This window comes from Urocitellus parryii, chromosome 1, assembly GCF_045843805.1.
Source record: "Urocitellus parryii isolate mUroPar1 chromosome 1, mUroPar1.hap1, whole genome shotgun sequence".
NCBI classification, from domain to species: Eukaryota; Metazoa; Chordata; class Mammalia; order Rodentia; family Sciuridae; genus Urocitellus; species Urocitellus parryii.
This window is the reverse complement of record NC_135531.1, coordinates 23,017,141-23,089,229: the sequence shown is the minus strand read 5'-3', so window position 1 is coordinate 23,089,229 and position 72,089 is coordinate 23,017,141. Positions and strand designations below refer to the sequence as shown.

The 72,089-nt window shown below is 36.7% G+C and overlaps 1 pseudogene; it reads left to right on the top strand.

Moving 5' to 3' along the window:
• The first annotated feature begins 15,593 nt into the window (after nt 1–15,593).
• Nucleotides 15,594–20,586, top strand: LOC113183762 (large ribosomal subunit protein eL39-like; annotated as a pseudogene).
• The last annotated feature ends 51,503 nt before the right edge of the window (nt 20,587–72,089 follow it).

The following is a 72,089-nucleotide window of genomic DNA, read 5'->3' as shown; positions in this document are numbered from 1 at the left end:
ACGAAAATATAACCAAAACATTAGTGAGATACATTGTATATTACTACTGACATGAGTTGACAATCAAAACTTCACTGGGCTAAATAATAGTTATACTGCTAATACCTCACATGGATGAATGACTGGGAAAGTAGTCTTTATTTTGCATTTTGTGACCTCTGATATTCAAAGAAGATACTTTTCAGGAATTAACTGTTGCCTTCTCTCTATCTATCAGGCTTTGCAAAGCATCAGATAGGAAGGGAAGGAGCTCAGAATTTGGGTTCAAGTTCTAACTCTGAATTTATCCTCTATCTGAGCTCAGCATGAACTTATTCTATGATTCTGAACTTTAGTTTTTCTCATCTGCTAAGTGGGGAAAAAACTGTCTTACAGAGCTCTGAGGGTAAAATGAAAAATTTTCTATGATAAATACTTCTGGTACATGGGATATATAGGTACACAGAATGAATGACCAATGAAAACTCCTGTGATATTTAATTATTTCCTTAAGAAGGAAAGGGTGGTTTTGAGATATTTATCTTGTTATGGTTATTTACTATTTCACCTATTCATTCTCTCATCAAGTCCAATTTTAGAAGCAAAATGCAAAATGCAAAATACCTACATTGTATATAAAGTGTGTGCCAAACAAATATTGCTTTTTACATGATTAAGGAAGAGTTGACATTCATGTTTTTGACCATGGAACCCAGGAAAGATCAGGCCTTTTGTATTTGCCCCATTTTACTGCTATCAGAAACAGAAACGATTAATGAAGTTTGCTCTGATGAAGGTAGAGGAAGAGATACTTCAGTATAAGCACATTGCTAAATCAGTACATTAATAAAAAAACCCAGTCATTGCACTTGATACTTGTGAGTGATTCTTGTGTGATTCTTGGTTGTCTTTACTTCAAAATTTTAATAGCTGATATATTTCTTGCAATTCACCATCCCTTCAATACCCCAAAGCCCTAGGACCTGAAACCAAAACTAGAAGGAGAGTGTACTCTTGTTTTATGTCTGTTTTATAGATGCAGAACCTTTTGAAGAGTTCTGCTACAATATGAGACTCCTTAAGTTTTCAAAATATGAAAAGATTATGTGTGATTGAGGTAAGTTGCTCCAATAAGATATCTAGGACATGGTTCAGAGGGTGAAAATGTATACCATATGACGTGTGAGCCTCACTGAATAGAAGGAATCCAGGAGCTTTAACAGATGGTTTGGTAAAGCAAATCTCTTGGATGGAGCCAAAACCCCCAGGTAATATTAGTCCAGCCTGTTTGATCAGAGGAATTGGAAATGGCTTAAAGAATGCTGTGCCTGGATGAAGTGGTGTGAGCCAAGAAGGACATTTGAAAGAAATTAAGTGTTTCTAGGCTTATTTGTGTTGCTTGGAATTCCCATTTACAATATACCCCTGGCAGAAGCATCAAGCTGCCATGTAACAGAGATGGAGAAGATTTTCTTTACTGATGGGGGTTTTCAAACAAATACAATGAACCTTGTGGGAGTTAGGGAAAGTTAAATGTGTGTCCTTCCATATGACTTTGAGAAGGAAAATATACAAGGTAAGCAATTCCATTTACCCCCTTGGGTGCTATGTATTGTTTTGAGTGTAGAAATGGAGTTGGTGTTTCTATGCCCTACTCCCCTTTTTGAAATTCTTCCCAACATCTGGATGGCAGCAGCTTGGGAGCAAGATATCTACCCTCCTCCCCAAACTTAAATAACGAACTCCACTCCCTTTTCTGAGCAAGAACACATGAACTTCATACATTGTTAGTTTCTTGATTTATTAACAAGTGGTGACAACACTTTGTGTCTCCTATTCACTAAAGGTGGGAGCAGAAATGGAGAGTAAAGAGAACTGTTCAGAGAATCTGAAGATCATAAAGAATAATGGTTTAATTTATAGTGTGGGAACAATCAGTAAGGGGTTAAAAGTGATTTGGGTTGACAGGCAACAACTCAGTTTAGAACTTACTTTTCAATGGAGAACGTTTCGGAGGCGTGTTAATCAGAAGAAGATGAGTGTGTTCTGTTAACTAACAACCTCAAAATCTCAGTGGTTTAAGGACATACAGATTTTTTTTCAATTATATTCATTTTATAGTCACCAAAGGACCCGTCGGATGAAGGCTTCATCATTTTTCATTTGAGTATAATTTGGGTGTGAAGAAGTGAGAGTTACAGGTCTTGTGCTGGCAATTAATGGCTTTCAGCCTGAAGTAACACAATCCACTGGCCAGTACTAGTCACCTAACCCTACTTGCAAGGGTAGAGAGAAATAATTCTCCTGTGTGTCTGGAAGGAGAAAAAAATCCAAAACATAGACACTGCACTGTAGAAAAGAAGAGAATATGAAAGAAATGAAGGAAAGGAAATCAATACTTATTATAAGGTAAAGGACTTTGGAATATCTTGCAGTCACCCTTGGGATAAGATCCAAGCTAATTTACTTGGTCTATAGATCTGGCTCCTTCCCACAGAGATGGCCTTTATCATCCTTTTGTTACCCTTTCCCATTCAGATATTTTTCTGTTTCTAACATATACCATGCTTGTTCTTCCTTCAAAGACCTTGCATTGAATGTCCCCCACCCCGGTCCTAGAATGATTGCCCTTCACATGTTTGTATTCTGGTCATGCAGAATAGCCATTCCCTATTTATTCAGTTATTTTATTTAATTTTAATTCTAGTATTTATCATTATTGGATATTTCCACATTTATTTGTCTCTTTTTATTGCTTGTTTTCCTTCACTAGAATATGCTCCATGAGACTAGGAATTTTGCGTGTCCTGTTCAGCACTGTATTCATAAACACAGTAAATACTTAACAAATGTTTGTTCAATGAACAAATTCAAAAGGGGTTGAGTAGAATCATATGGAGGCTAGAATCACCCAATAATGCTCTAGTGTCTATAAAAATATATATTTTAAACATGAACTTGATATATCATATCTGAAACCAAGGAAGAAAAGACATGGTGTCTCCAAAACCAAGAAAAAGAAAGAGCTACCCAGCCTGGATGTGAAATAGATACAAACCATAAAAGATAATATATCCCAGATAGCTAAGGCAACCTTTGGATTCAATGAGTAGCTTATGCATCTATAAATATATTATCAGTATACTGCCTACATTTGAATGCAGTGACCAGCTACTGAGATGGGCCCTAGTGATCTTAGTCTCTTATTGTTCATGCAGTTTTAAGTTGTCTTCTCACACTGAATCAGGGTTGGCCCAGTATGACCTTTGGAATATGGCATAAGTGAAGGGGTGTGACTCTGAGAGCCAGATCATAAAAGGTATTGTAGTTTCAGCCTTGCTGTCTTGGGTCAATTGCTCTGGAGGAAGCTAGCTGTCATGCCATGAGGACACTAAAGTAGTCCTATAGAGAGATCCTCAGGGAGAGCAACTGTGACCCCAGTTAAAGGTCACCACCAATTTGCCAGAAAAGTGAGTAAGCTCTGTTAGAAGTGCAGCTTCAAGCCCAACTCAAGCCTTTAGATAGTGACAGCCACTTGAGAGACCCTGAGTCTATACAGCTTAACTGAGCAGAAATCCTGTTCTACTACTATAAGAAATAATAAATATTATTATTTTAAGCCGCTAAATTTTGGGATGATTTGTTACACAGCCATACTAACTTGAACATTGAGATTTCTTCAAATTTTCAAAAGTTTTTTGCTCTTAGGGATGTTCATCCTCTTTGAGAATGGGAAAAAAATATATATAAAGGTGAGTTATAGAAGTGTCATGGGTCTAGCCAGTCAGATTAACTGAATCAACTCTGCCCACTGGTGGGGTGACTTATATCTCAGAAGATGGCCCATAATGTAGCACCACTTTTTGTGTTCTTGTAAAAAAATGGTAACCATAAAAATAAAAGATTAATTCAGTAAAAGATGTCAAATTAAATATTAAGGGTATGTTAACACAAGTGGTTAATTGGATTTTAGAACTCTAACACATAGGATGCTCTTAGGTTCAAATTTTTAAGCTGAAAAATATAAGCTAGATTTTTCTTTTAGCCTGTGGAGGGGATCCCAGTTTTACATAGTTTATGTGGGGGAAGATTTTCAGGAGTGTAATTTGGAATAAGTTCTGCTGGCTTTAGTGGAATGTGTGATTGTGTGTCTGGTGACAAGAACATAGTGTGCCACATTTAGAATTATAAACAGGAACATCTGATGTCTGTCTTGAAGATTTCCTTATCTCTTGAAAAGCTGCCCTATTGCATACATACATAAATGTCTGGCCTTGGCCATTCCATGAAGTGATTTTCCCCATCAGAAGTTATTGTTCTGCTCCCAAGATTCAGGGAATTAAAAATGCATATGCTAATCTGTTTGAAGTTCTCTGAAGTTCTGGGTTTTCATGCTCACCTTTGACTCTTTCCACTTTGACCTGATATGCTTATCTTAGTGTATTTCTGAAAGGCTTTTTAGATGTCAATATGAAGGAGGAGATTGTTTGATCTCTACAGTTTTCATCAATAGCGTGTCCTTCTTCCAGGAATTGCTCTTCTCCCTCACGGCCTTGAACATGGCTTCTTATTGAGTGGTCCAGCCTTCTGACCTGTTAGGTCAGAGAATCAGAAAAAGGCGTTGCCTCTACTTGCATTTCCCAAGCCATTCCTTAGACTCCCATAGCATCTTAATGCAACCATTCTTTTTTATGCACAGAAGCTCCTTTGACCTCTTCTGGGCATCCACTCTAATACTCTGTGGCTCTTGTTCATGAGAACATTCTTTTTCCTAATATCTAGTCTAAACTTTTCCTTCCTTAGCTGAAGGCTTTTTGTCCCCCATTTTTGAAACTACAAGTGATTCTCTTTCCTCACTGAAGACTAAACTTTATACCTAATGGCTAGAATGTCAAACAAACATTAATCTTGTCTCCTACCTCTTTACAGATGGAGGAATGCCCAAAAGCAATTTAGCTTTAGACAGCAGAAGTATTTGTGTAGTGTTCTTTAACCTCTGATTCATCTTCTCAAATCATCTTGGATTAAGCTTTTATTTCTCAAAGATGCCAACAGTGTAAGAATCTTACCTTGAAACTTTATAATCATTCCATACTCTTACATTTCATTTTAAATTATGTCTCTCCATTACATAAGCTATCTACAGTAAAAAGGATACTTATATATTTGCAAAGGGCCATTTATGTGCCTCAGCAATACATGTATCAGGTTTGAAAATTTCTCTTCATAGATAGGGTGTACACTAAGACCACTTAATATGCAAAAAATTCATACTTTCCAAAGAGCTATGTAAGGGGCAATTGTTCACATCTAGGCAAACCTCCCCACTTTCCTTCACATACACATGGGCCAGTCACACTGAAATTCCACCTTTGGGAATGTAGCCCTTAGGGAGAACTAGCTCAAGACTGTAATGTAGACCCTTTAGGAGAACACTAGAAGTTCTTGATACTCTCTCTTCATACTTTTATTACCAAGCTAAGGGGAAGGCATGCCAATGTAAGGAGCTGAAAATTGAATGAGCTAGTACGTTGAAGCAGCAATAGGTTATTTTTTCTAATGTGAGCGAATCTGACCTGCTCTTTTTTCTTATGATAGTTACTGAAATTTTAGTTTTGAGCTAATGGGATTTTAATAAGGAAGATGATAATGATGGAGAATCTGGATGGGGGCGATAATGATGAGCCCAGGACTATTTTCTAGTGAGTTTAAGGACTGACCACTAATAGATGCTTTGAAAAGGAGTTTGGAGAGTTAGAAGGCAGAAGAATTACCTGGAAGGGCATCTGACCTCCATCCCACCTTGAATCTGTTATACCCTCCTTTATTCTTATATTCATGAACTTGAAAAATTTTCCAAATTATGTTGAGGTTACTGCCTTGCTTGTTTTCACTTCTGAACTTCTTGAAAACAGGAAGGAAAATGCAGTGTTGGGGAGGGGAGATGTAATGTGGAACGTGATTGCTGGAGCACAGAGGCCTGCAAGAACAGAAATATAAATAAACTTTATAATATGAGCTACCAAAAGTAAAGCTAAACGAAAATTCAAATGAAGTGCTTCATTAGCTATGAAGATTTTCAATATGTTGATAGTAGAACATCAGGATGTAGGGTGCACTGTAGGATATTTTTTGCTCATAGAAATGGAGCTAAAGGGGTAGAGAAATATTGCTCAAGATATTGGGATGCAAACATTAAGACAGGAAAAAAGGAGCTAGATGTTTCAGAGAAGATAAGCAAATTTAAGAGATCTACTGGAAGAAAAGGCAAGGCTGCCCCTGCTGCTACTGCAGAAGCAGCAATTGACATTTACTTGTATCAATTTTTTTTCATAAATTATTATTTAATCCTCATAGAATGTGAAGTTGGTATTATTATTATTACTACTACTCTTCAGGTTAAAAAAAATCCACGAGGCTTAGAAAGGTGAAGCAAATTGTACAAGATGGCAGAGCTGGGAAACAGAGGAGGCAGAAATTAGACTCTGGCGTCTTCCCTTGAGAAAGGGACTTTCCCCTTCATTCCAGTTGATGTAGGCCCATGCAGGTTGGAAATTCACCATCAGAAGGACTTGCCTTTTGACTATTTCTTTAATAGTTCTACCATCAACACTTCCCTATAGAACCTCTTGATGGACAACAGAATACTTTGTGAGATGTCTGCCTATTGTTAAAAATATATAGATTGCCACTCTAAGTGGTTTTGGTGTTTGCTTGTAGCAGCAGGCCACCACACTGAGATTTTACGAAACTATCTTCAGCTTATTACCGTGATCCAAGTTAGATGATGTTTTGCCAGATATAACCTATTACTACTTAATTAAAGTTTCTGCAGGCAAACAGAGGTGATTTTGAGAAAATTTTTGAAAATAGTGGATGTAGCAAAAAAAAAAAAAAAATATATATATATATATATAACACCACTGATTCTCAAGCCTATCCTGTCACATGAAAACTTTAAAAATTAGAAAAGACTAGAAAAAGCCCAAGAGCTGGAAACCTAACATTCCTGAATTATGTTTTCAACTGCCTTTAAAATAGTTTGGCATTTTCTCATGGATGTCTGTCAGAATTTCCTCACATAAAATGTTCTTCTGATATATTGAATAAAAATTAAGGCAGCAGTCAGAAAAATAAATTTTTTTTTACAGTTTGATCATCTAACTTTATATTAAATAAAGTGTTATGTTTTGTTTCCTGTTTTCGTCAGTTCTACAATGTTTATTTAAAACACTTTCTATAGGAATATGGGCATCTGGACTTTGAAATCAAGGGAGCTAGTATTAGATTGTTTGGTAGGAAAACTAGGTTTCATGTATATAATTTTTATTTATGTTATATTTTCCATAAATAGCCCATTATTGGATTAAGGGCTATGGATCAAACACTATTTGACCTGTAATAAGAATGCAGTCATGGTTTTGAAGGTGGTGCGTTTGTCTGGGTTCCTCTGAAAGCAGAGTCAGAGACTAAGGCTTACGTGTGGGTAGTTTATTTGTGATTCCAGGGAAGGACAAGGGAGTGAAACAGAGGAGGGAAAAATTGTCCTGCAGCCTGAAGAATTCCTTTAGTGCTTCTTGTAGTGAGTATGCTGCTTTTGAATTTGTTCAGTTTCTGTTTGTGTTGGAACATCGACTTCAAATTTGAAGAATATTGTCATTGGGTATAGGATTCTAGATTGACAGAATTTTCAACTTTTAAAAGATGTCATTATATTATCTCCTGGCTTGCAATGTTTCAGATGAGAATCAGTCATAATGTAGATATTTGGTCCTCTGAGGATAATAATATGGTTTTTTCTATGCTTTTTTTGGATTCTTTTAAAAAATTTTGTTCTAATTATTTATACATGGCAGTAGAATGCATTTTGACACATTATATATATATATATATATATATATATATATATATATATATATATGAAGTATTATTTCTCATTCTTCTGGTTGTACATGGTGTAGAATCATTCCTGTCATGTAGTCATTATATGTACATAGGGTAATACTGTTGGTTAATTCTACTGTCCTTCCTACCCCCATATCCCTGCCCTCCCTTCACTCCCCTCTATCTAATCTGTAGTACCTCTATTCTTCCCTAGCACTCCTGCCCTATTGTGAATTAGCACCTGCATATCAGAAAACATTTGGCCAGGGGCTGGGGTTGTGGCTCAGTGGTAAAGTGCTCACCTAGCACATGTGAGGCTCTGGGTTAAATCTTCAGCACCACAAAGAAATAAATAAAGTAAAGGTATTGTATCCAACTACAACTAAAAAAAAAATATTAAAGAAATAGAAAACATTTGGCCTTTGGTTTTTGGGGACTTGCTTATTTTACTTAGAATGATATTCTCCAGCTCCATCCATTTATGGGAAAAAGCCATAATTTCACTCTTCTTTATGACTGAGTAGTGTTCTATTGTATATATATCCCACATTTTCTTTTTCTTCTCATCTGTTGAAGGACATCTCTGTTGGTTCCATAGTTTAGCTACTGTGAGTTGAGCTGCTATAAACATTAATGTGGCTGCATTACTGTATTATGCTGATTTTAAGACCTTTGGGTATATACCAAGGAGTGGGATAACTTGATCAAATGGTGGTTCTATTGCAAGTTTTCTGAGGAATTTCCATACGGCTTTCCAGAATGGTTGCACCAATTTGCATTCCCACCAACGATGTATGAGTGTACCTTTCTCCCCACATCCTTACAACACTTATTGTTGCTTGTATTTTTTTGAAATTATGTTTTAATTATTTGTAAAAGAATAGCAACAAAAATTGGAATTACACAACAGATTCTACATGGAAAACATACATGGTGAAAAAACTGGAAAAATCTCACTTCACAGGAAACCTGTAAGTGGTCAGAGTTCTTCTTCTTCTTCTTTTTAAAAAAAATTTCCAGAATTATATTTTCAGTATTTTGATCTTCCATATTTTTTTAAAATTTTGTTTTAATTAGTTATACAAGACAGTAGAATGCACTTATATACTTTGGTATATCATACATAGATGGGATATAATTTCTCATTTTTCTGAGTATACATATTATAGAATCATATAGGTTATACAGTCACATACATACATAAAGTAATAATGTCTGCTTCATTCTACTATCTTTCTTATCTCCACATCCCCTGCCTTCCCCTCCTTTCACTTCCAACTACCTAATCTAAGGTAATACTATTTTTTTGTATTACAATTCTTAATATACATACATACCACAATTTTTGTATCTCTGTATATAAAGTATGTTGACACCCAATTCAAGTCTTCATATATGTACTTTGTCCATCACATTCCACCATCCTTGCTAGTCCTCTGCCCCCTCCTTTTCCCTCCCACCCCTCTTCCCTATCTAGAATTCATCTAATCCCTCTATTGCTTGTATTCTTGATAATTGCCATTCAGACTGGAGTGAGATGAAATCTTGGAGTAGTTTTTATTTGCATTTCTCTAATTGCTAGAGATGTTGAAAATTCTTTCTTATGTTTGTTGATGGATTGTATTTCTTCTTCTGTGAAATGTCTGTTCAGTTCTTTAACCCATTTATTGATTGGATTGTTTTTCTGGTGTTAAGTTTTTTGAGTTCTTTATATATCCTAGAGATTAATGCTCTATCTGAGGTGCATATGGTAAAGATTTTTCTCTCATTCTATAGGCCCTTCCTTCATGTTGTTGATTGTTTCCTTTGCTGAGAAGAAGCTTTTTCCCCCCCATTTATTGATTCTTAATTTTACTTCTTGTGCTTCAGGAGTCTTATTATGGAAGACAGATCCTAGGCCAACATGGTGAAGATTTATGTCTACCTTTTCCTTCTATTAGGCACCAGGTCTCTATTCTAGTGCCTAAGTCTTTGATCTACTTTGAGTTGAGTTTTATGCAGGTGAGAGATAGGGGTTTAATTTCATTTTGTTACATGTGGATTTCTAGTTTTCCCAGCACCATTTGTTGAAGATGTTATCTTTTATTCAGTGAATATTTTCGTGCCTTTGTCTAATATGAGATAACTCTATTTATGTGGGTTTGTCTCTATGTTTTCTATTCTGTACCATTGGTTTATGTGTCTGTTTTGGTGCCAAAACCATGCTGTTTTTTTTTTTTTTTAACTATGGCTCTTAGTATAGTTTAAAGTTTGGTATTGGGATGCCTCCTGCTTCACTCTTCTTACTAAGGATTGCTTTCTCTATTCTAGGTCTCTTATTTTTTCCAAATAAATTTCATGATTGCTTTTTTCTAGTTCTATGAAGTAGATAATTGGGATTTTTGCCAAAGTCTTGGCTTGGCACAGAATCACGAGCCACCACACACTTGTAGATTCAAACAGCAATTCTTCATTCCCGAACTCACACCGGCCTCCACACAGGTTCAGGGGCAATCTAAAATCTCCCGCACAATTCACCTACTCCACGAGGCTTTTTCCAAAATTCCATTTTAATCTCACGACAACTCAACGGGAACAAGCAGCAGGACCACCCTAATCCCAGCAGCAATAATCTTCAACCTCCAACTTCCCTAAAACCTGTATTGTCTCAGACCGGGAACGCCCTAAACTTGTCTTAAACCGGGAATGCCTTAAACTCAAGGAGCGGGAAACTTCCTCAAACCTGATCATCTCTAAACCCGGATCCGCCCTGGTCTTTGAGCAGGGTCACCTTTCTCAAACACACATGCAAGGTCACAGCAAATTTCCAAGGCAAGTCCATTTAACATGGGGTACGCTGGCAAGGAAATATCGATGCGTCATTCCTACTTGGCAATGGCCCTCAGCAGATTTTAACAGGAATTGCATTATATCTGTATAACTCTTTTGGTAGTATGCCATTTTGACAATATTAATTCTGCCTATCCAGGAGTGTGGAAAGACTTTCCATCTTCTATGTCTTCTTCAATTTCTTTCTTTAGCATTCTGTAGTTTTCATTGTATAGATCTTTCATGTGTTTGTTTAGATTGGTTCCCAAGTATTTTATTTTATTTTTTGAGGTTTTGTGAATGGGGTAGTTTTCCTAATTTCTCTTTCATAGATTCATCACTGATGTATAGAAATGCATTTGATTTATGGGTGTTGATTTTATATCCTGCTACTTTGCTGAATTCATTTATTAGTTCTAGAAGTTTTCTGGTGAAAGTTTTTGGATCTTGTAAATAAAAAATCATGTCTTCAGCAAATAGTGATAGTTTAAGTTCTTTTCCTATTCATATCCTTTAATTTCTTTCTCCTGTCTAAATGCTCTGGCAAGAGTTTCAAGAACTATGTTGAATAGAAGTGGTGAATGAGGGCATCCTTGTCTTATTCCAGTTTTTAGAGAGAATGCTTTCAATTTTTCTCCATTTAGAATGATGTTGGCCTTGGGCTTAGCATAAATAGCTTTTGCAATATTGAGGTATGGTTCTGCTATTCCTAGTTTTTCTAGTATTTTGAACATGAAGTGGAGCTGTATTTTGTCAAATGCTTTTTCTGCATCTATTGAGATGATCATTGTTTTTAGGTCTACTGATGTGACAAATTAAATTTATTGATTTATGTATGATGAACCAAACTTGCATCCCTGGGATGAACTCCACTTGATCATAATGCACTTTTTAATATTTTTTATTCAATTTGTTAGAATTTTATTGAGAATTTTTGCATGTCTGTTCATCAGGGATATTGGTCTGAAGTTTTCTTTCCTTGATGTGTCTTTGTCTTGTTTTGTTATCAGGATGATATCAGCCTCAGAATGAGTTTTCTGTTTTATGAAATACTTTGAGGATTATGGATGTTAATTCTCCTTTAAAGATCTTTTAGTACTTGGCTCAGAATTCGTCTGGTCCTGGACTTTTCTTGATTGGCAGACTTTTTAAAAATATTTTTAAATTGTCAATGGATCTTTATTTTATTTATTAATTTATTTATATGTGGTGCTGAGAATTGAACCCAGTGCCTCACACATGCTAGGAAAGTGCTCTACCATGGAGCTAAAACCTTAGTCCAATTGGTAGGCTATTGATGGTGTCTTCTATTTCATTGCTTGAAATTGATCTGTTTAAATTGTATATGTCCTCTTGATTCAGTTTAGATAGTTCATATGTTTCTAGAAATTTGTTGATGTCTTCCAGATTTCCTATTTTTGGGGAATACATTTTCAAAATAGTTTCTAATTATCTTCTGTATTTCAGCAGTGTCTGTTGTGAACAAGCAGGGATTCCCATCTTCATATCAGATAAAATGGACTTCAAGAAAAAGTTAATCAGAAGGGACAAAAAGGAATTATGTATAATCAAGACATAATAATTATACTGCTCAAGGGAATTATGTATAATCAAGACATAATAATTATAAATATTTGTAGCAAATGGAGCATCTATGTACAACAAACAAAACCTTCTCAATTTCAAGAATCAATAGTCCACAACACAATAATACTGGGTGATTTTTAACATATCTCCCTCACTACTGGACAGATCTTCCAAACAAAAACTAAATAAACTAGAGAATTATATAATATAATCAATAATTTAGATTTAATAGACATATATAGGATACTTCATCCATCAATAAGTGAATACACTTTTGTCTTGGCAGCACATGGATCCTTCTCTAAATTGGACCATATCTTATGCCACAAAGCAACTCTTAGCAAATACAAAAAAATGGAGATAATACCCTGCATTCTATTATATTATATTGGAATAAAATTAGAAATCAACAACGAAATAAGAAATAGAAGCTACTGTAACACCCAGAGACTAAATAATATACTATTGAATGACAAATGGACAGCAGAAGAAATCAAGGATGAAATTAAAAAAATGATTAGAAGTAAATGAGAATTCCAACACAACATATCAAAATCTCTGGGACACTATGAAGGCAGTACTAAAAGGAAAGTTCATTGCATTGAGCTCATTTATTAAAACAATAAAAAGAACATTAGATCTCAAAGCCCTAGAAAAAGAAAACAAATCAACACCAAAACAGTAGAAGACAGCAAATGATTAAAATCAGAACTGAAATTAATGAAATTGAAACAAAAGAATTTTTAAAAATTGACAAAACAGAAAGTTGGTTCTTTGAAAAAAACAAATAAAATTAATAAACCTGTAGCATACAATGAAATGCCCTTTCATGCTTCTTTACCTATCTAGGAATTTTTGTTAGTATGCTAGACATAATAGATATTTTGGACATTGTTCTCTTCCTCATTCAAAATTACTAGTGTATCACCTTGACACTGCCCAAGACTAGATTCAAGCTTTGTTCTGGCAAGTCATTTTCAGTGTTTAGTCTAGTGTTTGACTATTTTTCTACTCCTATAGCATGATTTCTATTTCTAGCTCATGATATTTTTTGGGTCTCAACACAGTATTCACCAAAGCCTCTCCTTTTTGGCTGAGCCAGATGACTACCTTCCATTCCTGAAGTATTTATTCAACTCTCAGCATCCCAGAAGCCGTTCTTTAATAGGCTTCCTGGAATCTTTTCCTGTACCCATATAGCTTAACACTCAGCTATGAAGAATTTTCATGCAACCCTTTGGGGATCCTCTGTGGGTCCCTTGTCTCTGACACTTAGGTCCCTATTCCCCTCCCCCAATCCTAGCCCTTATCCTTTAGGATTTATGAGCTCTAATCTTGGTTTCTTCTGCTCAGAAAATGGAAGCTCTTTGAAAAATTCCTTCATGGAAAAGTTGTGTGTGTGTGTGTGTGTGTGTGTGTGTGTGTTGGGGGTGGGTGGGGATTTATCTATGTAATTCCCTTCCCTCAAATTTGTAGCCTGATGTTGATTTCTATTTTGAACTGCAAACTATTATTCTATATATTTGATCTAGTTTATGGTTGTGTACAGTGGGAGGATAGTCAAATAGACAATAGTATACATGGCTTAGGAGTTCATGAGAGAGAATGGACACAAATTTAGGAGTCATCCCCATATAGATTGTATTTAAAGTTGTGAGATTAAATCAATTACTAGAAAAAGCAAAAGGAGATATACACAAAGAAGTTCAAGGATTAAGCCTTGGTGAAACATTAAAAACTAAAGGCTAATTTAATTTAATAAAAGTCATTTTATAAGTGGCCTAATGGGGAATGGTGATAGAATTCCTATTTATTCAAAATCCACTATTTCTGTGTAGATTTAGAGACTACACACTGACTGGGTACTTGAACATCATTCCCTGTTTCTAGGTCTTTACCCATGCATGAAACTATCATTAGCAATCAGTGTTAACATGTTAAAATAATTAAAACCAACTTGGGACCAATTTAATAAATTTATTTGAAACTGTTTTGTGAATCCCAGGGATACACATGTGAAAAAATAATAAAAATCATTTATGGTCCTGAAGACATGGAATCTTATAAACAAGCACAAACTCAACAGGACTGAAAAGATTTCATGAAATTCCATTCTGTCCAAATTTTAAAGAGATTCCCTACTAAGCACAGAGTTGTCTGCACAATTCGATCCTTCTGAATAGTAGACGTTATCTCTTTTGGAAGTGTATGTTATGGCTCAAGTCAACTATATTTTTCAAAAGGACATATAAAGTGAGAAATGCTATTTTCATAAATTGAAAGGCTGAGACTTAATACTTTAATTTATGAAATCAATCCAGTTGCTTGCATATTTCAGCGTGTGACTTTTTCCATTTCTGGTTCTGTTCTTCATCTCTTGCAGTTGTTAAGGGACAGTAATCTGAAACTGCAGCCAAAAGCCTGACACAGCCCATAATAAAAGTGATTTCATTTTTTTCCCTCAAATATATTATTTGATTTTTCTCTGAGGATAATGAGATGAACTTCAGACCAAATGCTTCAGCTGACCCCAGGAAGTAGGAACTTTTAGTGACCACTCCCCATGCACTGCATTACCACAGCCCAGTTATTAGGAATAGTCCGGTAGAGGGGATAATGAAACAGCGGAGCAGAGCCAAGAGCTTATAGGAAAAACTTGGTGTGATATTGAAGGTTTTATTCACAACAGTAAATCACACTGAAAAAATGCTTATGGGGGAGAGCAGGAGAATAGCTCTGAAGATATTAATCAACTAGGAAGTGGCCATCTTAATGGTGAAATGGTGCCAAGATGGATGTTGTCACCATGGGAAAGCTGTGGAAATTAGGAGGAATATCCCTATTCCCAGAAATACACACTGACATATAGAGGGGTGAAAGGATATGATGTGTGCAACTTACTTTCAAATGGTTAAAAATAATTAAATACAACACACATACAGAATATAGAAGGACAAAAGACAGAGGGATGAAGGGAAAAAGGAAAGAAGAGAAAGCAACAGGTAAGGTAGATGGGGAGAACACATTAACAATAGGTGACATTCTTACAGCTTTCCTGTTGGAAATTATTTCCACATTCGATACTGAAAATTGAAATAAGTGTACACACACACACACACACACACACACACACACACACACAGAGGGACCCGGGGCAGGTAACCTTGAGTATTGCTGCCTAGGTCATTCTGCTCCACTATCATCCCTCCCCTCTGCTCAGCTCCCTCAAGAGTGTCTTTGGCCTTTGTCAAATGATCAAGCTTTTCACACTTCCTCTGAGACCTTAAGGAATATCAGTCTTACTTTGTGAATCTCTGTTCCTTTTTCTCAAGGTCATGACTCCTATAACTTCAGATAATCCAAATCTGGAGGATGGAGGACAACCCTTCGAGGTGCAGAACTCTGCTGTTGAATGTGCTGTTGGTCAATGTTTTGCTGGGGAATTGAGCCCCTAGGTGCTCATACCCCCAAATTTTCAGGGTCCTGCTGTGGGCCTTCCTTGCCTAGCCCATCTGACTCTGCCAATGGCCCAGAGAGGGGAAATGGCCTTTCTGCCTTTTCTTTCTGGAAGGGCAGTTTAAATGCATATGAAGTGTCCTCTTAGATGTTTTCCAGAAAGAGAAATTTTGTGTCAGATTTTAACTTCTTGAACACAGATGTTCAAGTTACATTTGTTAATCGACTCAAAAACTTGCTTTCACAAATGAACAGTTCAATGCAATGAAGTAAGAGATGTCACTAAGGCTGCATAGAAGAAGGGAAAGATGCTCAGATTAGAATAATAGTGGGGTCTCCCAAACTTTAATGTGCGTACAATTCCCTTATGCTCTTGCTGCCAAAGCAGTTGCTACTGGTAGTTTGAAGTGGAACCTGAGATTCTGCATTTCTAACCAGCTTCCAGATGATGCCATTGTTGCTTGTCTGTGGATGGCACTGTGTGGGAAGCACTATGGTGTCCTTGGGGAAGGAGAGCTCACTATTGGTGGGAAATCTTCATGGAAGAGGAAGATCTAGCTGGGCTATGGAAGGAGAGCAAACAGAGCTTGGGTAGATGAGCAGGGAAGAAAACATCAGGTATAGAAACTGATTGAAGAAAGCCCTGGGTTAAGAATGAGCTTAACTTGCTAGATGAGCTTTTGGCGCCCTCTGGAACAGAGTTGTTTTTTTGTTTTGTTTTGTTTTGTTTTTAAAACAGGCTTTGTATGGTAGAGAGAAGGAGGCAGATTTATGATGAAAGTTTGGAATACAGGGCTAGGGAGCTACAAATTCTAAGCAATGGAAAGACAGAGAAGGTGTTAGAAAAAAAGATATTATCTAAAATTCTGTTTAGACAAGGCCATTTTGAATATTTAAAATTCCATGGGATGTCATTATGATAATCTCTCTTCCATTAGTAGAATATTTGAAAACTACTAGAAGGTACAGAGACATCATTAAAGGAAATCTTTCTCCTAGTAGTTTCTGGCTCCAAATTCTTTTTCCAGATCCTGCCAGCTAGGTAATTGTTGGGGACAGTGTTTAAATTCACTATGCTCAAGGTAAATTAGACAAGTGATCAGAATTTGGTTGTGTGTAATTGAACTTGAATCATAAAGAGAACAAATACCTACAGGGTGGAATGGAAAAAGGAAGATCCAGAATCCTTTGTAAATATAGGCTTAATAGGAATTAGTCACACAGAGCTATGATTGTTAATTAAAAAATAATCTGGTCTAAATAAATCAATTTGTCAAGTGTCCTCATAGCTTTTTAACTGCTATTGGCAATGGACCCTTCAAGTAACTAAACAGATATATAATGGTAGTAACTCCTTAGTTACAGCTGCTGCAAAAATGGAGAATGATCTTAATATTTTTTTGTTTCCCAATTTTTTCAGTTGTCTTCCCATTTCTCTCCATGTGTCACAAAGGTGGGCTGCAGGCCCTTTTAGGTACCTCCAGTGCAGATAGCATCTGTTATGGGGTAATCCATGTTCTCTAAAAATTTATATTTTGAGGTAGTCCTGATACTTCAGGGTGTATTTGGAGATGGGGCCTTTAAAGAGGTAATAAAGGCCGGGTGTGGTGGTACACCACTGTAATCCCAGTGTCTCAGGAGGCTGAAGCAGGAGGATGGCCAGTCTCAGCAACTTACAGAGGACCTAAGCAACATAGTGAGACCCTGTGTCAAATAATAATAATAATAATAATAATAATAATAATAATAATAATAATTTAAAATAAAAAAAATAAAGTAAGTAGGAGACTATAAAACATGACTGGTATCCTCACACGAAGAGGAAGTTTGGACAGACAGCTACAGAGGGAAGATCTTGTGAAGATATAGGGAGGGGATGGCCATCTGCAAGTCAAGGAGAGGGACCTCAGCAGAAACTAATCCTGCAGCCTCGAGAACCCCAAGAAAATTAACTTCTGTTGTTTATATTACCCAGGCTGCGGTACTTTGTTACAGCTGCTCTAGCAAACTGAAACGGCATCATTTGCTCTTCTTTCCCCTTGAGCAGCCGGTTAAATAAATGTTTAGAACATCTGTCATGAACAAAATACTGTGCTGGGCACAGAGGGTGATAAGCAAAAAGAATAAAGAGAAACATAAGAGCATTTGCTTTTAAGAAGGTGTCATTCCAGTAAGGGACATAACCCACACATTCATTCTCATATGAATCTTTTTTTGGTACCGGGATTGAACTCAGGTGCACTCGACCCCTGAGCCACATGCCCAGCCCTGTTTTGTATTTTATTTAGAGACAGGGTCTCACTGAGATGTTTAGTGCCTTGCCTTTGCTGAGGCTGGCTTTGAACTTGTGATCCTCCTGCCTCAGCCTCCCGAGTCATTGGGATTCCAGGTGTGCGCCACCATGCCCAGCTTGAATCTCTGTTTTAATAGCTAACAATACATAGCCATAGTTATCATTTTATTTATTAATCTATCTATTCAATACATATTTAATGAGTGCCAATTTATGTGCCCATCACTGTTCTAGATGCTGGGACATAGTAGTGGATGAACAATGGCCTATACTCTATAATATGCTGGCTGGTAATAAGTGTTTTAGAAAAATACAAATCAGATGAAGGAGAAAAGGAGAAAGGGTGAGAAAACATGATTTGAGGGAGAATAGTAATGAGGATCTAATAAGTGGCATTTGAACAGAAACAAGTGAATATATGGGAAAACTGAACATAATATGTTTTAAGTTCTAAGTTCTGGGGCTGGGTCTAGCACTTGCCTACCACATGCAAGGCCCTGAGTTTAATCCCTAGCATTACAAAATAAATGAATAGATAAAATAAAATAGAAAGCTCTGCATAGGATTGGGAGATCTAAGGAAGAAGCCATGGTCTATGGGAAGGTGGACATTTAACCTGAGAATTTTGACATAATTAGATAGGTGTCACAACCAGGTTATATATAATTAAGCAAAAGGTACACAAAGTTGGTACTCAATAAATATTTGCTGAATGAGTGAATAAATGAATGTTAGAACAGTGAATAAATATGAGAACAGACGAAGGAAAGAATTACTTTTCAGGAGAGTAACTTCAAAACTTAGCTCTATTTGAGGCCCTGTCATGGGCAGCTATGAGGTGACGGGGAAGAGTGGAGGGGATAGATCAAGTGGGGCTCGGGGTACTCTGTTTTTCAGACAGTTTATCTGCTTTACTTATTTGGTGGCCACAGAAGAGGTCTTGGGAGCAAAGGGGATTGCTACATAAAAACATTTGGAAAGCACTGGATTGAGGAGTCTGTATCATGATTTGCAATTAAGATAAATAGCATTTTGAATCCTCCTGTGCTTAGAATTTGAATGAGAAATCATGTGCCAAGAGAGAGAATGGAATTCTGGTGCTGCAATATAAAATGAGGGCCGTCCACACCACTTATTTTACCATGTGAACCAAAGCCAAGCCTGAGAAGAGCAAGGTTTTCAGGAACGGTGGGGGCAGTAAAGGTGTAAATGCACCTTGCTTACTTGTCTAAATTCCCACAAAACTAACAACTTCTGGCTTCAATTTAGGATTTTAAAAGCGTATGCAGGAAAATGGATGGAACTAGAGTCTATGATGTTAAGTGAAATGAGTCAAACTCAGAAGATGGAGGGTTGTAGCATGTTTCTCTTATTCGTGGAAGCTAGAGAGGATGAAGGAACACAAAAATGAGGATGGGTTTCCTAAAAATCCAAGGGAGAGCAGTACTGGAAAGGGATCAAGGGGCAGAAGGCACACAGGGAGTAAGGAAATGCTGGGGAGTGATATTGGCCAAACTATATTGTTATACTGCTTGCATGTACGAATGTGTAACAAGTCCCATCAGTATGTACAACTATAATGCACCAATAAAAATGAGGAAATAAAAAATTATTTTCATCCTTTAAAAGAAGCCTATGTGTGCTTGAAGTGATGATCTTGAGTCCCTGTTGTAGCCATTAACACTTCAGGGTTGCAGAGAATGAAAATGATCAGCCTGTAAGATTTCATTATAGTCAGCTTTTTCACTGCTCCGACCAAAAGACAGCAACAATGTAGAGGAGAAAAAGGTTATTTTGGCTCATGGTTTCAAAGACTCAGTCCATGGTCAGCTGACTCCAGAGGTTTGGGTCCAAGGTGGGACAGAACCTCATGGCAGAAGGGCATGGCAGAGGCAAACAGCTCAGGACATGGCAGTGGGGTGGGGGACAGAGCAATGCTCACCAAAGACAAAACATACACTCCAAAGGCCCGTCCCCAGTGACCCACCTCATCCAACTAACCCTACCTGCCTACTTTTACCACAGAGTTAATCCATGCCAGTGGATCAATCCACTGATGAGGTTACAACTCTTATAATCTAATCATTTCTGAATATTCCTGCATTGTCTCACACATAAGCTTTTGGGGATACCACATATCCAAACCATAACACATTTCTTCCATAACTTTTTATCTTAAAGGAAAATATTTTGTTTTACAAAATAGGGAAAAGGGGTCAAAAGGCAATTTCAGTTTGGAGAATTTAGTGTATGCATTAGGAGAAACCTGGAATGAACTCATCTTTTAAGTAATATAATGACTTTACATACCTCTTCAGCTTTACTTCGTCAGCAAATTTTTAAGAATCTTTTAAAATTGTCTTTTTAGCTCTTCACCTTTTTTTCAGCCATTATGATGGGTGTGCTTGATTCGGTACCTTACCACGGCTTCTCAGAAGACTTTCAGTATCAAGTGATTCCTGACCAAGAAACAATAGCAAAATCATCCCATTCCCCAGTGAATTCAAAAGAAAACTGGTAATAAAATCCAGAACAATTTCAAGAGGAGACATTGGAGGAGAACCACGCTGGGTTTATAAGGAATTACATGAAATGGCACACATATTTGTGCTGTATCAAGGCTGTGATCATCTTGTTACATCAAGCTGAAAGTGTCATCACTATCTGGACAGTTGAGAATATTTAACTGGGAATGTGAGCTTTCTTTAGTTATAAATATGCTACAGTACTAGTTTTGGTTGGTTGGTAATAAATATGTGAAACATTTGAAAGAAAAATCTTTTTATTGCAATGTCTAGAAGATAGAAGATGCAACAAAACTCTTAACAGATAGGCCATAATATGTGCTCACGTAATAGGTCCGACTTTTAGATAAACAGACAACCATATTTGGATCTTTTGACTAAGGGTTGACTTTCAGAGGTCAGAATAGAACCATAACTTTTGCATACCTAATTTCACATTAAGTCAAGAATTAAAATGAATATTAATCACCCTAATGAGTAACCTCATGGTTTCTGAGAGCACAGAGCCATGCAGCAGAAGTGCAATCTATGTGTCATTATGAACAAGATATGTTCCGTTGCCCAGGACAACTAACTTTGGGTATGCATGTCCCCATTGTCAGAATGAGGCTGTGATCACTTCAGTGGTCAATTGGGTGGTAAGGTCTCATATGATTTTGATTCCTGGAATGAACATTTGTTCCTAGATAATCTTAGTCCATGTTTTCTCTTATCTGTAAAAACTTGTAAGTTGACAATAGAGTTTTAGAAACCATGAGAAGTGATATTTAAATAAGATACACAGTTAAATACATCAGGCCCATGGACACTGCTGGTTAAAGTTTAGTTTATATACTGCAATAGTGTATTTCAGTGGCCTTGACACACTGTATAAAAATGCCAGAGAAAGAAGTCAAAGGCAGCAGGTAATTCTAACCCACCTGGATATTTTTTTCATATAGATTTCAGTCTTTAGGTAAATAGCTCAAGGAAGCAAATCTAGCCAGAAGAAATTTCAGGTACAAAAATGTTTGCTCACAAAGAGACTTTTAGCAGAATCATGATGCTTGAATGAAGATGAATGGAATTTAAAGACTAACCCAACAGAATTCATTGGTTTTACAGAGGCAGAAGTTGCGGTGCAAGAAGGTACAGTGGCTTACTCCAGATCACCTCTGATAGAGACCAGGGGAGAACTAGGAAATGAAGTGGCCCAACAACAATGTTTTTGTATGTTTCCCTACAATGTTAATTTGTAATCCTTAGGAATCTAAGCACAGGAGGATTCAAAATGCTATTTATCTTAATTGTAAATCATGTTACAGACATATTTGTTTAATGTACAAAGATCATTAAAAATTGTTTAATGTAAAAAGGTCATTCTTCCAGGACCTGTTGAAAGCCTAAGATAGTCTTTGTGCAACTTAGATCCATTTCTATGTCTGAGTCTTGAGTTTGGAAACACACAGAAAAATGCTTATTCACTAAACATGTGTCTAAAAGTTCCTCTAATATTGCCAGAGAATTCCTTAGCTTAACCAGAAAATCTTGTGAGAGTCCAGCACAGTCATGCAGCTGTGTTATTGTCATCAGGTGTCACTTAGTAAAAGACTCTGGAGAACTTTATTACCTTCTTGCTAGGTGACCTTGTCTAAGTTAGCAGACCTCCCTGGGCTTGTTTCTTTTCATCTATAATATCATAATGTAGAGTAGGGTAATACAAATTGTTGAGGAGATAGAAACTGACCTATGTCTTATGGCTACTATTTTCATAATTTAGGATATAAATCATGGAATCCAAACACCTTTAAGATTGCCTTAAAAAACTGGAGTAGCTGTCCCTGCCCAATCCTGGAATGTCCCACCCATAGCATCTGTTGTTCCATCATTGCCCAATTCCTTTTCTTTTTGCTCCCCTGGCTACATCCTTGTTAGGGCAATGTGTTGCAAAGGAATGGTCCTTCAGGGAGCTTTGCTTCAACGGATTCAATACTGGGCAGCCAAGTGTTCTCATCTCTTCCTTTACTCCTAGAGTTCCTCCTGTTTTAGGGAGACAAACTGAACACCACCCACAAGGTAAGGCAGAAAGAGCACCAGTGCCACCACCTGGATGCAGGGAGAATGAGGCACCACACATAAAAGAAGTCGCTACATGTCCAAGAGTGAACAGGTTATCTTGCTTGATTCTTTGCCCTTCCCTTTTTAATCTCTGGCCATGATTTCTTTATCTTTCTATTTCTCTTCACTCCTTGTCACCTTTCCTACACATACATGTTAATACTGCCTCAGTTTCACTTACTAGCCTCTTGTTTAGGAAGAGGTCCTGAGCAGGGTGAGGGGCCCACTGTAAACTGGGAGATGAGGGAGACCAGAATCAGGTCACGCTTTGGAGAACCAGTTAGCTTTATGCCTGGAGGCATGGCTGTATGTTTTCTTGGACATACAGGAAAGGCTTTCTGATGAAGTTTGTCTTCATGCTGCCTGTGGTTTGGCTAAGGTCTCAGAACCATACTCCTGAAATCAAGGGATGATACTAGCGAATTTATTCTTCTATGAAAAAGGAAAGAAGATATGCATCACAGTCCTCACCTGCCTTGTGACATGTGATCTATGTTGTGCTCTGTGATGCAAAGTTCTATTCTATGTGACTAGATTCTGTAGACTACTCTAGCCAGGGATTCAGATCAATCAATAGGCAGAGGCAAAAACCCTTTTCCTGCAGACTACCTTGGCTTCCAGAGAGATTTCTCCCTAGTTACTTAGTTCTGAAAGTCTCTTGTTTCTACAAACTGGATATGTCATTTCCAGATCATCCACTGGGATCAGGGTACTGTGGTCCTGAAAAAAAAGAAAGAAGGAAAAAAATTAGTTTTAATTTTAAACTTAGTTTTAATTTTAGTAGCTTGGATGACTATTTATGATGAAGTATACTCATTTTTATTAATCTATTTCAGCCCTCCATGGATCCCAAGGGTGTCTGGAGATAACTCAGAGACCATGGTTGTGATGGAAGGGTGTTGGAGCAATTTGCGAGGCTTCTTACCTATCAATTGGAGGAGCACTTCTTCTGTTTTCTACACTCATATTCTGAGATTTACTGAATTTGAAGATAATTTTTCTAAGGACTTTATAAGATTAAGTATGGACAATTAAGTCTGGTAGAATCAAAGCTAAGAATTACCAAGGTATCAAAAAAGGTTTTGGGTAATGAGTCATTGGCCCAATGACTCAGCCTTTGACAAACTGGTGAACCATTGTTAGCGTCAGTGAGCATCATGGGCCCTGTGCTTGCTGGACAGGTGATTTATGGGGTATATTTTTGTTCAGTTTTTAAAAATCTTCAGATCAGTTAAAGATTAACTTCTATTTGGCTGAAAATTTTTAGAATAATTTGACTTTTTTTTTTCCTGGAGGAATTATAATAAGAACTGAAATTCAGTGTTCTCTATGTTTCTTTTTCTCTTGTAGCAAAGATTGAACCCAGGGGTGTTTTACCACTGAGCTACATCCCCAGCCCTTTATTTTTAATCTTGAAACAGGTCTAGCTAAGTTACTTAGGACCTCACTAAATTGCTTAGGCTCATCTTGAACTTGCAATCCTCCTGCCCAAGCCTCTCAAGTTGCTGGGATTACAGGTATGCTGGCTTCAATGCTTTCTTCATAATTACATGTCAAAACTTGAAATATAAAAGTTGAATAAATGTGTTCCAAATATTTTTATTTGTTTCTTGAACTCCCTCTTCTGAGTCCTTCATAAACCTGTTACAAAGTTGGGTACATACTAGGCATTCAAGAAATACTATTGGGTTGAGCTGAAATTTTTAGGTTAAAGTATTGAAGAGTGCTGTACTGAAGATTCCAGAAATAATAAATACTACATAAAACAACCACATTTGTAACCCTGTTTAGAGCATTACTGATTATGGGAGGAAGATGGCAGTGTTCTAGGTGATTCCTCTCTTTCTTTAACCCTACTTCCTTCTCCTCCCCACCCCTTCCTCCTTTTCTCTCTCTCACATAAAACAAACAAACAATACTGGTGTGATCTTTTCTGAAATTTTTACTTGGGCTGAGAATTTTAAATATCATTATTATTATTTTTGGTGGTGCTGGGAATTGAACCCAGGGCTTTGTGCATGCTAGGCAAGTACTCCACCAACTGAGCCACGTACCAGCCCCTAAATATTATTCTTTATAGAAGCATTGTATTAGTTTTTATTAAAAAATAACAAAAGTAACATATTTGCTGAAATAAATTTCAAATAGTTTTGAAAAGATAAAGCTACTCTTCTTGTTCCCTTTACTCCTATGCTAAATAGGTAAACACCATACATACTTTGGAAAGTAGCCTTTCTTACCACTCTCTTCATGTTTATTAAGGTATAATTTACAAGTGATAAAATTTACCCATTTTAAGTAAACAGTTTGAGATGAAGGTCAGCAATGATGTGCAGTCAGCATAAACCACCACCACAATCAAGAAACAGAACATTTTCATCACCACAAAAAGTTCTCCCTGCCTCTTAGAGTTAATCCCCTTAAAACCCATCCTCAGGAATCAATGATTTGTTTTATGCCACAGTGGGTTCATCTACTCTAGATGTTCATATAAATGGAATTATACAATCATGACTTTATATTTGGCTTCTTCCCTATTTGTTTTTTTTTAAGTTCATCTACATTGCCACATGCATTGATAGTTTACTTCTTTTTATTGCCAGTAAACAACAATATCAAATTTGTTTATTTATGCAGTGGTTGAATGGATATTTGGGTATTTTTCATCTTGGGGCTGTTATGAATAATGCTTCTTCACATGCAGGTCATGTGTAGACATGTATTTTTATTTCTCTTGGTAAAATATTTTGACACGGGATTGCTAAGCTATTTTCCAAAGTGGATATACCATTTTGCATTCCCACCAGAAATTTATGAGAGTTGGAGTGGCTTTATGTTCTCTTCAACATTGCTACTGTCAGTATTTCTAATTGTAGCCATTCTAGTAGAATCTTATGGTATTTCATTGTGGTTTTAATTTGGATTCCTAGTGACAACATGGTAAACATATTTAACTGGCTAATTTTCTATCTTCTTTTGATGTGACTGTTCAAATCTTTTTCAAATTTCTTATTGAATTGACTTATTATTGGACATATTAAAAAGATAGCATACCATTATCAAGTGGGGTTCATCCCAGGGATGCAAGGATGTTTCAATATATGGAAATCAATAAACGTAATTCATCACATCAATAGACTTAAATGCAAGAATCACATGGATATCTTAATAGATGCCGAACAAGCACTTGACAAAATACAGCATCCATTCAGGTTCAAAACACTAGAAAAACTAGGGATTGGGGAGCATACCTCAGCATTATAAAAACTATATATGCTAAATCCAAGCTCAACATCATTTTAAATGGAGAAAAATTGAAAGCATTCACTCCAAAAACTGAAACAAGATAGAGGTGCCCTCTTTTACTACTTATATGCAACATAGTACTGGAAACTCTAGCCAGAGCAATTAGGAGAAAGAAATTAAGATGATGCAGAGGGCTGGGGGTGTGGCTCAGTGGTAGAGCACTTGCCTAGCACGTGTGAGGCACTGGGTTCAATTCTCAGCACTGCATATAAATAAGTAGACAAAATAAAGGTCTGTCAACAACTAAAAATGTATTTTGGGGCTGGGGTTGTGGCTTAGCGGTGGAGCGTTTGCTTCACACATGCAGGGCCCTGGGTTAGATCCTCAGCACCACATAAAAATAAATAAAGGTATTGTGTCCAACTACAACTAAAAATAAAATAAAATAAAATAAAATGATGCAGATAGGAAAAGAAAACTCAAAATATCCCTATTTGTTGATAATATGATTCTATATTTAGAAGACCAAAAAAACTTCACTAGAAAACATCTAGAACTCATAAATGAATTCAGCAAAGTAACAGGATATAAAATTAGCACCCATAAATCAATTGCATTCCTATACATCAGTGATGAATCAACTGAAAGAGAAATTAAGAAAACTATCCCATTCACAATAGCCTCAAAAAATACTTGATAATTAATCCAACAAAAGAGGTAAAAGATCTCTGTAATGAAAACTAAGAAAAAAAAATTAAAGAAGACCTTAGAAGATGGAAAGATCTCTTATGTTCTTGGATACACAGAATTAACACTGTCAAAATGGCCAAACTACCAAAAGCATTGTACAGATTTAATGGAATGTCTATTAAGGTTTCTATGACAGTCTTCATAGAAATAGAAAAAGCAGTCACAAAATTCATTGGAACAATAAAAGACCCAGAATAGCTAAGGCAATTCTCAGCAAGAAAAGTGAAGCAGGAGCCATCTTAAAATCACACCTTAAACTGTACTACAAAACTAGTAACAAAAACAGCATGGTATTAGCACCAAAACAAACAAAAAGACCAACAGTTCAGAATAGAAGACACAGAGACAAACCACATAAATACAGTTACCTCATACTAGACAAAAGTACCGTAAGCATACATCAGAGAAAAGATAGCCTTTTCAACAAATGGTACTGGGAAAACTGGAAATCCATATGTGCCAGAATGAAATTGAACCCCTATCTCTCACCCTGCACAGAACTCAACTCAAAGTGGATCAAGGACCTAGGAATTAGACCAGAGACCCTGTGCCTACTAGAAGAAAATGTAGGCTCAACACTCCAACATGTCAGCTTAGGAACCAATTTCCTCAACAAGACCCCTAAAACACAAGAAGTAAAATCAAGAATCAATAAATGGGATGGTATCAAATTAAAAAGCTTCTTCACAGCAAAGGAAACAATCAAGAACATGAAGAGAGAGGGTCTACAGAATGAGAGAAAATCTTTGCCACCTGTACCTCAGATAGGGCACTAATCTTCAGGATACACAAAGAAGTACAAAAGCTCAATACCACAACAAGTTAGAATGAATGAATGAATGAATAAAACAACACCAAAAAAACCAAATCAATAAATGTGCAAAGAAACTGAATAGATACTTCACAGAAGAAGAAATATGATCAACAAATATATGAAAAAATATCTAACATCTCTAGCAGTTAGAGAAATGCAAATTAAAATGACACTGAGATTCTATCTCACTCCAGTCAGAATGGCAATTATCAAGAATACAGGTAGCAATAAATTTTGGCAAGGATGTGGAGGAAAAGATACACTCATATAGTGCTGGTAGGAATGCACATTGGTGCAACCATTCTGAAAGCAGTTTGGAGATTCCTTAGAAAACTTGGGATGGAACAACCATTTGATCCAGTTATTCCACCCCTTGGTATATACCCAAAGGACTTAAAATCAGAATACTACAGTGACATAGCCACATCAATGTTTATAGCAGCTCAATTCCCAATAGCTAAGCTATGGAACCAATGTAGGTGCCCTTCAACAGATGAATGGATAAAGAAAATGTGGTATATATACACAATAGAATAGTACTCCACCATAAAGAAGAATAAAATCATGGCATTTGTTGGTAAATGAATGAAATTAGAGACTATCATGTTAAATAAAATAAACAAATCCCCCCAAACCAAAGACATTTAATGTTCTCTTTGATATGTAGATGCTGACTGGCAATAGGCAGGGGGTGAGGGTGAGAGAATGTGAAGTTCCCCAGATTGGACAGGGCGTAATGGGGGAAATGGGGGGGGATGGGAATGGGAAAGACAGTAGAATGAATAGGACATAACTTTCCTCTGTTCATGTATGACTACATTACCAGTGTAACTGCCCATCATGTACAACCCCAAGAATGGGAAGATATACTCCACGTATGTATGTATGTATGATATGTCAAAATATGTTTTACTGTCATGTATAAAAAGAATAAAAAAATGAATTGGACTTATTATTGGGTTGTGGGAATTCTTTATACAGTTGAAATGTAAAATCCTTTGCAAGATTTGTTTTGCAAGTCTTTTTGTCCAGTTTGTGATTTACCTTTTCATTTTCTTAATTATTTCAAAGAGTAAAAGTTTTAAATTTTAATAGGGTTCATTTCATGTTTTTTTTATTTTGTAGATTTTATATATATATATAAATGTTTGGTTAAATGATTTAAGAATTCTTTGCCTGACCAAATATTTTCTCTCAAAAGTTTTAGAATTTAAGGTTTTACTTTATATTTGTGACTCCTTTTGAGTTGATTTTTTTGTGTGTGTGTGTGGTGAAAAGAATGTTATCAAACTTGTTTTTATTTTTTCCATGTGGATATATACTTTTTACAGAACTTTTTGTTGATCATTTTGACCCCAAATTATATTTTCACCTTTTAAACAAATTAATTGACAAAATATGTATGGGTCTCTACCTAAGCCCTCCAATCTATTTCTGAATCTATTTTTCTATCTTGATGCCAATGCTACACTGTCTTAATCATTGTAGCTTTATTATAAGTTTTCAAATTAGGCAGTGTAAGCCTCCCAACTTTGTTTTTCTTTTTCAGAATAATTTAGCTTTTTTAGATCCTTTATTTTTAATATGAATTTTAGAATCTTTTTTTTGTCAATTTCTCTGTAAGAGACTGCTGGGATTTTTATTGAGGTTATATTAAAATATAGATCAACATTGGGGACAATTGACACTTTAACTTGATTTATTCTTTCTCTGGGGATGATATTTATTTATGCCAGGTCTATTTCTTTTATAATCAGAACAAATATGTACATTTAAATAAAAAATATCAATAAGGCAATGAGTGTAAAACTTTAAAAAAAATGAAAGCCTGTACTTCCTTTTCTTGGTATTAGTCCTGTTGAGCCAGAGTACTGAAGAACTGAGACACACACAACTCTGGAATTGTAGGGTCATAGAGATTGTTAAAAAAAAAAAAATCTACAGCAATGAGTGGGGAGTATCAGAGGTTTGAGGGAAAGGCAATATGACCTATGACTGGGAGAGGATTTTGCTGGAAACATTGCCCAGTTTTTCTAGTAATAATATTGTTTTGCCTGATAATCATCCTGTGTCTGCCTCTGGCATTGTTCCTCAGTGACAGTGAGAGATACAAGGATGACAGATACAGGACACATAGTAATGTGGGAAACATTTTCCCTTGCGGGAAGAATCAAGTCTTGCCTCCCGGAGTCCTCAGAGTCTTTATTCAAGCCTCTGCACAGTAATTTGTATTTAATTTTTATTGTTGTGGGTGTTTTGGCTAGTCTTATTTGCTTTATTTTTTATTGAGGTTTATCTAATGTACAATGAAATGTGCAGTTCCTAATTATTTGATTTGATTTCAATAAGATACAAAACAAGAAAAGTTCCCTTGGGCCTCCTTTTCCATTAATTTTCCTGCACCTTTCCTTGATCACATTCTGATTTCTATCAGCATGGAGTGGCTTTGCCCTCTTTTGGATTTCTTAGGAATGGAATCAGATAGTGGTACAGAGTAATAGAGCCTTAACTAAGAAGTCTAGTTTGAAAACTCAAGAATTTGGGGGATGTTATCAAGCACTTCATGTAAACAAGTAATATTTCACTATGACCCCAACTAAATTGAGCTTAATGTTGCTTTTTCCCTTTTGCTCAGTTTTCCCATGGGGACCTCTAGCCCTTAAGGTACTGCTTTCAGAATGATGGGAACTGACAGTGAAATCCTGGAGACTTGGGCTTTATTCCTGTAAATTCTGTTAATTAGTTTCATAGTCTGGCTCAAGTTATCTGCCTCATCTCTTGGTCTTTAGCCCCTCTAATCTCTAAAATGAAAACAACTCCAATAGATTCTCACACATACAGTGTTTTAAAGGATCTTTGTTCAAGGATCTTTTGCCTCTAACTGCCTCTAACTTGTGTAGAAATGATGCCAAGCATATTTTGCTGGGGCTCTTTCCTGTGTTGGCCCATGCCTTCCTTTTTAAGACCAGTCACCTGCTCCCAACGGTCAGCCCAGACCATTGTTCCACTTTCTGCTGGTCAACCTCATTACTAGCTTCTCCAGGACACTGTGCCATGACCACACACTTGTCATGCCCAATTTAGGCTCAGTCTCCTTTAATTCTTCCAAAATAGAAGCCAAGACAAGGCTGCAAAATTTAACAGAACTATATTGAATGCTCAGAGATCACAAAAGTATTATGCAGATTATTTGAGAACCAGGTCAGATCCAGATTCTATAGAAGAATGAGGTTTATAAAATTTGGGGGCCTTCTGTAAGAAAAAGAACACAAAAATATATGGCTTTTGCAAATTATAAAAAAAATGACCATGCATATGCATTGCTAGGCCTCCAAGTGAGACCTTTAAAGACTGAGCTTCATTAGCTTTGTGGTTAATCACATTTGCTTACAATTAGACTCAAACTGATGTGCATAGCTCCTGTCAAGCTTTCATGAGATGCAGAACCAGCCCAGCTCCTAACAATGGGCATATTTTAGAATTATCACCACAAGTTTTGTTTTCTTCGCCAGGATGAATAATTATTATAAGAGATCCAGTTTCTTCAAGGAAATGCCAACCCTCACCTCATACATACGGCCTGGCCCAAATGGCAGGGACATGGCCATAATAATAGTTTACCATATATGTACCAAAGCCTGATGCCTGGGATGTAAAGCTCTTATTGACACTATATTTGAGAAATAAGTGGTTTAGCCAGTGAGATCTGCACCAAGGCCTAGTGCATTTCACAGTCTTTTCAGGGTGATGTGAAAAACAGGTCAACCTTGTTTGTTTTTCTTGACCATTGGTCATTTGCTTCTTTCCTATGAGCTAGTATTTAGGAAATAACAGTGATACTATATCAAGTAAAAACAATATTTTTCAATATAAGGAAACTTAGAACAAACATAAAAAGTTGTTTAATGTTTTGGAGTCCCAGTCTTGCTAATAGATTCATTTTACATTATGAAACCAAATTCATAACATTTCAATCTAACAGGATTTCCAAACACCACTTGAATGTGCTGAGTTTTATCTCTTGACAGTGTTCCCTCCTAGAACAAAGGGGAGGCCCTCCCTAAAGATAAAATCCATTTTCTCCTGAAATATACCAGCTGCTTTCAAAGGTCCTAAAAGATAACTCTGTAACTTCAAAAATCTAAATTATAATCCCTCCAGGGTACCATCACACATTGCCTAAAATCATCTGATCTATTCATAAGGTAGTATGAAATTGAAATTCAACAGTGTCTGTGAAAGTGCTTTGCTCCCTCTGGAGACTTTACAGATATCAGCTTTGCTACTATTAGGGAATTGAAGCCAAACCCTTTTCATTTAAACTTATCTAACTACTGGAAACTCCCCATTACTTGTGTTAGTGATGTTAAGACGGGTAAATTAACATCCACAAATGATCCCATATCAAAATTTATTTTAACCACCTAAAACTGGTGAAATAACCCCAAAGCCATAAACAGAGAAGGACGCAGGTTCAACCTGAAATCAACAGTTTAAATTTGGTAGTTTCAGAGGAACAACACATTAAATACATAAAGCAAGACTTAAAAAAAACCATATAAATATATAAAGATAATAATTAAGTATACCCAGATAACACTTAATACACTTTCTGCAAACTTGATATAGTTTCTGCAAAAATGTAGGGTATAAATAACTAAATACCTTTAAAACCATTATTATCCTATAATGTTGGCATTAGTCCCAAACCCCACTATGGCTTTATAAAGAGGCATTGCTGTATTTACTGTCTGCATAGCAGACTCCAATAATTTAAAGACATGCTTCTTGTTGTGTAATAGGTTTTTCTTTAATTTATTAACTAGCTTAAGTTCTTTTAAAACTCAGTCTTTTGTTGGCTGCCTTCAAGATATTTGCCCTATTCTAGTGTAATTCATAACCCAGTTCACTAAGTACTTAAAAAAAGAACGTAAGCAACTAATTTTAGTTCCATTTCAAGCAATTAATCATGAAATCTTGGATTAGATGAGCTGGTTTGCTATTTTTAAAGTACATATTAAACTAAAAGTTAAATAAGAATTTAAATATGCAATGAATTAAATGATCTGTATAATTTATCAGATTAAAAAAAAATTTCTACCATGCAGCATCCAAAAACCCATTAGTGCTATCATTAGTTTATGTACCACAATGTAGGCAAAAACCAAACCACTAAATAAATAATGAAATGGTAGTGGACCTTTTTTTTTTGGAGGGGTGGGGGTTCCAGGACTGCACTCAGGGGCACTTAACCACGGAGCCACACCCCCAGCCCTTTTTTGTATTTTATTTAGGGACTGGGTCTCACTGGGTTGCTTAGAGCTTCACTGTTGCTGAGGCTGGCTTTGAACTCATGATCCTCCTGCCTCAGCCTCCTGAGCTGCTGGGATTATAGGTGTGTGCCACCCTGGTAGAGGATCTTGACTAGATAGAACTATAATTGGAAATCACTGAGTCTGGCCTCCACCAAAACCGACAAAATAAACAAGAAAAAAAATCAGCAACCATAATGGGAAATTTCTAATATACTGTTCTCTGTAATAGATAGAAAAAGAACACAACTCAGTGAAGCCTTGGAAATTTGAACAACATAGTTAAAAAAAATTATGGCCATATTAAAGGATGCATCCAGAAACTGCACAGTACTCATCCCTTCAAAGTACTCTGGAAACATTTTCAAAAAATTCATTCATGTGCTGGACCAAAGTAATGCTTAACCAATGCCAAAGGATAGAGCATGTTCCTGGACATAAAGCAATTAACCAAGAAATCATTGACAAGAGTACATAAGCACAATTTTTGAAAGCACTATTTAAAATGATGAAACATTCTAATGAAACTGAATAATAAGGTTGCTCCCCAGGCATTGCTAATATTCAGGTGGTACTCACTCAGCATTTTTGCCTGACATCTCATTATTCAAAACATTCTTTCTGAATCTCAGGTTGGTTGCTGATATTCTGAATATCCCCCCATCTTTACAAACTAACCTGGAGAGAAACTCTTTTGGCTATAGCAGAAGGTTGGATGAAAGTAGGTACTTGGTAAACTTATCCTTGGGATGATTCTATTTTGTAAAGTAATTTTACAAATGATTTTATTTTGTAAAATAAAGGAGTGTATATATTTCTAAAACTCATGACTCATCTTTAACTGAACAAAGTGGGTACCTTATTTAATCTTCAAAATATCTCTGTGAGCTAGGTATTTTAAGTATTTCCATTTTACAGATGGTAAACTGAAAGGTTAAAAAATGTGGGAAATAATGAAGTTGGGAGTCAGACTGTATCTTCTGGCTGCCCAGATGTTAATCTTTATTTTTGTGATTGCCAGGAAGGACAAGAAGAAACTGGACAGTGTTTGGCACTGGTAAATTTGACTGGGGGCAGTTGGGGTGAGATAGAATGAATGTTAAGGAAGAATTTTTCTCTTTTTGCTCTGTCAACTCTTCATTGTGTACTTTTTAAGTATTTGAAATTTATTTTTCAAGGAGCATGTTGTAATCTTTTTTCCCAGAGAAAAATTAACAAGTAAAATGAAAAAACTTAATTCATCCTAGTTCCAACAGCCTGTACTTATGACAGTCTCCAGTAGAGAGAAGATGGCCAGGAAGTAGCTCTACCCAGTGTGCTGAGGGTTCAGGAATACTAGTGTGGCTTTGAGAAAATAAAGCCCCCATCTGTATTAAAAATGCTTTGTATTTCTTTAACACCTAATCTGAGTTGTTCCAGAGGCTGAATAAACACTCATTTATCCTCAGAGCACCCTGTGAGTTCCTTGGTGTGGTCTGGGAGGGTGTGGGGTTGAGTGGTGATAGCCCAAGATTAGCTCCTACCCACATGGAGGGATTCTAACCCCTGGAGGGAGAACATTAAACTCTGTGTTCCTCTTTGCACCATCAACTACAAGCAAGGAGACCTTCATAATAGTAATTTCCTGACTCAAAAGGATGTTATTAATTAGCCTGAATTTTTAAGGGGCTTGAGACCTGCCAGATGCTAAGTTCTGAATGAATGGGAATTTTTACCCAAATCATATAGCTGGGAGTTCTAGGAGGGAGGAGGTGAGGTGACTGGCAGCCAGTCACACGAGGAGGCTAAGGGCAGAAAGAACAGAATGGCCACTGTCCTGGTGCCCAGCTCCCTCCTTTAACCACACCAGACCACGTTCCCTGCCTCCAGTAATTAGAAATTACTTCAGCACATAAACAGGCACTTTACAATGTTTTCTTTTTATGACAGGCAGCACGCTTCTCCTTTGCACTGGGAGAGGGGAACCAGCTTTGGCTTCCCACGGTCCCCACCTCCTTTTCAGCCCAGTCCCTTTTGCACCCACAGAGAAAGCAGCAGTCACACAGGAACATCTGCTCTGAACATGGCCCCCTTCCAATGGCCCTGGCTCAAAAGAAGTTGGTAAAATGGCCTCCTTCAATGTAAGTCACTGCGGCCTTGGGATGGCCTTGAGTTCTCAGCCACCAGCCACAGTGCTCTCCCTTCCCTCTCCGGTTCTCCCATCAACATGTTGCAGAAAGTTCTCTTCACAGAGAGCCTTATTATTGACATGGATATTCTGGCTCAGAACACCCTTACCATACACCACTCCAGCCAGCGGTGAGTGATAACAACTCTGTTTGTGTTTAATTAGCTCTTGGTTTAGGGGCAGTTTGTGTTGAGGGTGTGTCTGTTTTAGTTGGTTATGCAGTTGACAGAAATATATGTGTATTGATGTGGGTCCTCTGTGCATGCCCTCTCAATGCTCTGGTCTGAAAGTTCAACAGGCCCTCACTACGCTACTGATGGAGGCAAATTGTTGGAATGTCTATGCTTTGATTTCATTCTGTTCAACCGGAATGATAATGCATGTTCTGCGTCTCTAAATATCTGTCTGGGCAAGGGTCTGTACTGCTTATGGTGAGGCAGAACTTCTGGGTGAACCACTGTTGCTGCCCTGTTTCAAAGTCCTAGAGGAGAGCACAGCTTTGGAGACTACTCCCCGGGCAGCTGGCTACTTGCCCTGACCCTAAGTGTCATCTGTTTATTTCTTGTATTTTTAAAATCATGTCCCTCATAGAATCCATGTCATGACTTATATTCACAAAAATATCTAAAATAGAAGCATGATTATAAAGTAGTGGATTATTTTTTTAAACAAACATTACAGAATGTGTTCACCTAAATGTGTGTTGTTCCTTTCAAGGTAATCACTTTTGAAAGTTGTACACATTTCCCAAGACGGTGATTTTAGGTAACATTTTAAAGAAATTCTTCTTTGGAATTTCTTAATTTAAAAGTAATACAAATTCATATTGAAAGATTTGGTTTTTGTCTTAGTCTGTTTTCTGAATTTATATTTATTGTTCTAAAACCCAGGGATAAGCATTGTTAATGTTGTATATATATCTTCCTAGTCTTTTTTTTCTGAGTTTTATTCTACTGAATACACTCAGTGGGGATGAATCTTCATTCTCTCAGGGCAATTTAGATCTTTGAAATTTAATTCCATTACATTGAATTCAGCAAATATCTAAACAGTGTCTCTACATGCAAAGGAGTTAAGTGAAATAAAAAGATTAACAAGATAGTTCAGATTGATTTTTTTTAAGACCATTGGCTGGTTCAGAAGGTAATGCTAAATAGAATTACAAAACATATTTTGAACAATTGCAACATTGTTGGAATAGGTGTAGTCTCCCAAGAGGATACATTGAAGGGGGCAGTACAAACAGTTGTGGAATTCCTGGAATGTGAAAAAAATGAACATAATTTACATCATACGCTGAATAAAACTATTTGGGGTAACCAATAGCAGTCACCACAGCTCAAAACTAAAACTGGCCTGATGCTGAGGTAAAAAATAGGTAAGGTGACTCTCATACCAGCTTGTCTAGGACAATCTTGGTTTATGACTGTTGTCTTAATAGAATTAAGACAGAGCCCTCTTTCTTCTCTGAAGAGGACTGGCCTGCAGGATCAATTACTGATCACTCTAATGACAGAGACAGTGGATGTTGGCATCTCCGCTACTGCTCTCCATGGACCACTTTAGTTAATTTAGCTAGGTAGGTCTGTTGGTTCATCCTGAAATCTTTCTATGGGTCTATCTCTTGGTCCTTTTTTTCCTTTTCATCCATTGATTAAAACATACATGTTCTAATATCCCAGAGAAATACAGGGAAAACTAAGCAGTGAGTTAATATTTAATCTCAGCTTCTTATCAAAGACAGGCAGGTTAAAATAATAAGTCATGAATAATAAAAGTCAGTGAGAGTATAGTGAGATGCATATTCTGTGACGGGGAGAAATTATTAAGACACTTAAGGGTAATTTGGTTATAGGTCTTACACTTTCTGGAGGCAGGGATTTTAGACTTTGAAGCCAGGACACCTGACAGTGAATTCTGACTTTATCACTTACCAAAAGCACAAATCTGAGAATTTACCTACCTTCTTGGTATTTTTTAATCAGTACATGGAGATAATCATCATATTTCTCTCATGGGGTGGTTTTAAAGATTAAATTATGTCATACTTACTATATTCTGCCGCAGTCTGGCTGCAGCAAAATAACCGGGGGGTGACGAACAACTTGTGTACGTCGATACAGCAGGAGAGGGAGCCGTTTATTGTAGGACAACAGAGGTATTTATACATTCCACACAGCTTATCTTAATTAGCATAAACTAGATACATCAGTCAACCAATAAGGAATCTCCACACTTAATGGCTCGCTTTTGTTACTTCTCAAACCACTCCCTCTGGCATTTTGCCAGGCACCATCCAGACTTGTTTACGAACTCTAACATTCCCCTGGCAAAATGCCTGGCGCCATCCTGACTTGTTTACAGACTCTAACAATATTCCACATACATACTCCACAAGCTTACTCCTAATTAATGGAATGAGCATTTTCCAAGTGGTTATGAGGCAGCATTGAAAAATAGCATTATCTGTGGTATTCAATCATTTAACAAATGGGTTTGAGGATGAATATTAAATCAGGCTCTATTCCCAATATAGTGGATATATAATTAGGTGAAAAAAAAGATATATACTCCCTGACCTCTTTTTGCCTGGAAGGGAAGAAAAGCATTCAATGCCTAATTACAACTAAAGACTAGTGAGTTGCAAGCTAGGACAAGCACTAGGGGAGGCTTACCTTAGTACCTGGGGTCAGGAGAGCCCCCTGCTGAAGTGCACTTGGGTCTTGGAGGAAAGGATGTATGGAAAGCTCAGACTGATTAAAAACAACAACAACAACAACAACAACAACAGAAAAACTTATACCTTAGCATATTCTAGTTTAACTAAATAAAGCCAGGTAATTGTGATGCTCCCATAAGCCATACAGCTATACAGTCAAATCCTGTACAGAGGTAGGGTGGGCTTCAGGCTGGAGCATGATGTAAGCCCCTAATGCATTGGTGCTGGTTCATCTGATTTACAAAGCTCTAAGGTTCATTCCTGAGGCAGATGCCCAGAAATGCCTAGGCCTTAGACTGAAAGTACCAACTCTTCTGTCATCTTTCAGCAGCTGTGCTGTAAGAAGTGCAGTTTGGGGTAGTGTTTCTAAGGTGCATATTTGTGCCCTTCTCTAAGCACTCTATATTCTTCCTTTGGCTCAGCTGCATTTCAGAATTGGTCTCAACATTACCTAACAGAGTCCAGGTTATTCTTTAATCTTGTGTCCAGAGTGTTTTATTGAAAGCCACCATCAAACATGCCATCTGAAATTCACTTCTTAATTTGTTCTAAGTATATTGAAGATCTTTTCTTAAATCATCCTGCTTCTTATGAAAGACCCTATGTCATTTTATTTAGAATTTAGTACCAAAAAGAGTTTTATCTATTTTCTAGACACTGGTATACTGCTTAATCTCTGATGTGAGTTATGGTCCTGGCTGCCAGGGTATTCATAATCAAAACGTCCAATCATAGGAACCATATAGACTGGATGCAGGCTTCCTTTTTCTTTGGCCCTGTTTTTTGATCTTTTAAATTTATCATATATTTTGATTAAAGCATTCTAAATCCTTTGTGATAAAAGGATGGTTATAAATAAACAAACTAAAAATATAACATATCATCATTTCAAGTTAATACATATAAATAAACTAAGCACATTTTTGGATGGTTATTATTTTTAAAACAAGAACTGGAAATGTAGCTCATCAGTAGAGGGTTTACCTTGTAGGCACTAGGCCCTGGATTCAATTCTCAGCACTACAAAAAAACAAAAAAAAAGTTTGCTGGACATGGTGTTGCACACCTATCATCCCAGGAGTCTGAGGCAGGAGGATTGCAAGTTTGAGACCAACCTCCACACCTTAGTGAGACCATGTCTCAAAATAAAATAAATAGGGCTGGGATATAGGTCAGTGGTAGAGAGCCCCTTGGTTCAATCCCCAGTACCAAAAATAACAACAAAAACTAATAAAGCCCAAATTAATGACTGAAAGAATAGAACTCAATAGGATTAGCTGCGGTGGGTGATTAGGGGGAGGTTAGAAGTCTGTTAAATCTGCTAGTTTGTGCTCCAAAGCCTGGGAGCCCTACAGCAGATTTTGTAGGTGTGTCCCACAGAGAATTCTGATCTCCACCCATGGCTTTGGAGCTTCGCTGTCCTAGAAGGACTTGGGAAGGTCCCAAACCAGAAAAACTGAACAAGCCTTACTCACTTCCATACACAACGTGTTCTCAGTGCTCAAGACTTAAAAATAGGCCCCTGTCAGGCAGAATCCTTAAGGCATGCTGCATCTTGACTCTGCACATCTTGTGCTTAAACCCTAGCAGAAACAAAATGAACGGCCTGGGGATATGTGAAGAGATATTATCAGGTTAGTAAAAGTGCAGAGGCAGAGTGAATTACTGTGTGATGGGGATTTAGAACTTTCAGGATTCAGGTCATCTTAGAGGTTGTCTAGAATCTGCTGTACAAGGGAGAAAGGAAGGAGGGAAAGTCACACCTGCCAAATGTCTACGTGTGCCAGGCACCGTGAGTTCATGTCCACCTTGTTTGTAATGACCACGATGCTCTTTCTCTTTAAGACAAGCAGAGGTATTCACATGCAGCTTTCTCTTTGGTGTTTAGAGAACCCCTTCCCACACCTTTTCAGAGTACCATTTGCCTTGTTGGAAAACAATAAAAACTTGAATCATAGATTTCAAGTCCTTAGTGACTCTTAATCCAATTTCAATTAATATTTTACAATAACGCTAACAAGTGGACTTTTCTCAATGTTATTGAGAGTTTAGTTCAAAATAAAAAAGTTCTTTAATTGGTCTTAGAGATGTTGGCTGTACCAGATCAATCTCTGGGGATTAGGTGTGATTTGAAAAATGTGAAAGATAAAACAAAGGCAAGGAGTGGACCCTGTTGGAACTACTTTTCATCACAGATGAAATCTGGTTTATGGTCTGATACTAGCAATCACATTAAGTTACACACTCATGCCAATACTACTCCATTTCCTGATCCCTCTACTATAAATGATCTGTCTAATCATAAGTAATAAAATAATACATTTTCTCTTCCTGAAATCTGCTAGGCTGAACAACTTTAATCAAGGTGATAAAGGATTTTACAACTTTCTCCATGTTACTCCATGGTTGTCTGTTTTCAAAGATATGCAAACGTGTCCAAAGTATATGTCAGACAAATAGACTTTCTAAAGTCACAGAAATAGGAATTAAAAGACATTTGGAAGAGAAGTCCAGCTAGAGTTGATCTTGCTCAGACTCCTGATTTTATAGATAAAGAAAAAATGAAAGCTATAAAGCTGAAAGGGATTATTAAAAACAATACCACTGGGATTCCAGGGTTCCTCTAATCATATCATAGTAAAGATGCTATTTTGAGTATCACTTTGGCATATACCAGGGCATTTCCTTATTTTCTAGGCTGCATGGGATTGTAATGTTTCCAATAATTTCAGAGATCATCCAAGTCCAAACCTTTCATCTAGGAATGAGATCATTAAGACCAAGAGAAGCAAAATACCCAAAGTCTCGTAGCTGAAGAGTACCACAGTTGGAACTGGAATCTACTTTCTTAACTTGTGGGTCAACTCTTTTCTGCCAAGAGGTATCTTAGCTCAGTAAAATAGGAAGCCTAATGAGGTTGTTCTCAAGCATGAAATAATGTGAAGTAAGAAATTGAAAAAGATGTTGCTTCAACAGCCCGCATGTATCACTAAAGCCTGCGGCAAGTAAGGGTTAGCAGGGCTGATTTTACTTACTACTTTTCAGTGCAGGATTAGAAGCTCCTCCTGGAATGTGCAGTTCAGACATTAGAACTGGGCTTTCTGTTGTATGCCATAGCTACCTGGGACAAACCTGATCACGTGGTCAAGTAGATTTCCTCAAGGTTATATATTAAGTCAGCAGCTCAAACAAATCAGAACTCAAGGTGCTTTTAGTAAAGTCCAAACCAAGAAAAAATGATAGAGCAAAAACTGCTTCATTTTTAGTATCACCTATTTTCCACTCAGTGCTTTCCCTTTCCTTCTGTTATTTTAACATATGAACACTGGGACACATGGGACTTGGATATATGTAAGAAGAGAAACCAGCAACTGAGAGTCTAAGTTAGGTACTGATAGCAGTTAGGTCAATAGCAAGAAGGGAAGGCATGTACATGGGTTCACAGTTTCAAACATTCAATCAGACCTAGCCAGGTATTCAGACCAAACAGTCAAGTAAGGCTTAGGTGAACAAATCCAGGGAGATATTTGGGAAACAAACAAACAAACAACAACAAAACCAAGACAAACAGGATGATCTGGAATAAGTAAACAACAAAGTATCATGTTTATACATGACAGATACAGTTTTTATGTGTCGATTATTCTTTACTAAAGATGAGGGGAGGGAGAAAGAAAATTTACCAAACTTTGTACACAAATGTTAATAGCAACATTATTCATAATAGCCAACAAATGGAAACAACCTAAATGTCTACCAACTGCTGGAACAAAACTATATCCATACAATTAAGTATTATTTGATGATAAAAAGAAATGCTGATACAGAATGGATTAACCTCGAAACACTGTGCTACATACAAGAAAATGGTCATAAAAGGCTGCATAATGTCTGATATCATTTACATGAAATGTGCAGAATAGGCAAATCTATAGAGAAAGTAGATTCGTGGGTACCAGGGCCTGGGGTGGGCTGATGGGAGTGGTGGGAACAGTGACTGCTAGTAAGTATGGAGTTTTGTTCTAGATTATGAAAATCTTCTGAAACTAGATAATGGTGATGATTGTACAACTCCATGAATATAGTAAAACCACTGAATTGTTCACTTTAGAAAAGTTACAAAAATTGCATTTTATGGCATGTGAATTATATATATCAATAAAGCTATTTTACAAAGGGGAAAAAAAGAAGAAAATAGGTTCTTGAAAGTGACAACAGCCCATTGCTTGAAACAAAGGTGTGATTAAATGGTTTTTGCTAGTGCAGAAAAAGGGCATCCTGATGTTGAACTTGGGGTTTGCAGGTAGATGTTGGTACTACTCTTGACTGAGGTAGGGAGTGTGTGGTCCAGAGAGGGCAGATCAGACACACAGTACACTGTGTACTCACATCTAGTCATTCAAGAGCACATGTTTCCTGAGTGCCTACTATGTGCCCAGTACAGTGCCATATTGTGCCATATTCTTGACTGTTAGAAACAAAGACTTATCCCTCTTGAAAGTTTTATACTGGTGCAGGAAATATGATAAAGGAATGAAGGTGTAAGGTGAAATCCAGTCAGTACTCATCGGTACTTCAGGGTTATAGGAGAGAGAGTCGTGATAGCGGTGATGGTACCACAAAGTATGGTCGCCTGGGAGGGCTTTTCAAAGGTGTCATTGTAACACTCAAGTATAATGAACAGTGGGCCCCAGGTATGGTCTCTCACTATGTACTTAATACTGCCAATCTTGTTACCTCCTGTGTATGGGAGAATACTTCTAGTCCATGGTTTATTAGTTATTTTACCCTTTGGAAATCCTTTCTCTCTGGTCTTTAGGATGACAAACAGCTAAACTGACTAGATCTTCCATTTAATAGTAAGATATTCACGATATCCTTCAAAAAACCTCCATAGATAGTGATTCTTGGTATTTTTCCTTTTTCTATATATCACTAGATCATAATTATCACTTGAGAGAGGGCAATTGGTAAGTAAAAATTAGGATTGAAATACATAGGAATTAACAAAGAGGATGGTAACAATAGTGAACTTTTCTGGGATTAACTAAATCTAAGACAGTCTGAGTTTCCCAACCTTTATCTCGCTCCCTCAACTGTTACTTCTAAAGAAAGAGGAAAAGAACTGTAGTAATCAGGTTCAGGCAGAGAAATAGAAACCACCTTGAGTATCTATAGTATCTAACAGGGACCCTAATGCTGGGAACGAGGAACACAAGTAATAGGGAAGCAGAAAGCCAAACAAAGCCACAAAGGCATCTGGGAGCTTGCCCACAGGTTAGCTGCTACACCCTTCACCTGGAAGGAGATGGTATCAACCATGAGCAGAAGGTGAAATCACCTGACCAAAGCTGGAATTATGGTGGGCTTGTTTGCCAAGAGGTAGAACCATATAGAAATTGTAGCTGTTGCCAGAATCACGGGCACAAGTAGGGGTGTAAAGGGATGGATAAAATGCTTTGAATTCTCCTTGAAACCCCTGCCTTCTAACTAGCATAGTGCTTCCCATGGGTGAAACCCAGCCAGAAGCTTGTGCTATAAAAGCCTGAGGAAGGTATCCTACAGGCCATGTCCTCTGTAATACAGAGAGGAAGAATAGGGTAAGGGTGGGGGAATGATCTGAAGGCATATAGGGTCAGAACTGTGAGAGAAGATGTAAGAATGCCCTCAAATGTCCTTCTGTGAGCCAAGTCCCTCAAATGTCCTTACCATGAGCCAAGTTCTGCGTTAGGTCCTCTCAAACACATTCTCATTTAGTCATCACAGCTGTGTTTCTTTGAAGATGAGAATTATTATCAACTTCTTAAAGGTGAAAAACCCAGAATCAGAGGGTTTTTGGAATCTGTTCATGGTAAGTCACTAAGTATAGTGAAGTCAGGATTCAAACCCATCTCACCCAAATTGTTAACCTTCTCTTTCTACTGTATTCTTGTCCCCTCTGGAGATTAGCGTCGGGCAACATCTTCTGCTGAGTTTCCCTTTTCACTTCTCCTGCAGTCCCCAGGTAACTTGTGCAGAGCACAGGTAGAGTCTTTGTACTCCATCCTAAGTCTAGAGGACAAGGAAATACAATCTTAGATTCTAACTGAATGTCATTTCACACATAATTGTTGAGGTTTTAAAAATGACAGTGTTGAAATTGTTTCTGTTGAGTAGATTTGAATACTCTCTTCTCTACTGCAAAGATGAGCTTAGATACCCAAGGCCATACTTTCAGACACCAAGAATGATTTTCAGGGGTGGAGGTGTTTGCTTCAGGCAATGAGGTAAGAGCTAAAAGAGCCAGGGTGGGGCTTTTCCTCCCCAGATCTCAGGTGGAGCTTCTAGGTTGACAGCAAAGTCCTCCTTTCATTTATAAATGGACTATATTTGCTCTGGAAGCATCTGGGAGGATAAATATGGGATCCCACAGAAGCCACAATGTTATTTTTGCAGAGTCTTTTCTCATTATAACTTCAGCTCAAGTGTCTTCTTTTTTCTTTCTCAACCTCTTTTTTTCTCATGTGTGAAATGCATTCACGTATATGATTGTGTGTATGAATTCACACATAGATACTCTTTCTAATTAAGAATTCTGAAAAAATACAAAGGCTGATCATCTCTTCAAACCTTACCGGACACAAAGATGTTTGGTGTTACTTTTCCTACTTTTTTTTTTTCCTACCACAGGTGATGAGACTGTCCTAAAATGTGGTTCAAATGTGGTCAAATTCTATCTTGAAAATATACTGAATTCTAAAGGAGGTACAAATTAAATAATGACTATGTGATGTTAATGACCATGTAATTATTTTAAAAGACATTTGATAGCATGTGTCACTTTGCTATTTATTAGATACATACTAATTTTGTCTCGAGAGATATCAGAACATGAATGAGATTGGGGCAAAGATGCTTATCCTGAATTTAAGTTCCACTTTATTAATAAGCAAAGCTTTAGGTACCTTTCAGTGGCAGGCAGAATAGTGGGCTATAAAGGGTGCCTGTCTTCTAATCCTTAGAATCTGTGAGTCTATTTGAACACATGGAAAAAGGGAAATTAAGGTTGTAGATGGAATTAATATTGCTAATCAATATGAGTTTAAAATAAAGATTTTATCCAGGTGAATTCAGTGCAATCACAGGGCCCTTACCTATGGACAAGGAAGGAAGTCTGTGAAAGAAAGAGTGACAAGATGTAAAGAATGACTGATTGACTGTTGATAACTTTAGAGATGGAAAGAAGAAACAAGCCAAGGATGGTGGGTAATCTCTAGCAGCTAGAAGAGGGAGGCAAACAGATGTCTCTCCTAGAACCTCCAAAAAAGATACTATGATAGCTTAGTCATACTCATGTTGGATTTGTGACCTGCAGAACTATAAGATAATAAATGTTATTGTTTTGAGCTATTGAAATTGTGGCAATTTATTACAGCATCTAAGGAAAAGTAATACCTCTTTTAACTCAGGTTAGGCCTCTAGAAAACCATCAAAAAACAGCTTAAAAATAACAATGTCTGTATATTAGCTAGAACAAGTGATATTAGTGTTTATAACAAAAAGGTCTAAAAATTTCATGGCTTCATATAATTAAAATTTACCACTTGTTCCAAATAATTTAGACAGATATTTCTAGTCTGGTTACTTTCCTTATGATCATTCCAAGTTCAGCCTTCTTCCATCTTGTGGTTCCAATTTCCTCCATGACCTTAGAATTCTTCCCATTCACTGAAGGAAAGAGTGTTTGGAAGATTGTGTGGAAGTATTTAATAAACCTGGCCTGGAAATGGAACATTGCTTCCACCCACATTCTGTTGCCGGAGCTCAGGTGAATGGACATACCTAAATTCAAGAAAGGCCATGAAATGTAGTTGAGCCACGTTTCCTTAAAGGAAAGAAAATTTGGAATTTGACTAAAGCATAGCAATCTCATCCACAATTGAGCAAGGACATTTTTTCTTAACATATAAAAACACAGAGACAAGGTAAAAATAATTAACAAATTCCATTTCTAAGTAAAGTCAAATAAAAGTAAAAAGTATAGTAGGTAAGCAGTCATTAGGTCCAATTTGAATCATTTACTCCGCCACTGAATAATTTCTGAAAAATTACTTAATGTCTCTGGACCTTAATTTTCTCATCTTATAGAAATAAAAATATGCCCTACCTCAGTCTTTTTCTTTTTGTTCTATCTTTAATACTTTTCAGATTTTTAGTAAAGAGTGGAAAGATGAGAAACAACAGGTTTGTTTGTTTGTTTGCAGGTACATGTCAGAGAATGTTTATTTTAGAACGATTTTTTATTAATTTTCCCCAAATTTAATTTGCTAATTTACAAAGGTATTGTTTCTTTTTATTAGGTTCCCTATATGGACAAGCGATTTTTATAGCTTAAGTATAGCCCAGCAGTTTCATATAGATAAACCTAATTGATTATATTAAAATAATATTTTGGCCACTTTTGTATAACCAGAAATGAGATAGGAGGCTCTATATGATTACTCAAAGTCTTCCCTGTTAGTTTCCATCATGATATTTTATATTCTTCTTAGTATTTTACAATTTTGTAATTTATATGTTTATTTGCTTGCTTAACCTATTTCTAGACGACCATAAACTTCATGGGAGAGGATGCTTTATTTCATTCATCATACTATACCAACACCTAGCAGAGTTCTGAATTACTAGCTTGATACTTATTTGTTGAATGTGAAAATAGAGTCACTCCAAGATTGATTATAAAACTGATGTGACAATATAATGTATCTTTTAATATGACATTGGAAATAAATTGCATATATTCCAGATAGTATCTTTCAATTGTTTTACTTTGATTTTTATGAAATTCAGGATTAGTTTTAATTTTTATGAAATTCAGGATTAGTTTTACTTAATTTTGAATGACAACTAAAACTACCATCTCATTGGAGTACCTTGAAAAAGCAGTGCCTGGCCTTCTATATATGCTTTAGTCTGAATTATTTTGGAGAGGTACAGACTGAAATTTTGGAATCCACGATTCAGTATAACCAGGAGTAACATAGTTGGGAAGGACATGGATCCTACTCAATCTGTCCTTACCCCAAAGCTCCAAGACTGGTACAAATTTATTCAATTTCTAACATCTTTTTATAAGAAGAGTCCACACTCAACATTTGAAACCACTACCAACATATATCACATATAGTGTTCACTATCTGAGTTAAACTATTTTGCTTAGGTCTACTTCCTCTTGTTGGGAAGTGAAAATAGATAGGATCTCATCTTTTGGGTGAGAAAATTATTCAGTGCCCAGAAAACCATCTTTAAATTATCACTAATCCTCATTATCCCTCCTTCGTGTGGTTTTGAGATGTTTTATACTAATCTTGAAAAATATCCCATCTCCAGGCAAAACTGATAATAAAACAGCAACCCTGATGTTGGTGTGCATGTTAAGACATTGTTCTGACTCAAAGAATCGGAATGTAATTTACTATGTGGGATAAACCCTGTGAAAACACCTCCATGATCAAAATAAAAGATGAAAAAGAAGAATACACTTGGGCCTCAGGGGGAGAATTAGATCTGATGGTATCGGGTGCAAATGTAATTTTTTTTTTAAGTCTTGTGAGCATTTTTATGAGCAACAACAGGACAGGACAAGAATAAAGTAGCCAGAGAGAATTGCACTTGAAAATGTTCCTGCCCATTGGCTCAAATAAATAATAAAAAATATGACCCTTGGGTAGAATTTTTATTTCTTTGTTTTATCTATTAATCACTCACTTCTTTCCAAACTTCATTTTTGCTTTTCTTTTTCTTTTTTAACTTCTGCATTCTCTGGGTTGCTGCTGCTACAACAGGTGTTGCCACTTGGCATTCCAATGTCAAGAAACAGCCAGCCAAGGAGGAAGAGGGGACCCCTGAAGCCTTGTTTATGTATGACTTAGCTTGTGATAACATTTTCAAGAGAAAATTGCCTGCCAAGCTAATTCAGAAAAGGTGGTCATAATGTTTTCTACTGTCAGAGACAATGTCTTGTAAATATAGCATTGTGTACAAGATAAAATAAGAAAAAAGAAATCCCCTGGGAGATGGGGCAGCAAAGGGGTGCTGTGTGGAGCAGCCCTAGTAATGTGAAGGAGTCAAGATAAAACTTGTTTCTGCTCTGGAAGAAAGGAGCTTTCTTGATGCAATTTTCTTTCCATTTCTTGATGGAAACTATCTTTCCATCTTCTGTGATATTGTCTTTTCCTAGGTAGGAGGCTTTCCTACCTACTCTGTTTTAATCTATGGTTAATTGTCTGCCATTAGCCCATGAGAACCTTGGGTGAAGTCCCCTCCTTACCCCTCTCTTATGAGCTGTCTACATTCTCAATTGTAGAAAATAAACCACTCTCTACCCTCTAGCTATCATTTCAACTTTGGATCTCATATTTCCAATTGCCATTTAGAATTCTCCATAGAGATTTGCATTGTGATTTGTTGTAGGGTGGAATTCATAGGAATGATCCACTTCTCTCATCTAGAGAGTAAACAAAACACACTGGTAACAATCTGTGCCCTGGGGTAGATGTTCCTGTATCTTTTATAGAATCTCAGTTCCCTGTTCCCAGGGAATTCCCAGTATGAGTTATCAACTGCCTAGTATATAGTCACATGAATTAATGTGGGCAAAACACTAACTATATCATAGATTCTAGGAGATAATTATTAATATTTTATAGCAAGCAATTAAGAGTGACTAGAGCTGGGTTGATGAGTGACAAACAGAAATTAGAATTCCTTGGCTCCCGGTTTGTTTTTATCTTCTTAGGGTTTGCTCTGCCTCATTTTCTTGAGCCAGTCAGTCACTGGCTAAGAGTTGCCTGTGGGCTTTCTTGCTCTGCCAGGCAAAGGCTCAGGAACACTCTTGTAGAAATCCAAAGAGAGTTATTGGAGTGAGCTGTCAGAAGCAAAAACATGGAAGAGGCAAGGAGAGGGTCATACAGAATGGTTAATGCTGACAACATCCACTGAACCAAGAGAAAATTTGGTGTCTTATAAAACATAGTCTAATATAAATCTGATATTGTCTTGGAAATTCCTGTAAAATTTGAAATAAACTGATACTTTCAGAGTAACACTGTCTCTGTTCAAGACTTAGATCTCACTACTGCTTCTAAGAACCCTTCTGTAGGATTCCTTGCTCATGTCCCTCAGCTGTGCATGCAGCTTGGACATTTCACTTGGTGACAAAGTTGGCAATAGAATGGCATACTGAGGGGCACTTAGGGCAAAGGACATTGCACTGGAGGAGTAATTTGGCAGAGAGAGTCTTATACTTCCTTTCTGTTCCCAGAATACTGATTTTTAACTGGGCCTCTGATATATAACAAGAGATACCTGAGAAATTCTTAACATCAACAAAACCCCCCAAACCTGGATCTACTTTCGTGTCAAAAAATCAGAAGAGGTATAGAGAAACAATACTTTTTGCTTGTTTATTCTAAAATAAGAAAATTTGAAAACACCAACAATATTGTACTTCAAAATAGCATCCTTACCTACTTATTTCAGCAAAGTAGTCATTCCTTAATTGCCTCCAGGGATAGCTATGAGCTAGATGAGACAACCCTTATTTATTTATTTATTTATTTATTTATTTATTTATTTATTGGTGCTTAACACTGAGTCACATCCCCAGCCCTTTTAAATTTTTATTTTGAGACAGGGTCTCACTAAAGTTGCTTTGGGCCTTGCTAATTTGCTGAGGCTGGCTTCGAACTTGCAATCCTCCTGTATCCTCCTGGGAGTTGCTGGGAGTCATCATGCCTGGCAAGACAACCAATATTTTTACATTAAAGTTATACCTTGCTCAGTCTCAGAAGTGTGAGATGCAATTTAGTTATTTTGCTTACCAGAATTTACTCAGAATGGTTTTAATTATTTACAAACATTAAAAACATTAAAGGTGATTACCTTTGAACAATAAAATATATCCCACCATTGGCAGCTTTATTTAGAAGGCATGGTATAAGAAATGTTATCATTCTAGGTATAAAAAGCCCTGAGGTACTAAGGTGGAATTACTTGGATATTTCATGTGAATGCAGATTTTTTTTGCCAAATTATTCAGATATTTTACTGAATTTTTTCTGTAGTGCTTAGTGTGTTCAAACTTTGTTATGGTTAGGGTATCTTAGCAGATACTCAGATTTTTTTTTCAGTATTATGGCCTAAAAAATAATCACATAAATTTTATAACATAAGGGACCAAATCTTTGAAGAATGTGGCAGAAGCACAATTTAAGTCAGAGTTCCCTTTAAAGTCTATGCTTTCATATTTATGGAAATATAATACTGTTTTGGGGTTGCTGTGGTCAAATAACCAGAGCTGGGAATGATTAAGTAAGGGTTAAATATGCTCCTTGCATTTGTGACCATTGTACAAATCTATTGTGAGTTAACTGTTTCTGCTATGCAGTAATTAATGAATTTTGTGTATTTTCCAGTTACACAAGAACAAACTTCATTTTTAAAGTGCTAAACATAGTTAAACCTTGGGCTGGAAGTCAAGCTCAGTGACAAGGTACTTGCCTTGAATGCTTGCATATGTGAGCCCTGGGTTTGAACATCTCAAGCATCACCAAAAAACAAAGATTAAAAGAATTATTTTTTAAAAAAAGGGACAGAAGCAAAATTCCTTGTGGTCTGTGATTTAAATTTACAGAAAGACTTGCTCAGGTAAGCAAGAAAAAAGCACACAGAACTTTTAAAAATAAAAGTAGTTTTCTTTAATTTCTGCTGCCAGATTCTTGAAACACTTCTCTACATCATAGGGAACAGAAGAATTTCATTTGACTAAAGGAAAAATAATTCTGTTGTATCACAGAATATATCAGAATTATATATTTTTTTAAATCCCAATGACATTCTTTATAGAACTAGAAAAAGCAATCATAAAATTCATTTAGAAAAATAAGAGGTTCAGAATAGACAAAGTAATCCTTAGCAAGAAGAGTGAAACAGGAGGCATCACAATACCAGACGTTAAACTATACTGCAGAGCAATAGTAACAAAAATGGCAAGGTATTTGCACCAAAATAGACATGCAAACAAATGGTATAGAAGACACAGAGACAAACCCACATAAATATGGTTATTCTCTCACTTTAAAAGTACATTATTAGGTTGTTCTTCACTTTTCTTGTCTCCAGGCTGTGTAATCTTTCACTTTAAACTTATCCTTCAGGTGTAAAGTTTTCACTCTTTTAACAATCTTTTGCTTTAACACGAGTGAAATTTGAAAAAAATAAAATTTGGTTTTAATTAATATGCACCAAATTATTGTTAATAGAGAACTGACATTACTTATCTTTCTCCATCTTCTGGTAGCATTTTCTAGAAAGCTGGCCAAGATTAGAAAGAACACTGTGTCCATAAGCCAGTGAAAAAATAATTAACTAAGCAGGGACTAAAGTCATAATTGTGTGTGTGTGTGTGTGTGTGTGTGTTTGTGTGTGTGTGTGTTTGTGTGTGTTTGTGTGTGTGTGTGTGTTTGTGTGTGTGTGTTTGTGCTGTGTCTACTAAAATAAAGTACTGAGTGACCAAAAGTCCTGGCAAGAACAATTAAAGGAGGAATAGTTTATCTGGAGGCTCACAGGTTCAGCAGTCTCAATTCCTAGACAGCTGGTTCCATTCCTTGGGGTGTGAGGCGAGGCAGAACATCATGGCAGAAGGGTGTGGATGAGGAAAGCTGCTGGGAACGTGGCACCCAGGAAGCAGAAATAGAGATCCACTCTTCAGGGACAAAGTATATACCCCAAAGGCAAGCCTCCAATGATCCACCTCCTCCAGCCACACCCTACTTGTCTTCAGTCACCACCCAGTTAATAGCTATCAGGGGATTAATGCACCCATTAAGACTCTCATAACCCAATCATTTCACCTCTAAGCTTTCTTGCAATTCTCACTCATGAGCTTTGGGGGGAATTTAATATATAAATGATAATAATGTGAAAGAAGAGTGATTTGAGGAGGAGAAGGGAGGAGTGGAGTCAGATACAACGTGTGGAGGAATCTATTAGGAAATAGATATAGTATGCTTATTCCCATCTGTGGAGCTGAAGCTATGAAAAGTTACTGGCAGGCAGAGTGTGTGTGTCTGTGCTGATGGACATGCTCATTAGAGTGGAAATATCAACAGAAACAAAGTGACTGAAGAAATTAGAGTATCAGGGATCCAGGTGGAGGGTCTGGATTTTGGTAAAGAGTTGAAAGTTCAATTCAATGTAACCAAAGAAATGCAGAGTTCAGGTAATGATGGGAAAGTCAGGGGAGTAGGCGATGTCAGGGTAGAGGAAAAGACACTGACTAGCCATTAGGTTGGATAGGAGAGGGAATAAACTAGGCATGTGTGGTAGGAATGCCCATTCAAGGCTAGTGATCAGGAATATAAAAATATAAAGTGGGATCAATCAGTATAGTCCTAGGGTGGCCAGGGAGTCTAGTTTAAGTTGTTAATGTTTTCTGTATTATCATTTGAGAGCTATTTCTCTTTGCTCATTGGTTGTTTGGATAACCCCAGGGTTTGCTCCAAGCCTATTGCTGTCTAGAATCACAGCCTTGGACTGTGGCAGCTGATAAGAGATAACAGAAACTGTAGAAGGTGTCTGGAGAAGAGAGAAGTGGTTTTTCTCTTAGCTTGAGTGTGTTCCCTACAAGTTGAAGATAAGAGAGCTGGGGGAGGCCAGCTTACAGGTCAACAAGCAGGAAGAAAGGGCCTTGGGATGAATAGCCAACCCCATCTTATCCTAGACAGTAAGGCTCCATCCTATTGTTGATTCTGGGAGTCAAACGGTTTCCTTGGTTACCAGAGCCTGCTTATTCAGTCAGGCCAAAAGCAAGCAAGCCATGGCAGGTCTACAAGCTTTTCTTAAACATCTTTAGTATCACTCTCTTTTTCCATCTAGGTGCATTATTTCTACTCTTATTTCCCATAATTACTTATTTTCTTCTATGTTCAGCCCCGAAATTGGAGTCTTCTCTCAGCCATGCCTTGGTTCTCTTCTCTGATCAGTTTACACTCACACTCCTACAACCCATTTTCTAGTTCTCTCTTGAGCTTCCACCCTGTATTTCCATATAGTGTCTGGAAATTTCCATGGATATAAACATCAAAACTTCAAATTCAGAATGTTCAAAATCAAAATATTTGCTCTCTCGCTCCTGGGTCCTCTACACTGGACAGTAGAATTACCACTTTCAGAACCTTCTAAACTGGAAGCTTCAGAATTTCATCACTTCATGCTTTTCATTCTCTGTTATGTCCATTTGGGTCCCAAGAACTACCCACCCACGTATGCACTGTCATTTTTATTCATCTTCTTTTCTCCATCCCCACTTTCCTCAGCAACAACACCATCTCTCTCAAGGACTCCTTATAGCTTCTTAGCCCAGCTCCCCAGCTCTGGTCTCTCTCTGCTCTGGTCTTTATGGCCAACACCAATCCTGTCATTCATGGTGTTCTGCTGCAGCTGAATAGAATCCAAACCAGCATGGCACTTGTGATCTCCAATCAGCTATCTGTGGTCTTTCCAGGCTTATTTTCTACGCTATATGTATCTTCACCACATTAATTGTAAAAATAAAAACTGTGTCTCTTCCATGTTCTCCTTCCTCTATATCTTCCCTCATGTCATTCCTTCAACAATGGCTTTCTTCTTCTCTCCTATTCTGTTCCCAATTAAATATTCCTGATCCCTGGGATAAACTGCAGATGGAATGACAACATATTATTTCCATCTGTATGTAAAATAAAAATACATAAAATGCCTAAAACATGGCAAATCATGAAATAGGCTTGAAAACATAATCCAACTGCAACTAGGATATCAATGATTTCTTCTTTCAATGTGTCTGGTTGAAATAAGCATGTGCAACATTTCACAAGGTTCTTATCCCAGTGGTGAATGAATCAGAAACGATCCCACCAATGAGGTAATTTTTTATTTGAACTCTTAAGAGGACTTAGTTGTGTTCTCTGATTGATGCTCTGATGACATTTTTATAAAAGGACTAAATTATTTTTGTTCAGAGTTGCCAAATTAAATCTACAGAATCCATAAAAAAGATAAATTTGGTCCAAAGCTTGAAGGCTTGACTCTCTTACATTTTTCCAAGAAGAAATCTGGTGGTTGTATTATGTTGATCATTCCATGAGTTATAGCTTTCTTTTTCTTATCTATATCTCCCCAAATTTTCCTTAATATGCTAGTATTTTTAATAATTTGGAAATGTATGTATGTGTCTGTGTAATTGTATAAATAATGTTTTGTATTAGTCAGTGATAGCTGCCATTACTCAAGACTAGGTGGTTTAAACAACAAAATTTATTTCTCATAGTTCTGGAAGTTGAAAGTCCAAGATCGAGGTGCTGGTAGGCACGTGTCTTCCGAGGCCTCTCTCCTCAGCTTCCAGACACGTTGCCACTGTATCCTCTTATGGTCTTTTTCCTGTGCAAGGGTGTCCCTGGTGTCTCCCTCCCCTCTTATAAGAACACCAGTCGCATTGGATTAGGGCCCCAGCCTTATTACCTCCTTAGTGGTTTCATCTCTAAATATAGGCACATTAGGGGCACATATGAATTTGGGGCTGGGGACAGACACAATTCAGTCCATAGTATTTATGGAAACCTATATGAAACTTATATTTATGGAAACTTAAAAATGACAAGATATATCAATAGGAATCTCAGTTTTCTTTGCTAATCTAAACATAAGGGATTTGGAATAAGAAAATGTAAATTGTTACTAGAGGCTTATGTGTTAAACTAGAAAGTTCACTTCTTTAATTTTTTATTTGTTCTTTTTAGTTATATATTACAATAGAACGTATTTTGACATACAATACATACATGGAGTATAACTTCCCATTCTTGTGGTTGTATATTATGAAGAGTTACACTGGTCATGTATTCATATATGAATACAGAAAAGTTACGTCCAATTCATTCTACTGTCTTTCCCATTCCCATCCTCCCCTCTTCCCCCCATTCTCCCTGTCCAATTCAGTGAACTTCCACTCCTTCATCCCCGCCCTGCCAATTCTGAGTCAGCATCCACATATCAGAGAGAAAATTCAGCCTTGGGTTTTTTGGGATTGGCTTATTTCACTTAGCATGATAGTCTCCAGATCCATCCATTTACTGGCAAATGCCATAATTAATTTATTCTTTGTGGCTGAGTAATATTCCATTGTGTATATACACTACTTTTTCTTTATCCATTCATTTGTTGAGGGGCATTTAGGTTGGTTCCATAGCTTTGCTGTTGTGAATTGAGCTGCTATAAACATTGATGTGGCTGTGTCACTGTGGTATGCTGATAACTGGGTCAAATCATTCCAAGTTTTCTAAGGAACCTCCATAGTGCTTTCCAGAATGGTTACACAAATTTTTAGGCCCACTAACAATGTATGAGTATATCTTTTCTCCCCCATCCTCGCCAACATTTATTGTTACTTGTATTCTTGGTAATTGCTATTCTGACTGGAATGAGATGAACTCTCAATGGAGTTTTAATTTGAATTTCTCTAATGGCTAACATTTTTACATATATTTGTTAACCATTCCTATTTCTTTTTTTTATATATATATTTATTTTTTAGTTCTCGGCGGACACAACATCTTTGTTGGTATGTGGTGCTGAGGATCGAACCCGGGCCGCACGCATGCCAGGCGAGCACGCTACCACTTGAGCCACATCCCCAGCCCACCATTCCTATTTCTTCTGTGAAGTGTCTTTTCAGTACCTTAGCCTATTTATTGATTAGGTTATTTGTTTTTTTGGTGTTAAGTTTTTTGAGTTCTCTGTGTAACCTGGAGAGTAATGCTCTGAAATGCAGGTGGAAAAGATTTTCTCCCATTCTGTAGATTCTCTTTTCATTTTCTTGATTGTTTCCTTTGCTGTGAAGAAGCTTTTTAGTTTGATATCATCCCATTTATTTATTCTTGATTTTATTTGTTGCACTTTGGGAGTCTTGTTGAGGAATTTGGTTCCTAAGCTGACATAATGAAGAGTTGGGCCTGCTCTTTCTTCTAGTAGGTGCAGGGTCTCTGGTATAATGCTTAGGCCTTGATCCACTTTAAGTTGAGTTTTGTGCAGGGTGAGAGATAGGGGTTCAACTTCATTTTGCTAATGTGGATTTGCAGTTTTCCCAGCACCAGTTGAAGAGGCTATCATTTCTTCAATGTATGTTTATGGTGCCTTTGTTTAGTATGAGATAACTGTACTTATGTGGATTTGTCTTTGTCTTATATTCTGTACCATTGGTCTTCATGTCTGTTTTAGTGCCAATACCATGCTGTTTTTGTTACTGTAGCTCTGTAGTATAATTTAAAGTCTGGTATTGTGATGGCTCTGCTTCACTTTTCTTTCGAGAATTGCTTTGGCTTTTCTGAGCCTCTTATTTTTCCAAATGAATTTCATGGCTGCTTTTTCTATTTCTATGAAGAATGTCATCAGAACCTTAATAGGAATTTCATTGAATATGTATAGTGCTTTTGGTATTTAAAAACAATTTTTTTTAGTTGTAAATGGACACAAAATCTTTATTTTTATTTATTTATTTTTATGTTGTGCTGAGGGTTAAACCCAGGGCCTCACACATGTGAGGCATTTGTTCTACCACTGAGGTACAACCCCAGCCCTAGTATGACCATTTTGACAATATTAATTCTGTTTATCTAAGAACATGGGAGATCTTTCATCTTCTAAGTTCTTCTTCAATTTTTTTCTTTAGAGTTCTGTAGTTTTCATTGCAGAGGTCGTTCACCTCTTCTGTTAGGTTGGTTTCCAAGTGTTTTTGTTTTGTTTTATTTTTTTGAGGCTATTGTGAATGGGATAGTTTTCTTAATTTCTCTTTCAGTTGATTCATCACCGATATATAAGAATGCAATTGATTTATGGGTATTAATTTTATATCCTGATACTTTGCTGAATTTGTTTATGAGTTCTACATGTTTTCTAGTGGAGTTTTTTGATCTTCTAAATATAGAATCATATTTTCAACAAATAGGGATAGTTTGAGTTCTTCTTTTTCTATTTGTAGCCCTTTAATTTCTTTATTTTGTCTAATTGCTTTGACTAGAATTTTCAGGACTATGAAGTGGTGAAAGATGGCATTCCTGTCTTGTTCCAATTTTTAGAGGGAATACTTTCAATTTTTCTCCATTTATAATGATATTGACCTTGGGTTTAATATATATAGCTTTTGTAATGTTGAGGTATGTTCCTATTATCCCTAGTATTTCTAGTGTTTTGAAGATGAATGGATACTGTATTTTGTCAAATGCTTTTTCTGCATCTACTGAGATAACCATGTAGTTCTTGTCTTTAAGTCTATTGCTGTGATGAATTATTTTAATTGATTTCTATATGTTGAATCATTTTTGCATCCTGGGATGAACCTCATGATCATGGTGCACTAACTTTTTAATGTTTTTGTCAGTATTTTATTAAGAATTTTTGCAATTATGTTTATGAAGGAAATTTTCTTGGTGTGCCTAGAAAGTTCATTTTTGAATCATTTCACATAGATGAACAACCACACTGAAATTTTATTCTAATCATAATTGTAAAAACTGCCTCCCTACCCCATTTCCAAGAAAAGGGATATCAAAATATATCCATTACATTCACTGATTTTGATCACAAATTGCAGTGATACAAAAGGGGGGCCAAGTGTCAGGTCTCAGTGTGGCAGCTGTAGTCAGCTTTTCCCTCCAGTGTCTCGTCCATCCAGAAAAGCAGCGTCTCCCTTCCAAGAGATAATTGCATATTGGATTCAACACAGAAGGAAAATCCTGTTCTGATATGTGTGAAGTGTTGACATTTCCAAGAGAAAGTCACAGTGTGTTCTTTCCCAGGACTACCCACATGTTCTGAATATGTAAACAGCAGAACAACTGTTCACCTCTCCTTTGACTTCTAAAAGGTAAAGCAAGTACTCCACACAAGAGAGTTGTGGGTTCGCTTTGTCATCAAAAATGGATGTGTTGATTACAGAGATTACAGAAAAGCAAAGTCACAAGTCACACACTGCCTGCTGTTGAGAGGGGAAGCCAGCCAAGAATCCAGATAACTAAAGCTCTTAGAGGCAAGCCAGAAAACAAACACCTATGGTCACACTGGAAAGAGCAGATTGTACAGCACAGCATTTGGTTCTTGAACTTGTCACTTTGCTTTATGAATATCCTCAAGTTTGAAATTTGTGTTGGAGCAGGACATCAGGGAGGACCAAATATGGGCTAAGTTAGTGATTAATTATTAATCAAGTTCCGGTATTCAGTACTTAGGAAAAGTTTTTATAGTTATCCCTTGGTATCCTCTCCACACCAAAATTTGTAGATGCCCAAGCCTCTTATATAAATGAGGTAGTATTTGCATATTACCTACACACACCCTCCTGTACATTTTATGGCATCTTTAGATAACATCCAATACAATGTAAACAGTCGTTACACTATATTGCTTAGGGAGTAAAACAAGTAAAAAAAAAAAAAAAGCTACGTGTTCAGTACAGATGCAAACAGTGTGGGTTTAACTACATTTTCATTCCTTGATTGATTCTGCAGATGTGGAACCTGTGGATATGGAGGGGCAACTGTGTACCAAAAACCCCAAAATATTTTGTAATATTGTGGGATTTGCATGAGAATATAATAAAGGTACTTAATAAAGACTGTCAAATCAGTGCACTTATTATTGCTATGGGATAAGGACAGGTTATGCTAATAGATTTTGCCAGGATCTTCAAACCCCATTTTATAGTTATTTTCATGCTCTTTTCCTCAAAAATTTTCTATGGATCCAAAAAGTACAAAATGTGTTGAATGATCTAAGTCTCATCTCCATTGTTTCCTGTCAGCTCTTTGAGGGGCTAACAAGCAATAAAATGCTCTCTAAGCAGGCATTTGCAAAGGAAGAAACACCAAGAAGCAGAACAACCCAAAGGTGAAAAACCACCCACAGTGAACTGTCAATTATTTTTGCCGTTTTCTACAAGCTTCCTGCAGTTATTAGATGTCAAATGGCATCAAATGTAACATTTTCATCAGGCATTTCTCAAAAAGTTTTCCTGAGCAACAACTCTTCTTTTTATAAATAAAAAACTATGGAATCCATATTTTCCCTGGAAGATAAACATGTGATTCACTTACCACTGTGCTATCTCTAAAATACTTTTGTTTCAGGGTATGGATACCACCCTACTCATTGTCACCATGTTATTCTTTAGGTAGCCACTTTCAGGTGAAGAAGTATAGAATGGGTAGCAGCCATGGCACGTGTAGGTTTTAGAAGACTCTCACTAACATGCAATTTCAATTTCCAAAAAATATGTGTCTCTTAATGATGGGTTCAGTATTAGTGAAAGTGTAAACACAGCACTTACTGTTCCAGGACAAGGCATGGTTTTACACTATGAAATCAAATCATTGAAACAATATTTTTCCTTTAGAAAGGAATTTAGCAAGTAGAAATGATCACTGAAGAGGCTGTCATGTGTCAGAGAACTAAAGTAGAAACCATGAAAATATTGCAGCAAAAGAAAGGGAAGTGAAGAACTAACAGTAATTAAAAAAAAATTTTCTGTTGCTAGATTTCTCATTTTATGTTAGTAAAAGACTTGCTTAAGTGTTAAGGCTGGGGTTAATTATATTTTCTTACTTTTTTCATTTTAAACATAATTTCCAGAATATAATATATCTTTCTGTTATGAACTGCTAGCCCCTGAATATACAAAAATAAATTTTATTTAATGTCTTCTATTAGAATGTAAACTTTGTAAGGCAGGAACTCACTTCTGTCTTGCTCACTGATCTTTCTCACACTTTGAATAGCGCTTGTCATATGGCAGGCACTCAATAAGTGTTTAATGACAGATATGCAAGTCTTACTCATTTTGATTTATTATCTTTAATCCACACTCTATGCTACTGTCAAACTGACATAGCTAGAAAGCAGATCTGATCCTTTCATTGCCCTGATTGAACGCTTTAATGGCTTGTCATCTTGATTAGATGAAAACCAAAATTCCTTAGTATACCACATAAAGCTTTTCCTTATCTGTCCCTTGTTTGACTCCCCAGCCTTCTCATTTTTAAATTAATTAATTCATTCATTCATTCAACAAATATTTATTAAGTGTCTACTGTGTTCCAAGAACTTTGTTAGATATTGAGAACTCAATGGCAAATAAAGGAAGTGGACTCCTCATTTACCATTATTCCATTATTGAAGAAACTCAATGACTGCATTTAAAAATGAATATGTTCCTCCCAAAACTAGGAAATTAACCACCATTTGACCAGGTTATACTACTCCTCAGTATATATCCAAAGGAATAAAAATCAGCATACTAAAGTGATGCAGCCACATCAATATTTATAGCAGCTGAATTCACAATAGCTAAGCTATGGAACCAACATAGGTGCCCTTCAACAGATGAATAGATAAATAAAATGTCGTATATATGCAGAAGGGAATATTAGTCAGCCATAAAGAAGAATGAAAATATGGCATTTTCCAGTAAATGGATGGATCTAGAGACTATCATGCAAAGCAAAATAAGCCAATCCCCCCCAAACCAAAGGCCAAATGTTCTCTCTGGATGCTAACACACAACAATGGTGAGGGCAGGGTAGTAGTGGAGGGTAGAATAGAAATTCATTGGATTAGATAAAGGGGAATGAAGGGAAGTAGGGAATGGGAAAGACAGTGGGATGAATTGGATATAACTTTCTATGCACATATATGAATATACCACAATGAATTTCCACATCATGTACAACCACAAGACTGAGATCCTATTAGAATAAAACATATACCATGTTTATATAAATATGTCAGATTATACTCTATTGTCATATATAACTAAAAAGAACAAAAAGAAAAAAGAAAAAAAATTAATCTGATTCATAAATGAGAGCATGATGAAAATTTAGAAAATATTTGGAACTGATTGATAACAAACAAACAAACCAGAACTTGTTGGATACAGTAAAAGTAGTGCTTGAAAGAAATGTAGAGCAGTAAAGTGCATTTAGTGGAACAGGAGAAAGACAAGTTCATTGGTTATTAGGGAGATGAGATTTAAACCCACAATGAGGTATATTTCACACTTACCAGAATGTACAAAGTGACAAAAAGGTCAATGTCCATTGTTGGTAACAATGGGGAGCAACTTGAATTCTACCATGTTGTTGCCTGTAATATGACTGCTAAAACCATGTTAGCAAACTGGCAGTGTTTGCCCAAACTTGTGATACAGTCATTAACCAACTATTGTGACCAAATGTTCACAATGATTCCTTTCTTGCTCTCTGCTTTGGCTTTACCAGATTTTAGTTAGGCTTCTCTCTACCCTACCGGTCCCTAAATTTTGGCTTACCTTTCTAAGCAAATGTCCTAAGGTGCAGAATATGATCCCCTTTACAGCTCACCCTGAGAAACAGCTGACTGCAGGTGAAAACCCTTCTGATTTTTCCATCTACTCACCTCCACCTTGTTCCCTGCTCCCTATAAGGGACCTGCTAGTTCCTCTCCTTCCCTCTCCTTTTCTGTCTGATTTTGAAACATGTACAGATTGCTGAGATTGGCGTGTTCTCCCCATTGCAATAGTCTTTTCCACTAAGTCTAAGTGTGACTTTGTTTTTTATTTGACATCATGAAATAGAATACCATATAGAAGTGAGAATAAATGAATCACAACTATATAACAACATGGACAAATCTCACAAATAAAGGCAACACTTAATTTTAAATATGCAGCATGATTTCATTTATATAAAGTTCACAACAGGAAAAAACTATTTTGTTGGAAATAAGGATAGTGATTCCATGTAGAGAAAGTTGCTGGAAGGGGACCATAGGGAGGTTTGTGGGTGCTGATAATATCCTGTTTCTTAATCTGTATTCCTGTTCCACGGGATGTATTCAATTTGTGAAGAGTCATCTAGAGAAAGATGTATAATTTGGGATATTTTACATGTGTCTTACTTCAATAAAAATTTACTTAAAGGTGGAATCATCTGGAATCACAATTTATTTGTGATTTTACCAAAGAAACTTGTATGAAACAAAAATTGAAAAGAATTAATGGTTTCTAACCAGCAAATGAATTCCCATCACTTGTATATGTGATTTAAATAGTAATGGAATCAGAGAATAAGCCCACAGATAAAAGGTTGATTATCAAGATACTCATGTGTTTATTACCATTCAGGGATCGAAATTCAATTTTCTATAAAACATATTCTATCTAATGTATAAAAATGTGAAAATAATGATATCTGCAATAATCACAGTTTTTTAATGTTCTATGAGAGAAAAAATATGCAGTTAGTAGGAGAATATCTTAGGGAAACTTCTTGTCATTATCAGAAAAAGAAGAAAAAGAAAAAAAAAACTTCATGATGACAGAGTATGACAGTATAGAACATGTTTTAGTCAGCTTTGTTGTTGCTGTGACTAAAAGACCAAACCAGAACAATTGTAGAGGAGGAAAAGTTTATTTGGGGGGGCTCACAGTTTCAGAGGTCTAGGTTTATAGACAGCTGGCTCCATTTCTCAGGGGTTGGGGTGAGGCAGAACATCATGGCAGAAGAGTGTGGCAGAGGGAAGAGTCTCATATGATGATCAGAAAGGAGAGAGAGAGAGAAAGAGAGAGAGAGAGAGAGAGAGAGAGAGAGAGAGAGAGAGAGAGAGACTGACTCCACTTGCCAGGAACAAAATATATACCCCCAAAGCACACCCCAATGCCCCATTCTCCTCCATCCACATCCTACCAACCTTCAGGTACCTCTCAGTTAATCCCGTCAGGGGTCTAAACCACTGATGGGTTAAGGCTCTCATAACCCAATCATTGCTCCTCTAAACCTGACATTGTCTCACACATGAGCTTTTGGGGACACATCACATCCAAACTGTACAGAATGTGTATAGGTTTAACTTAAATGCAAACTTCATTCTACCTGGCTGGTTCTTTGTTTTTTATGCTTTATAATATCCTTTGACCCTTATTTTCTTATCTCACATAGTAAAAAAGAAAAATAACTAATATAGTTATTATTTCAAGAATGTGTCCACATGATAGTTTTATTCCTTACCTTTGAATTATATTGTGTTTTCACTTTTAGTTTCAGATTATAGCTGCAATTTAAGCAAGGCTTTATAATTTCCCATCCCCACATGTTCTAGTAGAATGATCAGTGATAAATAACAAGTAATTATAAGTGTAATTACAAACCATAATATATGCTATGAGGGAAAAGTAGAAGGTACTATAAGAACATAGAGCTTAGGATTGCATTTGTATATTTAAGAACAATTATTTTAGTTTTAGTGTGGAGAGTAAGGCAGGGAAAGTGCGTGTGGGAAGACAAAAGGGAAGCTTCTATGTGGCACAGGTAAGAGGTAAGAGATTAGGAAAAGGTGTGGCATTGGAGATAGACACAGTGGAGGAACTGAAGTATTTAGGAATTAAAAGCTTTGGAGATGGAAACAACTTCAGTGTCCATTAGCTGATGAATAAGGAAAATGTGGTACATATATACAATGGGATATTATTTTAGCCATAAAAGGGTGAAAGTCCTGGTTTTTTATGTTGTTGTTGTTGCCATTTGCAACAACATGGATAGAATGGGAGATCATTATGTTAAATGAAACAAGCCAGGCACACAAAGACAAGTACCACATGATCTCACTCATATAAAGAATCTCACAACATGTTGATTTCATAGAAGCAGAGAATAGAATAGTGGTTACCAGACTCTGAGAGGATGGGATAGAGGGGAATGAGAGAATGCAGGGTGCAGTTAGATAGGAAGAATAACTTCTAATGTTCTATAACACTGTAGGGTAGCTCTTCTTGACAACATTTACTTGTATATGTCAATATAGCTAGTAGAGAGCATTTAAAATGTTTCAACACAAAGAAATAATGTTGAAGATGATAGACCAATTACCTTGATCTGATCATTACACATTATATATTATAAATAAACATGTATGGAAATAACACACTGTATCCCATTAATGTGTACAATTATTATAGGCCAAACATTGTCCTGCTCCTCAAATAAGTTCTACTCAGCTTCCTGAATTCTCAGAATCCTACTCCAGAATCAGAGGATACTTTGAGGGAAGAGGCTCTAACATGAGCTTATGTCTGTGAGTTTCTATTTCTAGATTTTGGCTCTGAAATTATTCACCATCTTGTTGGCTTTCCAAAGCTTTCAAGCAGATTTTTTTTTTTTAAACCAGGGATTGAACTTAGGGGCACGTGACCACTGAGCCTCATCCACAGGCTTTTTTGTATTTTATTTAGAGACAGGGTCTCACTGAGTTGCTTAGCACTTTGCTTTGGCTGAGGCTGGCTTTGAACTTGAAATCCTCCTGCCTGAGCCTCCTGAGGCACTGGGATTATAGGCATGCACCACTGCACCTGGCTTCAAGCAGAATATCTTAAAACACTGTTTTCTTGTTGTTCATTGCAAAGGTTGTTCTAAATTTCTGTCTTTACCAAAAGTGCAACTTTATCTCATTTAATTTTCAAAAATGCTGGAGCAATTTTCTTACTCCCTTTTACTAGTCAGGAAAGTGGTGTCAGACAAACCAAGTAAATTGCTCTGTTACATTTAAAAAGTGGAAAACTTATTTTTCCAGATGAATTTCCTCACTGCTTTTTCTATTTCTATGAAGAATGTCATTGGAATTTTGATTGGAATTGCATTAAATCTGTATAGTGCTTTTGGTAGTATGGTTATATTGACAATATTAATTCTGCCTATCCAAGAACAAGGGAGATCTTTCCATCTTCTAAGGTCTTCTTTAATTTCTTTCTTTAGTGTTCTGTAGTTTTTGTTGTAGAGATCTTTCATCTCTTTTGCTTAGTTGATTCCCAATTATTTTATTTTATTTTAGTTTTTGAGACTATTTTGAATGAGGAGGATTTGTCACTGATACACAGAAATGCCCTTGATTTATGGGTGTTGATTTTGTGTCCTGCTACTTTGATGAATTCATTTAATAGTTCTAGAAGTTTTCTGGTGGAATTTTTGGGTCTTCTAGGTATAGAATCATATCATCAGCAAATGTAGTGCTAATTTGAGTTCTTCTTTTCCTATATGTATCCCTTTAATTTCTTTTGTCTAATTGCTCTGGCCAGTGTTTTAAGAGCTATGTTAAATAGAAGTGGTGAAAAATGGCATCCCTGTTTTGTTTCAGTTTTTAGGGAATGCTTTCAATTTTTCTCCATTTAGAATGATGTTGGCCTGGGGCTTAGCATAGATAGCTTTTACAATGTTGAGATATGTTTCTGTTATCCCTAGTTTTTTAAGTGTTTTAAACATGAAGGGGTGCTGTATTTTGTGGGATGCTTTTTCTGGGTCTATTGAGATGATCATATCCTTAGCAGGAAGAGTGAAGCAGGTGGCATCACTATACAAGACCTTAAATTATACTACAGAGCAATAGTAACAAAAACAGCATAGTATTGGCACCAAAATACATTGGTGGATGAATAGTACAGAATAGAGGACACAGAGACTAACCTACATAATTACAGTTATCTTATATTAGAAAAAGTCACCAAAAACATATATTGGAGAAAAGATATCCTCTTCAACAAATGGTTCTGGGAAAACTGGAAATCCATATGCAGCAAAATGAAATTAAGCCCCTATCTCTCACCATGCACAAAACTCAACTCAGAGTGGATCAGGACCTAGGAATTAAACCAGAGAACCTGTGTCTAATAGAAGAAAAAGTAGGCCCAAATCTCCATCATATTGGATTAGGCTTCTACTTTCTTAATAAGACTCCTATAGCATAAAAATTAAAATCAAGAATCAATAAATGGGATGAATTCAAACTAAAATGTTTCTTCTGAGCAAAAGAAACAATCTGTGAGGTAAATAGAGAGCCTGCATCCCTCACACATCAGAGACAGCATTAGTCTCTAGGGTATATAAAGAACGCAAAAAACTTAACACCAAAAAAACAAATAACCAAATCAATAAATGGGCCAAGGACCTAAACAGACACTTCTCAGAAGGTGATATACAATCAATCAACAAATATCTGAAAAAATGTTCAACATCTCTAGTAATTAGAGAAATGCAAATCAAAACCACTCTAAGATTTCATCTCACTCCAGTCAGAATGGCAGCTATTAAGAATACATGAGGAGGTGGGGAAAAAGGCACACTTATACATTGCTGGTGGGACTGCAAATTGGTGCAGCGAATATGGAAAGCATATGGAGAATCCTTGGAAAACTGGGAATGGAACCACCATTTGATCCAGCTATCCCTCTTCCTGGTCTATACCCAAAGGACTTAAAAACAGCATATTACAAGGACACAGCCACATCAATGTTTATTGCAGCACAATGCACAATTACTAAACTGTGGAACTAAACTAGATGCCCTTCAGTAGATGAATGGACAAAAAAAATGTGGTATATATACACAATGGAATATTACTCAGAAATAAAAGAGAATAAAATCATGGCATTTGCAGGTAAAATGCATGGAGTTGGAGAAGAAAATGCTAAGTGAAGTTAGCCAGTACAAAAAAAAAAAAAAAAACCAACCAAACAAAAAACAAAAACCCCCAAACAAACAAATGCCGAATGTTTTCTCTGATATAAGGAGGGTGATTCATAGTGGGGTTGGAAGGGGGGAGCATGGGAGGATTAGAAGAACACTAGATAGGGCAAAGGAGAGGGAGGGGATAGGAGGGGGGAAGGGAGTAAAAAAGATGGTGGAATGAGATGGACAGTATTATCCTAAGTACATGTATGAAGATACAAATGGTGTGAATATCTTTGTATACAACCAGAGATATCAAAAATTGTGCTCTATATGTATAAAATGAATTGTAATGCATTCTGCTGTCATATATAACAAAAGAAAAAAGTGATAAACTTTGAATTTAAACTTACATCTTTCTGTCTGTACAACTTGTGCTTTTACATTAGCTAAAAGTAATTTTGGCTAATACCTCCCAAATGAAACATACTATTAGAAGATTTATTAGTAATAATACTTCTCACCAATTATAAATATGTGTTTGCAAAATTGAAAGTCTTTCTGTTTTATAGAGGTCTTTAATTTCACTATCACATACTGAATTTGAGTTTTCTCAAATTTTCTAAGTATCTTTAGAGTTATAAATTGTTACTCATTAGCAGTCAGTACTTCATAACATAAGGGTATTTTATTCTAAAGTATATAAAATAAAAATAATGGTTCTTTATTATAAAGTATGAATATATAAAATATTATATTTTAAAGTATGCAAAAATTGAGTCTCATTTTATGCTAAGTGAAATAAGCCAGGCACAGAAATACAAATACCTCATGACGTGGAATATAAAAATGCTAACCTCATCCAAGGAGAAAATGGTAGTTTCCAGGGGCTGAGGTGATTGAAGTGGGTGTATGGATGATGATGTTTAAATACAAAATTTCAATGAGATAGGAGGGATAAATTAAAGAGATCTATTTTACAACTGGTGTGTATAATTAATAATATGTTGTATTCTTGAAAAATATTGAGTGGATATAGTGTTCTTACCACTAAAATAACAATGTGAGGCAATGCATATGTTAATTATATAGATCTTGTCATTCCATAGTGTATCTATACTAAAGACATCATGTTGTACATGGTAAATACATATAGATTTATCTAATTAAAAAAATCGAATCTCAATTTTAAAAATTTCTTTACTGTTTTTTTTTCACTTCTTATTTTGGATTCATTTTAAGGAAATTTGGTCTTGTTTCAAATCTCATTTATTACCAATTAAAATTCCACTAAAAAACAATGAATTCCTTTGCACAAAGTCACCTATTGACTTCCATCACATGCTATTTGTCTTTCAGGAATACACACACACACACACACACACACACACACACACATGCATATGTGTATAAAAGCTTAATAATATAGATAATAAATGATACATTATTATCTATATTATTAATCTTTAAAATATTACTTAGAACCAAACAGAATTCTTCTTTCCTTACTCAAAGCATAGATCTATATTTAGAAAAATAGCTTATCTGCTTATTTTCACTGATAAGAAACTTGAATACTTCCTCTAGCAGAAATATTTCCTTCCATCTTCCTATGCAATGATGATATTAAATTAAAGTTAAAGTAAATATTTTACAGTAGAATAGCAAAGGCTAAAAAATGCACATTTCTTCAACAAAATGAGTTATGGCCCTATGGCCTGAGGATCAGGGTTTTCAAGGTTACTGAAGGGTTTTTACATCAAAGGTGCCCTAGAAGACATCTTGCTAGTAGATAGACTTGACCTCCCCACCAAGTGTTATTGGGGGAAAAGGAAATATGAGGGGCCCTCTTATGCTAATTGCTATAAGCATTAAAGGAACAGAATAAAGAAAATCTGATTTAGGGTTTCTTCCTGTTGAAATCTTCTATTACACCAGATAGCACATTTTACTAGATCTGGAACAGGGTCCTAGAGATGACAGAGTGCATTTAGAAGCCCCTTTGTTATATCTATTAGAACCAAGCTCTGTTCTTGGTGGTTTGAGAGGAAAGACATGCTCTTTGAAGCCATGGAAAATCCTTCCCTATGAGGAGCAGTGCCTGGGGGTCCCTGAGCTCAATATAATGTGCTCTGGATCTGTGGATGGAGATCATAGGTCACTTAGTACAAGTGCTAGACAGTTAATATTACATGCTACATACTAATGTTTATAGCAGTGCAATTCACAATAGCCAAGTTATGGAACCATCTTAGGTGCTCATTAACAGGTAAATGAATTAAAGGTATGTGGCAGATATATACAATAAGGTTTTACTCAGCCATAAAGAAGAATGAAATTACACCATTTGTCAGTAAATGGAACTGGAAAACATCATGCTAAGTGAAACGAGCCAGACTCAAAAAGTGAAGTGTCAAATGTTTTCTGTCATATGCAGAAACTAGAGAGGGAGAGACAAGAAGGAGTAAAAATAGATCTCTTGAAAATGGAAGGTAAACTCCCCTGGGGAATTACCACCTAACAGCCACCAACTCAGTGAGCTTCACAAAGGGCATCACAGAGGGAATAAAATTCCAAGGGAAAGAAGATAAAGAGGGAGGGAGGAGGGGAAAGCATGGGAAAGTACTAGGGAATGAAATTTACCAAATTATGGTATGCCCATGTATGAATGTGCCACAATGAATTTCACTTACATATACAATTATAATGCACAATTCCAAATAATAATGATAATTATTTTATGATGATTTTCCATCTCTGTTCACAAAAGACCTGACAAGAACAATACAGAGCGGACCTGGAGACTATCATGCTAAGTGAAATAAGCCAGTCCCTCCAAACCAAAGGCTGAATGTTTTCCCTGTTATACGGGAGCTAACCCACAATAAGCAGGGAGAGGGGAAGAATAGATATACAGTAGATTAGACAAATAGGAATGAAGGGAAGGGAGAGGGGATAGAAAAGGAAAAGACAGTAAATGAATTCAAAATAACATGAATACACCATAGTGAATGCCACCATCATGTATATCCATAAAATGGGGTCCTAAATAGAATAAGATATATTCCATGCTTGTACAATTATATAAAAATGAATTCTACTGTCATGTATAACTAAAAAGAACCAATAAAAATAAACAAAATATACAGTAAAATAAAAGGTGTCATCACAAAAATAATAGAGGAGAAAATGTTTATTTTGGCTTCATGCTGTAAATCTGAATGGTTTGGAGGGGGTAGGAGGAGAAAAATGCAAGGCTGGGAAATAGAGGAGGACCATGCTCTTTTTCCCACAGTAGCATTCTCAGCAGGAGGTAGCATTGAACCAGAGGAGAAGAGAAATTTTAGCTTCAAATAAAGTATGAAATTTTGATAATGATAATGAACTGAACATTAATTTCTAGATTGATACTGGTCAGAGAACTTTAAAAAAAAATTAAAGACAGAGTCTCACTGAGTTGCTTATCACCTTGCCATTGCTGAGACTGGCTTCAAACTCACAGTCCTCCTGTCTCAGCCTCCTGAGCTGGTGGGATTGGAGGACTTTTAGTGTTCAAAATGGGTCATACAATTATGGGTCCTTCCTGATAGTTCTTTCCTTCCCTGGGATCTACACCTACCAGCCACTAACCCATTGAGCTAGCTTCACAAAAGGCAGCACCAAGGAGATGAAGTTGCTTTTTGACTGCACCCATTTGTGTCTTGCTCCATCAAGTACTGGTTACAACTTATTCAAATATCTCAGCCTTCTATCAGCATGGAAGAGTAAATTTAGCAATACTGTCTTAATAAGTTTGTTTTTCAATAGTAAAAATACCATGGACTTGGTGTCTTATGAACAATAGAAATGCACTTCTCCCAATTTTAGAGGTTGGGAAGTCTGGGACTCTGATCTTGCTGCACTTTTCCTGGCTTCCTAGGCCTTCCTTTGAAATTTTGGTGGAAGCCTCCATGAATCCCTAACTCAGTCCTGCATTCCTGAAGAACCAGCATCATATGGTTGATGCCAAGTCTGCTGCCATCTTGAGCATCAGACAAGCATCCAGGGAACCTGGCTGCAGCAGCCTCTGAGTGCCTAGGTAACTGAGCATGTTGAAAAAGCTTCCTAGATCCCTTGTGCAAGAAGGATCCCCCATGGACTCTTCTCAAGAAAATTTTCACTTTTACTCCCTTGAGCCTGAGATGGATGTAGTCTTGCCAGCTCCTGAGATGCCCTCAAGTCATCTTTCTTATTATCTCTAGGCAAAGTCTTTAGCATTTCTTTAGTGGTAATGTCTTTAACAACTGCAACTTCCTTAGCTCCAGTTTACTCAGGCCTTTCAAGTCCATGTTCTCTAAATCCTTCTGCTCTGCTTTCTGCTGATTATCATAATAAATTTGGCTAAAAGCTGCCAGCAATTTCCATGCCACTGCCTGAATGCTATGCTGCCTAGAAATTTCTTCCATCAGATTAAGAAGTCTATCACTTTTAAAATCATCCTCACAGAAAGTATCAGAACATGGGAAAAATGCAGACAACTTCTCAGCCAGAACATAACAGGAATGGACTCTAGTCCAAATTCTAATAAAGCCCTCTTCCATCCGAACCCTCTTGAGCTCATGGTCCAGTCCTATTGGCATTCTGGTCTTCTGAGCTCCCACCAGAATCAGCCATTGAGCAACAACTTAAAGCACTTCTAGCTTGCATAGCTAAGCATCTCAAAATTCCTCCCACCAATTCCAAAAAGCTCAAAAAGCTTCTGAACCACATGATCAGGTTAGTCACAAGAATGACCCCACTTTTGATACTAATTTCTGTTTAGTCAGCTTTTTCACTGCTGTGACTAATGGAACTGACTAGCACAATTATAGAAGAGGAATAGTTTACTTAGGGGTTCACAGTTTCAGGGGTCTCAGCTCATAGGTGGGTAGCTCCTTTCCTTGGGGCTCAAGGTGAGGCAGAACATCATGGCAGAAGAGTGTGGTAGAGGGAAGCAGCTCACATTGTGATCAGAAAGCACAAAGAGAGACTCCTCTGGCTAGATACAAATATATACTTCATAACCCTTCCCCCAATGAGCTTCCTCCAGCCACATACCACTTGCCTCCAGTTATCAATCAGTTAGTCCTATGAAGGATTAATTCACTGATTATGTTAAGCCTATAATCCAATTATTTATCCTCTAAACCTTCTTGAATTGCTCACATGTGAGCTTTTGGGGGACACCTCACATCTAAACCATAAGAACCAGCAACTACGAGAAGCTGCAAGAGGCAATAGATGAATTTCCCTAGAGACTCTGAAGGGAGAACTTTCTCACTGACACCTTGATTTCAGCACAGTGAAACCAATCTCAGACTCCTGGTATCCAAATCTGAAGGGGTCATTTTCTCTTGTTCTGAGTCAACAAGTTGTGGTAACATGTAACAACCATTTTAAGAAATTAATACACTGTGAAAATACTGCTGCCTCCTCTTTGCATAAGAAACCATGAAAACAGAATTGTTTTTTACTTCTTTCTCCATCCCTCACTTCCTACAATGCACAGTTAGCCCTCTAACTCAGACCAGATATTATGCAATTTACATTTTATCTACTTTTTTTTTCTATAAAGGATTCTAATGGCAGAAACTACCAATACCACAAGCAGCAGTAGGAACAATTACTAATATTTTATTGAAGTCTCACTAAGTATTTTTATTACCTCATTGAATCATCACTACTACCCTTTGATTTGAGTAACAGTTATTACCTCTATTTTAGAGAGAAAGGCTAAAGCAAGTTTCCCAAAGGGGAGACAAACTATCAGTACTTACTTGCAAGTATCAAGGTAGTACAAGTTTTTCAATTCTAAGTATCAGAAGAATTCTACTTCTTTCTGTCTGTACCCCTACTCACAAATGCTGAAATGGCTACAAATTTGAGAATGGGTGTT